We start from the raw sequence: 70222 nt of genomic DNA, 5'->3' as shown, positions 1-70222 counted from the left end.
GCAGTCGATGGAATGGACTGGCTCCTCTGTGCACACAATGCATTGGACTGGTTCCTATGAGCAGTCGATGGAATTGACTGGCTCCTCTGTGAAGTAGAGAGTGACGAACTGGCTCCTCTGGGCAGTCGATTGAATAGACTGGCATCTGTGGGCAGTCGATGGAAGGGACTAGGCTTCTGAATTACAAACAAATCTGTCTTCATTTTTTCTATTTTTTTCCCTACATTTTTAACAATGACAATGCAAAAAATTTAAAAGGAGAATTGAAGATAAAATACACCCATTACTTTTAATTATTATTGCAATATCTAATACAACATTACATCAGTACATGAGTTTAACTGAATGGTAAGGGAAGAATTAGAGTAATTTAAAATCCATTACTTCAACATTCTGTGCTACCTTGTAACATCAACTATGCGCTGCTGCCTCCCCTGGACATGTTGTCTCAATGATATGGGGGTGTTTTGAAAACCTCGGACCTTCCACTCTTCAGATATAGTGTCACTTATATCAAATAAGCGTCATAGAAAATGTGGCTGGGGTTTGCACATGCAGTACATACGCAAATTTCATTCAGAGAAAAAGTGGATTTGCGTGAGTTTGTGTGTGTCAGTGTCCATATTCTGCAAGAACAATTTATTTCCCATGGGGGGCGGGGTGCCAGAGGGAGTGCAAGTCCATACTGCGAGAAAGTAATAGTTCCCGGGGATGAAGGGGACTGTTGGAGTGTGTAGACTCAACTGAATCTTGTTTGCGTCAAATTTGGGAGGAGGCTGACATGCTATACTTTTATGCAAGATTTTCTCTGTAATGTATGCCTTACTTTTCTGAAAATAAAAATATTTATTTATTTTCATGCTTTTTTATTGCTTAGGGGGCTTTCTTGTAATTACACTGTTATTACTACTGTCAGACTAACTACACTGTCTTCCTTTTGCATGCCATTGACCTAATTTCACCTGCATTTGCTGATTTTTTTCTACAATTTAAACATTTTGTTTAGATTCAAACATGTTGGGGGATGGGTAGGGGGAGCTGCTTTCTCACTGTAACAGACACACAGAACAGTATAACTGTCACAACTGTCAGAATCCTTAGAGCTGTCAGGAGCTAAGACATATCAGGACTATTTGAATTGTCAAAACTTTCAAGACCCAGTTGCTAATATTCAGTACTACACATGGATATCTACGGGGAAGGACTCCGCCACCGGCCTTGTTCATGGCCCCTTTCTAGAATCACTGGAGGACAACACAAGCTGGTCCTTCCACACATCGCTCAGGACCAAAAGGTTAGCTGAACTGTGCTGAACTGAAATGTTTTTTTTTCCATTTAAATGTATGCCCTTAGACTCATTTAGTTTCTCTCACTCAGTTTGTTTTAGTAATTGGAGACTCACATTTGCGACGCTTGGTGGATGGGATTGTGACCACACCAAGCGGCTGCCTGTCGTTTGGGTACCTGTGCAACCCCGGAGCATCTGCTTTGGATCTCCAAAGGGAAGTAATGGGGGCAGCAATCCCAGAGGACCCAGATATTGTGTGCCTTCTTGCCCCCAGCAACAACCTAACAACCAGCAGAACCATTGAGGGAGCTGCAAAAGATTTTAAATTGTTGCTTCAGGCTATACTCTACCGCTGGCCAAAGGTACAGTGAATGTAAAAAGTACAATGTAAATCAATATGATAAACTTTCATACTTCTTCATTCAAAAGATTCCTTGTCCATGTCATCCAGAGTGCCAATTGAAATAAGCAGATAATGCAACCAGAGGTGCAGAAATTAAGCATAATTACATTGTGGCTAAACAGCACATCGCATAGACAGATCATTTTGATAATTTTCATACAGGCATTTGTGCTGGACTTTCCACCTCGGTTAACGGTTGACTGGAGCCACCAGGAGATGCTGAGGAATGAATATCACCGCACTGCAGCATGCCTGACTGTGCCCTACAAAGAAATTGTAGGGTACTTTCCCACAAAGGCACTAGATCAGTGGAGCAAGGATGGGGCATGAAAAGTTATTTGCACTCAAAAATAACAAGGAGAAACTACTTTGGAAATAACTAGGTATATATATATATATATATATAAAATGCTAAATGTGACATACTGCAAATTGTTGCATCTGACTTTTCTAAACAGGTCCATCTGAGTGACAATGTTGGCATGCCCACGTTAGCACAAATCATATGCCTACATGCAGCTCTATGTTCCCTCTACCAATGGGCCAACCCTACAAACCCCACCTCCAGCCCCGCCTAATCGCTTCATTCCAACCCTAGTGGTGAAGGGTGAAGTTAAAATTCCTGCAGGAAAAGACCCCATGCAGTGGGCAGAGGTTCATAAGGGCAGAGTCAGAAGGACAGAGGCAGATGTCCAGTTTCAGGAATTTCGCAGGGTAAGTTTTTTGTTTTCTTTTAAAGAGTAACTTTTCTTATTTATCAAGGATTTATATCATGTCCATTAAAAAATATACTGTAGAACTCATTGACTTATACCATCAATACATGTGTATAATTATAGGGTATTGGTGACAGTGTTTGCCATGTACTTGGCACTGCGATCATAATCGATCCCAAGGTGATCAGGGTGCAGCAGAGGTGCAGGGAGACATTAGAGTGAGGAGGACAGGACAAGGAGAGAGCAAGGAGAAAGGCAAGGGTCAAAAACAGAACCCAGGGAAACATGCTGTTAAGGGGTGTGCTAAGGTAGTTCATATAGTCTGCACAAAGAAAAATGAATTGAGACTTAAGAACAGAAGTAACACATTACCAGTCCAAATGACTAGTGATAGGTCCCTTGTACTTTTGCAGGCGTCTATGCAAGTCTTAAACAACGATAATATAGACACATATCTCCAGCGTTGTTGGAGGATCGTAACGGGAAATGCTACACAGAAAGATTTAAGTTTCTGCATAATTCGCTCTTGCAAAAGTCACCTAATGCGACAAGCAAGTGATTTATGTAAGAAACAATACAGTGGAAAAGATGACCGGTATAAAGTTGGAATGTACATATTCAGCCTTCTTGTTAATTCCAACCCTCTTGAGGATATGCGTGCAATAATATATGATGTTTGTGTTATTTTGGGCAACAGAGGCCATTCTTTCATAATATCAGAGAGCATCAGTAAACTTAAAACAAGAGTTATGAAAATAAGCAGCAGTGAGTATAAAGAGTTGAACTCCCCAATTGAACAAAAATTTGATGCATTACCTGATATGACAAAATCACCATTCTCAAAATACTTTGACAGTGTTCAGGCTGAGTCAAGAATAAACACTGAAAATATGGATTTAAATGGGAAAAATCATTACTTTGGACCTATTCTATTGGATAAACTTTTTTAAAATTTCCTCCCAGTAATTGCAATCTGGTCAGACCTGCTTTCAGGAAATTTGTCACGGTTTTCAAGTTCATATGAAGATAAGACACCACATGTTAAGAAAACCACTTCAATTTCAGAGGTCACCTTCAAGAATACAAAAACATTATTCTTAAACAACAAAAAACACAGGCTTGATGAATGCATAGAGAAGCTATACAATTTGTATAGAGCCATAGAATGGGAATTCTGTGAGAAAATAAAAATAAAAACAAGAAAAAGGAGACATTTTTTTAAAGAGCCAGAAGAAGCCTGGGATAAAAAGAAAAAAGTCCCGAAACACCTTCGAAGGTCTTTCCAGAAGCCACCGCAGAAAAATAACAAAATGTTTTACCTCAATACGCGGACCAAAGAATTGGAAACATCTAATGCTTTACTGTCTAAAATATGCAAATTTTCTAATAAGTACTCAAACTGTTGGTTTAACTCCTCAATGCAAAGCTTCCTGAATCTTAAATCAATACAGTTCTGCTTGAATACAATAGGTCCACAATACATGACAAGAATTCCACAGAAATTTTATGAAATGGTACACCATGCTGTCCAAAATGAATAATGCTGGTTATTCATTTTCACCCAATGAAATTCATCTTGTTTTGATAGAGCTAAATTCCTGCATTCAGTCACTGCCATTCAACAACCAAAATGACCCATTAGATTTAATTTATCCATTCATGGAATGGGTACATGAACTGAACATAAATTCAACAGTTGAGGTCATGTATATTGACAAGTGTGAATCATGCCAGACTACTGAAAATATTTTCCAGGATTTACACAGCACTTCTGTTTTTAATATTCCCATACTGACGACACAAAGTTCTTTGAGTGACCTTTTTTTGAAAACACTAAAAACAGAAGCAAACAACAATGCACAGGATGTCAAAAAGAGATGTTCAGAGAAAGTATATGGGTAACTCCTCCTGACATTATGGTGCTTCATGTTTCTCGTGCCTGTGAAGATGGGGTATCACTGCTGCGAACACCCGTTTTTCCATCTGAGGTGATTGACATTCCTGTTGTAGGAGAACGTAAGCAGAAATACAGCCTAAAGTCTATAATATGCCATGCAGGAAGTGTCATGGTTCTGTGTTTTCCCTCTGTCTTTCCTTGTTGGTTGTTTGTTAGTGCGTGCCTCTGATCATGTTCCTGCCCCGTGTGTTCCTGCCCATGTTCTGTTTTCAACGTGCTTTTGGACTTTTGGATTTTCTTGCTTCCTGTGTTTTTTGAAGTTTTTCTTTGTGTTTTGTGAGAGTTGCCCTGCAAGGCCTTTTGTTCGTTTTTGTTCCGGATTTGTTTGTCCTCTTTCTTGTTAAGTAAAGCCTTTGTTTCTTACCTTCTGGAGTTTTGAGTTTTTTCCTTCACTCTGCTTTTGGGTCCTAGCCCCCCACCAGCCCCCTGACAGGAAGATCCTCTTTAATTGGCCATTACTGGTCTGTTCTTATCACAGACAGAGCAAAAATATGTGCCAATTATAAATACATACACTTTGCTAACAGTAATGAGGACACCACTGCAGTCATATCTTTTATGGAAAAAGAAGGAAGTGTAATGGAAAATATAAAGGCAGACATCAAAATATCACCTCGATCGCAAAACGACCTTATCATACATTCCCCTTTGAGTCCTGATATGATTGAGTCCAGCCATATGAAAAATGAAACTATCCATATCCTACAGTTTCTTACAGACACCAGTGCTGTAACAGAATGTCTTGGAAGATTAATTTTGGCTCATCAGCGAACAAATTGCCAACAGTTTAAGCATACCATATCCAAACTGAATAAAATCAATTTGTGTCAGTCTTCATCAAGTGCCTTTGAGAACCCAATGCAATACAGGAATGTACATACCATCATAAATGATTTTGTAAGCCAAAATTTAACATCACCTTTTCTTGCAAATGATTTACTGCATTTACATATCCTGTATTCTTTTGAATGCAGCAAATGTAATAATAGTTTAATGCATAGCCAAAATGAAAAAAATGACTGTACTTACACCAAGTGGAAGTTCTAAAAAAGCTATTGAAAAATCAATACTGTGTCATGATTCAGTTCCTAAAAAACTTGCCTGTACAATTTGTAGACATGAAGGCAACCTTGAATTGAAAAAGGTGCATAAACGCATTTACCAAAAACTATGCTTGTGCTTGCAAAATGGTCTGAAAATGAAATTGATGAACGATTGACCATGTCCTCAATTTATAACCAAAGATTATATGAACTTAGAAATATTATGTATTTTGCAAGCCAAAAACCCTTTGTAACTTGGTGCAAATTGAAAAATGGAAAGTGGTAGGCCTATAATAAAACTATAATAAACAATGATTTAAGTACATTAAAAAAGATAAATTCAGACTTATCCAAATCAGATTTTTTTCTTGCAGCATATGAGGTAGAATCATGTGAAAAGCTATATGATATCAAAATTTCAGGGCAAATGTCAGAATTAATTTCCTTTTAAAATTAATGAATTGCCACAAAATCCAGGTAGGGATATGCCTAATAATATATCACCAGAGGATCTAGATTTAATTAAAAGTGGAAGATGGTTAAGTGACCAAATAATTGATTCATACTTGGACCTCCTGAAAAAAAACTTAAAAGAAAATTATGTATTCATGGTCGCTTCAACCTTTGTCAGCCAGAATTTGAATTGTTTATTTTGGGAAAATATAGAGGTTCTCCCAAACATTTCCAAAAGTCAAAGAAACTGGTGGAGCTTTGAAAACATTATAATTCCTTTAAATATCAAATCAACTCATTGGGCTGTGATAATCATTGAAATGCAAAACATAAAAGACAAAGAAAATAATATTACCCTAAGTGAAAATTCTTGATTCATTAAAAACATATGAAAATGATATAATTACTGTGCTTTTCTCTCTTCAAAAGTATTTGGTTTTAGAATATTTGGCATTATTTGGCACAGTTGTGAAATTATCACTAAATTATTAATTCTCCCACAACTGCCCACATTTTCACAAGCAACTAGATGCAAGTAGCTGTGGATTGTATGTGTGTTTTTTTACAAAAATGTTTTTGTTTGGTAGGAATATTAATACATTTTTCAACACAGATATCATCATCATCATCATCATCATCATCATCATCACAGGCATTTAGCAGACGCTCTTATCCAGAGCGACTTACACAACTTTTTACATAGCATTTTTCACATTGTATCCATTTATACAGCTGGATATATACTGAAGCAATGCAGGTTAAGTACCTTGCTCAAGGGTACAACGGCAGTGCCCTTCCTGGGAATCGAACCTGCGACCTTCCCAGTTCCTTACCCACTGTGCTACACTCCGTGCTACATATGAGGACATATCTGCACTACGAATTAAGTCAACAAGTTTTGCTTTTGTAAGTCACACAAAAAATGTCACCACCACTCTGTTCACTGTTTATAGTTACTGCTTAATGTGAAGGCCAGTTGTACTTCACATCCTGTTACAAGCCCAGGTGTCCAATACTGGCTGTTTCCTGCTATGAAATGTATCATGACCAATGACTATGTGTGTCATATTCTGAGTTCGTAAAGAGATTTTTATGCATTCAAGACTGTTTGACTTGTATGTGCACTTGTTAAAAACTGTATGTATTCAACAGTACTAGCAGGGGATAAGAATACACTATTTGCAGAGAAATTGCATGTGTACACCCTGGCCACATTTTCTATGATGCTTATTTGATATAGGTGACACCATATCTGAAGAGTGGAGGGTCCAAAGTATTCAAAACACCCCCATATCATTGAGACAACATGTCCAGGGGAGGCAGCAGCACAGTATATATGTTATGCTATCAGAAAGCAATTTGGATTTAATTGAATGAAATTTGCCTATGTACTGCTTGTTCAAACCCAGCCACATTTTCTATGACGCTTATTTGATATAAGTGACACCATATCTGAAGAGTGGAGGGTCCAAAGTTTTCAAAACACCCCCATATCATTGAGACAACATGTCCAGGGGAGGCAGCAGCACAGTATATATGTTATGCTATCAGAAAGCAATTTGGATTTAATTGAATGAAATTTGCCTATGTACTGCTTGTTCAAACCCAGCCACATTTTCTATGACGCTTATTTGATATAAGTGACACCATATCTGAAGAGTGGAGGGTCCAAAGTTTTCAAAACACCCCCATATCATTGAGACAACATGTCCAGGGGAGGTAGCAGAGCCTGATGTACACAATCCATTGACCTATACTAGCAGTAAAGAGGAATACACTGTTTAGTTGAACCACAACATTTTCTATCAAATTTTCTATCATGTTTATTTGATATCTTTGTCATCATATCAATTTAGTGAAGGGCTGTATGCAGTAAATGTGCATTGTTAATTCAAGTGTTGACAGATAACTTTTGGTCTGACTCTGGAATGTGGGTCCAAATGGTATCTATTTAGAGTTGAATTAGCACTGGACATTTTATTGTGTACTAACAAACCCATGCCACATAGTTTACCCTATAACAATTAGCCAGGAAGCTATCATCTAGAGTTGTTAGAACACCTCAGTGGTAACATGACCTATTAATTATGACAAATATGCTGGAATCAGTTTTATATTCTCCTAAAAAAAAGCAAGATCATGGTATTTCATATTTAGACCTACTGCACTTCCAAGAATAAACATGGCAGAAATATAAAGAAAGCTTTATTAAAATACACTGCCTTTTTAATTGGCATTATAATTATAACGGAGTATTTTTACATGTCAAAACGTCGCTAGTTTAGAAAATAAACTTTGAGATACGCGTTTCTCGCTTTCGCGCAGGCAGACTTTTATTTTGAACGATTTCTGACGAATCTGCCGTCTTACTGTCGCTCATTTCACGGTACTGTTGGCATCCCTAAATGGAGTAACTAGAACCGTGATTCAAAATTGCCATCTATTGCGAAATTGGACATTGAAAAGGCGAGGGGACGTAACAACAATTCAAAATCGAAAGAATAATGTTGCTGTTTCCAAACATTATGAATGACAAAATGTTGTATTTTAATTTTTTTCGGAAGTGTGGCTAGTCAAAATCAGTGCTGTCAAGTCCGCGACTTTAGGCGCATGCCGTGGTTTTGCTGGGCTGTTTTTTTTTTAATCTTGCCGCTTGTTGGGAAATATAACAAGCGGTCATTCACACCAGTTAGCTGGTTACACCAGCCTCCGGTGCACAGTCTTTCGAACCCCCGCGAACTTGTCTCGTGTTGCTATTTTTTAAACAATATTTTATTATGTATCTAAACATAAATTTCTAATTAATTTATTCAAATTAGTTGCACTCGGCAACACCTGCCCAAAAGGTGGTAGGCCCAGTTAGCTCTTTGTAAAAGGGGTTCAGGACAGGAACTAACTTGATAAGCCTATTGTAAATAAACATGAATAACACGTATATTTAAAAATAATAAATGATACACTTACCGGACAACAGCATAACAACGAATAATTCATTTTCATAATTGATCGCAGTGTCTTGTTCAACAAGTGTTGTGATCAAAATTGAATACATTTCATTATAGTCTATGTGGATATACCATGCAAGTTTGTGATATCGTTGTGACATCACAATACGAAACCTTAAAAGAACATGTTATTTACTATGACATAGGCTATTCCCGCATTTTGCTCCATAGAAACGTTCAATAACAATATCAGTTTATAAAAAGCAGAAATGTCGCCGTTGTCAAAACAAATAAATCGTCTGACAGTTTCACTTATTTAACTTATTTAAATGCTAAGACAGGGGTCTTCAACATTTTTTTAGTCCAGGGATCCTCACTCATGCTCAAAGGAATCCAGGGGACTCCATCATAAGTTTAAATGGATGTATTTATAAAAAGGACTTAAATGTTTAAATATTTTTCACAAATCTAAGTTTATATATGCTCACTGCATTTCAAATCTGGCCTGGGGTCCCCAACAGTATCTTCTAGGACCCTCGGGGGTCCATGGACCCTGTGTTGAAAACCCAGGTGTTAGAAAATTAATCAACATGTTATTATAGTCAATGAGCATAGTGACCAAGTTACTGCTTGTCAGTTCATATTCATAGTAGGCCTAACTGTAATCGTTCCATTCAAACTCGTGAAGTGCATTGTTTTTGCATAAACTAACATTAACTGCAAAAATGGACCCCCCACATGAAATATTTACATAATAAGTGGCTGGAGTACAAAGCACACAATGTTTTGGTCATTCAAAAATTTATAAAAGTATGTTATTTATTAGAAAAGTATGTTGTTTATAAAAGCATGTTTGTTATTTATTTTTAAATGCATTTTTGTATTTAATGTTGCCTACAGCGAACTCAAAAAATGGAAATGGTTTTTAAAAATGTCAGTCTTTGTAGCCTACTATTCTGTGCAGTGACAGTTCAGCCGATAAGATATTATACTTTTACCCCAAAATGACTATTAAAAAAAATAATAAATGTTGTTTTTGAGAGCATTTAATTTAGGTCTGGGCATGTAATTATTTATAACTCACTAAAATGTGGTATTCAAGTGTGCTGTATACGAAATCATGTGGGTTGTTTTGACCGTGTATTGAGGTCTGATAAAGTAAAATATTATGAATGTTCTCTGTCCTCAAAATAAATCAGTAAATATACAGCATTTATTTTAAAATCCTGTGATCGTATTTTAATCCTTCATCCCCGATCACTGTCAATTATTTGACCCATTTGCCATTTAAAACCGAAGGTTACGGGAATACTGCAGTCGAATGTGTACGTCTGGCATGTAGGCTACAGACATACCGTATCACAGGATCTGATTCAACATGTGTATTGCAACCATAACAAAAAATCTTACGTCATAAGACATGTAATGTCGTTGTATATAGTAACTGTGCCAAGAAATTTCGTCAGTCACTTAATTCATTGAATACTAACCGCCGATGTATAGCTAATCGTGTTCGAATCAGCGGCAACCACCGGGTTTTTCCTAGCCAATGAACGCGCTCCATTCAAGATATGGTGGACCAATGGTGTGCCTGCACGACCGGGAAGCGATACTGCACTGTATATTAAAGACCGACACCACATGCCGTTTACCATAATATTGACAGAGCATCAGAGAGAGTTTGAGTGAACGTAAGTGTGAACGAGAAGAGTAAAATCGATCGCATTTGAGGAGCGCACATCAATTTATTTTCATACAGATGGTACGTGGCTAACTTTCTCCACTTGACACATTTCGTGTCGTTTATTTTGTGTCGTTGAGCAACTTATTTTAACTGTCAGGTAAGTATCTTAATTAGATGGCAATAATTTAATATTTAGTATAAATGTTTACATGTTTGCCATTTTGATACCATTCCTGGGTTTGTTCGCAGGTGATTAGATAATAGGCGAATTACTCGTTTTAAATAGAACCTTGAATATCGTAGTAGGCTACTTCATGAGAGCTATAACAAGATGTTCGACAGTCATTGAAAGCACGACTGATATATTTATATTTATCTCTTTTATAATCAATATGCCGTGTATATTTATAACCAATATTTTACGGTCAGTATTCTCGTGTATTGAACACACGAAAGGAAAACATTAGCTGGCTACACACAAATCTGATTTTATTTATTTATTATTTTAGTGTGTGCAACTATAAAGCATATTTCACCGGTGTTAATTTTTACCTGTTGTGACTATCAGATTACTTCAGACACGAGGGAAGAGAACTCTATAATTATGAAACTGCTAGCCGTGCTTATGCTGGTGGCCACCAGCGTGTTAGCTGAGGAGAACGATACGAAGGAGAGCGTGGGGACTGTGGTGGGAATCGACTTAGGAACAACCTACTCATGGTAAGCTTCTTCCTGAATAGAAGATCTCAGTCCTGTATTTGTAAGGAACTGTGATCATCGCTGATCTTAAATTTGATATTTTAATTTGAATTACTTGAGTTCAAGACCTTTTGAGTGCCGTATATTAGATAATATTCCCACAATGCCTTTTTTTCTTACTCAACACAGTGTGGGCGTGTTCAAGAATGGCCGCGTGGAGATCATCCCTAACGACCAGGGCAACCGTATCACTCCTTCTTATGTAGCCTTCACTGCAGAAGGGGAGCGTCTGATTGGTGATGCCGCCAAGAATCAGCTGACCTCCAATCCTGAGAACACAGTGTTTGATGCCAAGCGGCTGATTGGCCGTGCCTGGTCTGACTCCAGCGTTCAGGAGAACATCAAATATCTGCCTTTCAAGGTGAGCCATCACACCTTTCACCTGGGCCAAAACCTGAAGCCTCAAAGATGCATATCTCACACACTTAAAATCAGACCTGATTTCAGCTTAATCTTAGTCTTGCACTTGAATCTTGTTTCTGTCCCTCCAATTCCTCCCATCCAGGTGATGGAGAAGAAGAGCAAGCCTCACATCCAGATGGACATCGGTGGTGGCCAGATTAAGACCTTCACTCCGGAGGAAATTTCCGCTATGGTCCTCACTAAGATGAAGGAGACGGCAGAGGCTTACCTGGGAAAGAAGGTACTTCATTGGTGGCTACTTCATTACTGCCAGAGAGAACACTGTCTTGTATTTTGCCCAGTGCTAAGAGTACTATTATCCTTTCATTCTTAGAGGAATTCAGATGCAATGTAGTGTAGCTGTTTTCAGGTCTGATTTCAGATTTCCAGCTTGTTACCTAATTACTGTCATTTCAACTCTAACTATATGATTTAATTTTAAGCTATATAATTTAGTTTTAGGACAGCATTGTCGCCATACAGCAAGGTCCTGGGTTCAAATCCCAGCCTGGGCCTTTCTGTGTGGAGTATGCATGTTCTCCCTGTGTCCGCGTAGGTTCCTTCCACAGTCCAAAGGCATGCAGGTAGACTAATTGGAGACTCTAAATTGGCCATATGTATGAGTGTGTGAGTGAATGGTGTGTATGGAGATAAACAGGAGGAAAGTAATTATAAACCTATCAACATACTCCCGCCATCTCCAAGGTCACTGAAAAGGTAGTAGCAGAACAATTGATTGCAAACCTTGATTCCAAGGCCCTTTTACACCCTATGCAATTTGGATTCAGAAAAAAAACATTCAACTGAAACGGCATGCTGCTACTTCCTTGAAGTCCTTAAAGCAAACCTAGATAAAGGAGGGGTGGTGGGAGCAGTCTTCCTCGAACTGCGTAAGGCTTTTGACACAGTAAATCAAGACCTCCCTTGGCAAATTATCCTTCACTTTTATGGCCATAAAACAATCAAATAATCTTCCAACAGAACTAATAACATCTACAGATTTTCACACTTTCTTCCATCTGACAGATCATTGGTGCCTTACACAGCAAACTTGTATACATTAGTAAATTAGTATTGTGGGCGGGGGGAGGGGGGGGCTTTGTTTTTGGGTTGGGATGTGGGGATGACTGTGTTTGTATGTTCTTACTATCTTTGTATTTTGTACTTTGTTTTTTAATGTCCTTTCTATTTTACTGTTTAATGTACTTTCTGTTGTACTGTCTTACTTACCTGCCAAGGGACTACGGGTGGAAATTAGCAAATTGCTATATCCCGGTACATTACATCTCTTCTTGTTTTATATAAGGTTAATGTTCTTTGTACACTGTCCCTGTTCAAATAAACTAAATAAATAAATAAATAAAAATAAAAATATGCCCTGCGATAGATTGGCGACCTGTCCAGGGTGTATTTCTGCCTCTTGCCTAATTAATGCTGGAATAGGCTCCAGCACCTCCCGCAACCCTGACCAGAATAAGTGGGTATAGACAATGGATGCTGAATGTGATGTGTAACTAATAAAGGCATCATGCGTTATTAGCTCGTTAAGTCTGTCTGAAGAAGAGCATCTACTAAGTTAAAAGCATAACTATTTGGGATGAACAGAGGCAGTCCCATCTCTGGTGTTGGTCTTCAGTCCTGTGTTCTGTGTTCTGCCTTATTGTAGGTCACTCATGCCGTGGTCACGGTTCCTGCCTACTTTAACGATGCCCAGCGCCAGGCCACCAAGGACGCGGGCGTGATCGCCGGGCTGAACGTGATCAGGATCATCAATGAGCCGTGAGCCTCTTTCCTGGTCCTTCTCACTAGTACAAACTACCGGAACCAAGAGATGCATTCTGCAGTATTACTCTAGACACTCCAGAGAAACAAGCACGAATCAGCAATAGCTGCGACCACACATGCGCATGCATCCATGTGTGCATGCATCCACGTACAAACCCTCACACAAACACATGACCTGTACTTTGGTTCATGACCAACCTTTCCACAAAATCTTGTGCAAATCTGTGAATCCATTCGGGAGATGCGTCTTTTTGTGATAGGCCGCGCCCATCGCCATGCCCCCTTGGTCAATCAGCCTGAAAGTTACTCAGCTGTACCTTCCGGTCAGGTCCATGCCGCATTTCTGCATCCTGGGGCGAAAACTGTGGCTGCTACGGGGTGGGACACTTTTTGTGGACCGACCGATTAACTGACCAACCAACAGACAGAGCTATAGAGCTGCCGGTCGCAGCTAAAAAAACTGCAGCTGTCATTGCATGTACTAGGAGATTGACATTGATTGATTGTAGGCTACCAATCATATGAAGATGTGTCTAAGTGAAAGGTGTTTAGTTGGATGTGCTAAGAATATTGTAAGTCAATCCCCCTCATGTGGTATATTTTATAAATGTTGGAAGCACACTTCCAACAACATATTTTCTCTGGGATTTTTATAGTCCTCGTAAAACCAGCATTTTCTGCCTTTTATGAAATATTCTTTTGAAATGCAGTTTCAACCCACACATTGATAGCAACTGCATATTTAATATAAATAAATAACTGATTCAAGTTGACTGTCTTGCTTTTGGGTACGAAAGAGCCCCCTCATGATGTCATCACCCTCTTACGTCTCAACAGAACTGCTGCTGCTATCGCCTACGGCATGGACAAGCGAGATGACGAGAAGAACATCTTGGTGTTTGACCTGGGTGGTGGCACCTTCGACGTATCCCTGCTGACCATTGACAATGGTGTCTTTGAGGTGGTGGCCACGAATGGGGACACCCATCTGGGTGGCGAGGACTTTGACCAACGTGTCATGGAGCACTTCATCAAGCTCTACAAGAAGAAGACGGGCAAAGACGTACGCAAGGACAACCGCGCCATGCAGAAGCTGCGGCGAGAGGTGGAGAAAGCCAAGCGCACCCTGTCTACACAACATCAGGCTCGCATCGAAATCGAGTCCTTCTTCGAGGGCGAGGATTTCTCGGAAATGCTCACCCGAGCCAAGTTTGAGGAACTCAACATGGCAAGTGCTGTTTGAAACCTGTTTAAAAAGGGTGATTAGGTTAAGCCTGCTCTCTGGATCAGTAGTTCACCTGACATTTGAGATGGAATGTGAGTGTGCAGTTGTAACACAGAATATCTTTTTACGAGTCCCCAAATTTTCTGAGCCATAGCCCAACTTAAAGAGTGAGCCTAGTATGCATGTTGTGAATTTGCAGTGTTTACATTTGTTACTGTGGATGTCTGTGTACTGCTTTTAATAGTTCACCGCAGGTATCTCGAGACAAATCAATTGAACACAAGTCAGTCATTTTCATATGATGCAGATTCAATTTAAGGGCCAAAGGGTAGCCTTTAAACTTCTACGTTCATTAATAACCCTGTATTCCACAGTTTAGGGACCTGTGGCTGTAATGTCTCTGAAAGACAGCTGCTTGTATTCCAGAATTCTCTCCCTCGTTCTTTTGTGCACACATCCTCATTCCATGCCATTTGTGGACACAGGATTTGTTCCGTTCAACCATGAAGCCCGTACAGAAGGTTCTGGAGGACGCTGACCTGAAGAAGTCGGACATCAACGAGATTGTGCTAGTGGGAGGCTCCACCCGCATCCCCAAGATCCAGCAGCTGGTGAAGGAGTTCTTCAACGGGAAGGAGCCGTCCCGCGGCATCAACCCCGACGAGGCTGTGGCCTACGGTGCGGCCGTGCAGGCGGGGGTGCTGTCCGGAGAGGACCCAGGTGGGTGTTCCAAACTGTTACCTCATTTTAGTCCCGACTAGCGTACTCCATATACCATCAAAATCCCCGATAATCCTCAAATTCTGACAAAGTTATTGAACACACCTACTGAACAGAAGCACTTTTTCACAGTGGTTGCATTTTTTGCTGAAATATCTTGATCATCGCTTCATGTCCATGTATTCAGTAATTACTCTCTTATAAACTGATCCTGGAGTAGAATCCATACTCTATTCAAAGTGCCTGAGGCTTAGATTGGAGTCAAAATGCCGATTCAGGCAGAACTTTAATTTCCATCGATGGTTTGTAACTGTCATGATGTAGTCTTCTGTACATTCCCACTGAATTCCTATTTGTCAATCAGGCTTTTCCTCCAGCCGTCAGTGAAACACGCAGTTAAACATAACTCATCACTTTAAAGTTTTCTGATTTGTGGATTTGAACTATGAATGTGAAGCAATTAATTGCTAATCTTTAGAAGGTTGCATGACCAGAAATGAACAGGACTCCTGGAAGAGCCTGCGATTTCATGTTAGAGTCCAAACAGAGTTGCTGGAGTTATGGATTACACGGCTCTATGGTCGGAAGGAGAACTGTGTTGAGGTGGGTGATGTGATCTCTGAACAGGTAGAGTACTCCTGCTGGATGTATGCCCCCTGACCCTGGGCATTGAGACCACCGGGGGTGTCATGACCAAGCTGATTCCCAGGAACAACGTGGTGCCAGCTAAGAAGTCCCAAATCTTCTCGACAGCCTCCGACAACCAGCCCACTGTCACCATCAAAGTCTTTGAAGGTGAGAATCTCTTACTGTTATTAATGTTTCTGGTGCTAAACATCCTAATTGATAGAGGGGATTTAAGAGGGAGGCATCACTGATCAGTGCTTCTGGATGGGCCTGTACAATGTGTCTGTTTAACCACTGAAATGTAATTAGCTTTGTTGCAATTGCTATAAATCATTGACTCATGAACATATTATCTGTACAATCACAGCCTTCCAAGTTAAAGAAACACTTTATTGTTGTCCCAAAAGACCCGACCATTTTTTCTGACTTTAGCAACTATTACGTGATCTTGTGTTGGTGCAGGCTTCTTGCTAGATTTGAGGAATGCCTGCAAGTTGCTGTTTTAAAAACAGGCTTCACTCCTGAAGCAAAATCTTGTCAAATGCACATTTTGACGAGTCTGCATCTCCTTCCTCCCTGTTCATTCCAGGAGAGCGCCCCCTGACCAAAGACAACAACCTGTTGGGCACCTTCGACCTGACGGGGATCCCACCCTCCCCACGTGGGGTCCCCCAGATCGACGTGACCTTCGAGATTGACGTAAACGGGATCTTGCGGGTGACAGCGGAGGACAAGGGCACGGGCAACAAGAATACGATCACCATCACCAACGACCAGAACCGGCTGACCTCTGAGGACATCGAGCGCATGGTGAACGACGCGGAGCGCTTCGCCGATGAGGACAGGAAGCTGAAGGACCGCATCGACGCCCGCAACCAGCTGGAGAGCTACGCCTACTCGCTCAAGAACCAGGCCGGGGACCAGGAGAAGCTGGGCGGAAAGCTGTCCGAAGAGGACAAGGAGACCCTCGAGAAGGTGGTGAACGAGAAGATCGAGTGGCTGGAGTCACACCAGGACGCCGAGCTGGAGGACTTCCAAGCCCAGAAGAAGGAGCTGGAGGAGGTAGTAAATCCGGTCATCGGAAAACTCTATGGTGGAGTGGGCAGACCACCACCAGGGGCAGAGCAGGACGACCATCAGGATGAGAGGGATGAACTGTAGGCCCTTCAAAGGGCTTTACATCTTCCCCTTTTCTCTCGCACGCTCTCTCTCTCCTCTGCTCTTGTCGGACAGTTTTACGTATTTAACTCAATGAACTCTGTTGAGAAGAAAAAAAAAATAATGGGGGTTGGGTGTGGAAACTCACTGTCCCCAAATCTTCTGCCAAGCACTGTAAAGTAAAAATAAGTTAAAAGGAGAGGATGTGCAAATGTCTTCTCTTCACCATGAAGTGGAGGTTTATGTCAGCCTACATTAAGGCTTCCTGCTGCTGATCTTCGAGAACTGGTGTGTGGGTGGGGGTGGGAGGTTTAGGCTTTAGCCAGTGGGTAAAGGGCTGCTCTGGGTTTGTTTGAATATTGCTAAATTATTTAAAGTTTTGTCTTTATGGATAACTAAGAAAAATGTAGTCATACTGTAAAGGCATAAATAAATATTTGATGTATTTAGCCCTCATTTGCATATTTTGTTTTGATATGAGTATATTGTGATCCATCAAAACAGTATATAAATACATTTCTTTAAACTTAAGTTCAGAATCCAGGGTTGACATTGAACTAAACACATGGTTTTGTTTGCTTTCCGAGTTCCTTCAAATCTTGATATTATCTCAACATCAGAACACTATGATGGCTTAAGTTTGTAGGTCACAGATACATCATCCACCAAATTTGGTTCTCAAAGCATCAACCTTCGGTTACTAGCACATGGCCCAAATATGGTTACATTTTTACAGTACTATTATTAATCTTAAAATGTGGATCAGTTGAACGGGCTGCAGTACCAAGAGTGAAAAAGTCAGATGGTTTCAAGACCAGTAAATATTCTATACATTGGTTCTAAATCTCGTTTGTTTGTTCAGTTTGACTCCACAAAGTCTAAAAATTCCTGAATGTAAAAACATTGATTCAGTTAAGCGTATTTACTTACAAACCTAGATTCAGCCCAAAGTTGTTTTCGGGTGCTCATCAGACAAATGGTCCCTACCTCAATAGGTAGTTTACTAATGAGGGTGCAAGGTAAGACGTACAGTCAAAAACTTCTGAAAGAGAGTACTATGGTCGGTTATGGTCCATAATTCTGATGTTGAAAAATGGTGACTCGCAGGAGTAATTTACTGTAGCAAAAAATAAAATAATGAATTAAAAAGCAACAGATCATACAAGTTTATAAGCAGAAATTACGTTCTTTTGAGCTATGCTAGGGAAATGCTTTTTTTGTTTTTTTTTCTCCCCACATGAATCCACATTTCAACCTTTTCTAAGTGTGCACGGAATGATTCATAAATACGGAACCTGGTGTGTAAATGAGCAGCAGGCCGCATCACCCACAGCGTGGAATAGAAGATGCTCAGACAGCCGCCTTCGGTTTTTGGTTTTGGTGACACCAGGCAGGTCCCAGGACAGAGGAGGCTCAGGCTGCAGTTAGAGGAGATCATCTGGCAGAGTGAGAGACGCGACTGTCGAGCGATTTTAACACGAGCGCGTCGGGAAAAGACAGCAACCACACAGAGCTCAAAGTTCTGTTCAGGACGCTCTTTGTCTCAAAGGTGACATCATTTACAGGGGGTTTTATATAAAGTCTGTATACTGACAGTATTTCGATTGGTTACGTGTCAGGTTGCTTGGCAGTTGTGCCTACTCCTTTGTCTACATTTTTATTTTTCAAACATTAAGTGAGAAAACAAATCTTTGTCATCTTCACCAGCCAGCTGCACCTGTTTTCTCTGGTACTTCCTGTTCAAGGTCTGGAGGCGGGGAAGAGAAATAACCTTCAGTGAGCAATGGATAAGGGGGGGTAGAGACAGGAGAAGGAAGGGTGTTTTTTGTGTTTTTGTGTATTTGTGTGTGTGTGTGTGTGTGTGTAGGATGACATCATGATCACTGAACTTGGAACAACTGGGCCTTCTGATTGGGCATAAAAAGTCTGTAAAAGTATGAATTGGAACAACGGCGTCTTCTGATTGGCTGTGAAAGTGGAACAATTTGAAGATCATGCTTTTTAGACGCTGTGCAAGGATGGCACGCAAATTCGTGAAGCGTTCTATGTTTTTGTGCCCTCCGTGAGGTCTGAGTAACGCCTTTCCACTTTTGCAACCAAGTACGAAATACAACATCTGTATATTAATTTGTCCAATTACGTATGGCCTCCGAAATTGGGGGACTACGTATAGAAAATGCTGTAATTTCTACACGGCTCACCTGATATGGATGCAAATACCCTCAAATTAAAACTGACTGTTTTGCACTTTTTCTTCATATTCATTGCTTCATTTCAAATCCAATGTGCTGGAGTACTGAGCCAAAACATCATTAAAAATATAAGCCACGGTCCATACTGTTACAGACTGCACTCTATTTGTCTCCACATAGTTAAATAGCTGACCTAAATTACAACTGAGAGCAAGTTACAGAGGGCAGGTCCAATGTCATCGTTGTCAATCAATTTAAGAACTGTTCCTGTAATGTTAAAATATTTATCTGTTGTACTCTATGGCATGTTTCACAGTTCAGTGGTGTCTTCATCTTGCAACTACATGCCAAGGTAAATTAAAAATCCACACATCGCGTGGCTTTCAAACATACTGCATTTACCACTGGGATGTAGTTAATAACATCCAGGTTAAACAGGTGTAAAGGCACCACAATCCATCTGTGGATTCCCTGCAATGTTTCAGAATAAATCAATAAAATATCACTATATAAATAACTTTGTATATATTATATATTAATTTGTATATATACCTTACTTGCAAGAAAGGAAACCTTTATAGATAAGGAAAGGCCAGTGATTGATAGTAGCCTTATTAAAATAGTAATTGTGGTGTTTATTATGAATAAAAAAATAGTAACCTGAAAAACTGATTCTGAGCATAATTTACACATTAATGAGTACAGCAAGTCCAATGCACTTTTCTTAGAATAAACAGCCTTTAATGAAGGGCTAGTTCACATAGAAACATTTAAAAACTACACCAACGTTTCAGCCTCACACAGCCTTCATCAGGGCGTAACAATGAAAGCAATTCAGGCAAACATTCAAAGGAGTAGCAATTAGTTCAAATGACTAACAGCTGATCAGAGAATCGGTTGGTACATAAAACACTATAGACCTGTCACCACCAGAGGTCAGTGTAATACTAAATCCAGTGGGTGGAAACGGGTGGAAAAACAAACTCGGTCCCTTTTAGTTTTTTGGGGCTTCCTAGTCAATAGAGAATCGCGTTCAAGAGCATTGGCTTTCGATTGCGCTGTTTGTAAAATCTTAGGCGAGTAGTCACATTCCCCAAAGCGACTATATATTTCTCTGCTTTTCTCTTTAAAATCAGCATCACTATCGCAAATTCTGCGCAGCCTTTGAAATCGACCATAAGGGATGTTATTGAGTGCAATCTCTGGCTAATCAGTGACATTACTGGACTATGGACTATCACAGTGGTTCCCAAACTCGATCCTGGCCCCCCCTATGTAGGCTATGCTGGTTTCTTGTTCCAACCACAGTTGTAATCCCAGAATCTTAACGAGCTGTTCATTTTTATTAATTAGTTGCTTTTCATATTTAGAGGGTTTTACCCTTTTAAGCCACATTATGTCAGAAATGTCTACGGGTGGAAATATTATGGATGGAACAAAAATCAGCATACAGGGGGGCTCCAGAACAGAGTTTGGGAGCCTGTGGGTCATCAGGCAGAAGAGAAAACCAGCAGTACTACTGATCTTGATGGTCACATTTCAGATATCCTAACTTCACAAGTTAGCCAAACAAATCAACCCCTTCTGTGCTTTCTTGGTGATATCACTTTTGTATTCCCAAGATTAACATTGACGGTCACCACTTTTTGCAAATTGATCTAGATTAGATAAGTGAATGCAAGGGTGTCAGATAATTTGTTAGTCTGCACAGCAGAAACAGTGGCCATTGTCTTTTGTGTTTCAGTGGACCAAGGAGGTCAGACTGGATGGGGTGGTAATTTGTTCAGGCTGCACCTGACCTGAAGATTTGTCTACGACGACAGTGCTACAGTGCTGCAGGTTCATAGACTTCATGTGATGCGTATAATATAAATGCGTATTAGTACATGGGCACTCAGGGTGGAGATGGTGACTATTAATGTGCCATATGGGAAGGCTGAGGCCTGAAGCTTTCATCAGAGCTGCTGTCCATTTAGTGCTTGTTTTATTTGTAAACTCACAGTGAAAAGCTAGTAGTATGCAACTTAAATTTATTCTGTCAATCAACATTGTTGCTGTTCTTGTAGTTAGCCGGATAAAGCCATATTTTTGTGTGTTATGTATTGAGGATACGTTTGGCAGTAAGCACAGACATTAATTATACAATTCTTGACTAATTAAAAGATGTCTATGAATACAAAGTTTGTATGTTCTGTTATTAATTAATTAATTGTGAAAATGGATCTCTATTGATACATGTATTTTGGTCAACCATTCATTGTTTTGGTACTTTTTTGTTGGAAGTTCCAAGATTACTCACCATGTGAGTGTATACTTTTTTGAATTTGAGATGGTCATAGAGAGTGCCAGTCAGGCTGACCACCATCCAGTTTCACAACCCCACATGAATATCCACACTAGACACATGGGAGGTCCAAGATGCCTTAAAGCTGGAGATGAAGTTTGAGTAACTCAACTGGCCACTCTCTTGGGTCTGCTTCAGATTCTGGGGGTAATTTTAGCCAGCACTAGGACTTCTTTCTCTCCTAATTCCAGTCTCTAGGCAGACAGAGGTGACTGAGGTTGAGGTGACTCAACTTGGAGCCAAATGAAAATATCTGAGCCATGGGAGCCATTTTTATTCAGTTTTCAACAGTTCATACAGTTACTCTCTTTAGTAATGTGGCAGGCTTTTAAAATGGTATGATTTCCCATCGAAGTGTGAGAACTTTGGTGAAACACGTAGTTCCAAGGGTTCCCTTACTGAACGTCAGCTCATTGTGAATGCCATGAATTAAATCACATGACCTTTATTGACATTATCCCCACATATTAATAATGTATAAGCTGAGCAGCTCAAGAAAGTAAAGATTAAATTGGTCATTACCAAAAATCATTGAATTAACACATTCTTGAAAGTCAGGTGTCTTAGTGTACACCAGACCTCACTTGTCAATGGAACAAATAAAGCGAGAATAACCACCTCTTATTACAGTGCTATTAAAGGAAAACACATTAAGTGAATGCAGTACAAAATCAGATCCTCCATTAAATTTAGCTTGTCTGTCTCCAGCCATGTGTGGCAATGTGCAAATCCTTTAAAAGGTTTTGAATATGAGCAGCAGTTGCCAGGCCTCTAGAGGGGCCTGGGCCTCGCCTAATGACTTGCCCATGTATGGAGGGTTTTGCCTGGGCTGGGGGTCCCTGTCGGATCAGGGTGACCCCCCCTGGGATCCCCTCCATGCCAGCCGTGTTTCTGTTACAGACAGCTGTCGTATTTAAGCTGTCTTCCTCCAAGTTCTCCGGGCGCATTCTTGTGGAGGAGCATCAGCACCAGTAAAACATGGTGAGTATCACCGACGTCTCTTTCTGTGTTTGGCAGTATGAGAATTTTAAGACGTGTGGGTATAATCAGTTAAAGAGGATTTTATTATGACCTTGGAAATACAAATAGTTGCTCATGTGTGTAGCTATTCCATCTTCTGAATTAGTACAATTCAGGTAGATATAGAAAGAAAGTTACTTGTTTTAATATGCAGCATCTCTGCATCTGGTGGCATAACAGGCATCTATTTAGGGTCTTGGTCTGAAAAATAACTTTCAATGAAAGGGATTTTTTTTCAAAGTTCCTATTTGAGGGAGGGGAATTAGAAGACCATTTCATTTAAATTATTTTCTGTGACATGGCTTCCTACAAGAGCTATTTGTGACAATTCTCACCATTCTGTACACTCCAATGGCCATCGAGATCAGCCTTGTTATAAAGTAACATACTCTGAAAATCATCAGATTTTCAAGTTCAAAATCAACAGATGATCAGTTCTTCCATCATTACCAGTTTGGAAATTCGGGAACCCTACCTGCATTTCTGTCACCCCTGCTGTTATGGATATGCAGTATTTAAAATATGTATTTACATGCATTTCATATGTAATTTCTTTGCCACCTGCAAAGAACCCTACACCTCCACCATTTTGATTCTATTTCATAGGTAGATTTACTTTGTATTTTGCGTAACAAAATGTGTAAGTGTATATTCGGGCATGATTGGAATGATTTAACCATTGACCTAGAAATCTATCACCATACCAGTGAATTGACTTAAACAAGGTGTAATGAATAATGACCTAAATACTGTTATAAGAAATGTTCAGAAGGAATACTTAGTCTGTGACCACACCCCTGTCCTCAAACCAAACCCGTCCCAGGCCAGCAGAAAGACCAAGAAGAAGGAAGGAGGAGCCAAGAGGGCACAGAGAGCCTCCTCCAATGTCTTCTCCATGTTTGAGCAAACACAGATCCAGGAGTTCAAGGAGGTGAGCGGGCCCAGCTGTGACAAATTACATCACACCTCATGTTTGAGCAATTAACTAATGAGGGAAACACAGCTGTGCTACAGCCATGGGCTCAGTAAGCACCTGGCACAGACACAGACAGTCACAGCTATAAGCCCGACTGTGTGTTCCGTGATCGGTCTGCAGATTCTATTGCTTTAGCTAGCTAGCATTCTCTGTCAGAGGTGACAGATGCAAGTCGAGAAACCAGCAGTGCACTCTGGATTACAAGGGTTGTTTGTCATTAATGAAACTTTCTTGAAAGGTTTGTAATAAAATGCAATAATTCATTCTCGACAGTAATCATGAGTCATTTAGGTTTCTACAGTGAAGTATACAGACTATATGTACAGTAACCAATATGTAATGAGACCTTTTCTGTTTTGCTTTATTTTATTTATTTGAACATAAGTGAATTTAGCATATAAATCCAGCAAAAACAGAATGTGCAGGTGAAGTAAAAGAAACCCTATGGGGATTATAACAAGACCTCACCCCACAAAAGATTCACATAATGCATAATACATTCTCCCTCTCTCTCTCTCTCTCTCTTAGGCCTTCACTCTCATTGATCAGAACAGGGATGGGTTCATTGATAAGGAAGACCTGAAGGACACGTATGCCTCTCTGGGTGTGTATTTTACTCTATTGTCTGTGTATGTGTGTTCAAAACAAGCTACTATTCCAACAGTGCTAACTAATTCCACTCACCAGGTAAACTGAACGTCAAAGACAATGAGCTGGAGGAAATGCTGAAAGAAGCCAGTGGCCCCATAAACTTCACCATGTTCCTTAACCTGTTTGGAGAAAAGCTACATGGTACTGCCCTATTGCCCTTAACCCATTTATGGGATGCCAACCATTCTAAATTAGCTGGGAATATTTAGGCCAAAAAGGTTTTTTTTTTTTTTTAAAGTTCCAGTTACACCCTTTGTCCCTTACGCAGTGTTCTTGTGAAACACCTGTACCATATGGTTATATTACATAGCATTAAAAAAATTACATCGTACATACCCTCTCTTCCTCTCAATCACCAATATTAAAGGTGATCATTTTATAATGCAGCACACTGCACTGTTGCTGGAAAAGTTGTGTTCTCTCAACTATTCCAGCAAAAGTTGACATACGGAAAAAGCACACAATGAATCACTAGTTAAAGATACCTACTCGTGAGCTTGCATGAAGGATTGAAATGACAGTCATTGAGAGCTGTAAACAAGGGTTAGCTATGTAGCACAAGTGATGTAATGGATTTAGACATTCGTACACGGCTTTAAACATCTGTTATGATTGAGAGTACTAAATAAATATGTTCATCTGTGTGTAGGCACGGACCCAGAGGAAACCATTTTAAATGCCTTTAAAATGTTTGATCCTGAAGGCAAGGGACATGTTCACAAAGATGAGTAAGTTCATACAATCGCACAATTAAACCTTAGCACAGATAATAAATCAAACAATTATTAGTACACACACATGCACATATACACATTTTACACATATTAAAATACAAGTGTATGTGTATTTTAAATATATATACATTTACCTTGCATTACTTTTTTAACATTAATTTTCCATGCAGTGTACTACTGCTCTTAAATTTCTGTCTTAAAATTTGTTTTTCTTCATGTAGATTACAACGTATTCTGATGACACAGGCAGACAAGTTCACAGCAGAAGAGGTAGGCACTTAAAAAAAAAATTCCTTATGACTGTAATGAACTGTGTTCCCACCCTTACTGGTTTTTTTGTGGCTAACTGCAGGTAAAGCAGATGTTTCAGTCCTCCACCATTGACCAATCAGGGAACCTGGATTACAAATCCCTTTGTTACATCATCACACATGGGGAGGAGCAGGAAGAGTAACAGAGCCGCCCAGTGCCCAGAGTCACTGCTGTTTGCTCAGTGCTGACTGTAATTCTCCAGGGCTCAAGGTCCAATGCTAAATGCAAACAATTCAATTCTTTTCAAATTGTAAAATACTTAGCTGAAGTAAAACCGTGCCACGAGAACTTGTCTTGTTTTTTTCCTGATTGTGTGGAATGAATCTGACTAAATCTCTTTGGTCACTCATAAGAGGCTATTGGCCATAATAACAGGTTTTTAAGGGGAAGGGGGTCAGTAAAGATTTGTAAAACAAATATATGAATGAGCATGTAAAGTTATTATGACTGTTTTGCTGTTCAGGCCGTTGAATATGGTAAATTAGCAATTTCCTTTAAGATAAGACCATTATGGACCAATGATACAACTAACAATAATAATAAAAGTACAATTGTTTACAACTGCAGTAGCTCATATTAGACCAGATATAAACAAGCGTGGGGGAATAGTGGGGAAGTAGTGAGGTAGTCAAACAGACTAGTGTGGTGTTGGGCTTCACAAATAAACAAACAATAACAGACTATAAAAACTTACGTGAATTTATTTTCCCACAAAAACTACTATGTACATACAACACATTTTAACCTCACCATAAAATCTACTGTAAAAAAATGATAGTGTATAAATAAAAAAAATCATAATTTACAGGTACATTTCTTTTCACAGTGCTTTATAAATGAATATATTTGAATACATTTCCTATCTGTTTCCTTTGTCTTGTGACATTAACATAAAAGGCAATGCTTCCAAAGTATAACACATTGCCAAGATTTTCAAGATCCATTATGAATGAATCATACATTTACAGGGCTTGAATGCAGCCATTTTGTTGCACAATACATTCAGCTGAACTATAAAACTCAAAACAAATATCATATTTACCTATAGTGCAAAGTCTTGTAAGACAAATGTGCATTTTGATGATTTCATCAAGTTAAGGATAAAAAATATCCTGCCCTACAGTCTGATTTAAAGTCAGACCAGTGGAAAGTTTAGGTCAACATGTTCATTTGCAAAGAACTCTTATGCTAACCCCCAAACTCAAGTAGCTCTGATAATTATTCCATAAACAGATTTGATACTAGATATTGTATTTTTCAAATGCAAATTATATAAAACTGAAAACAGATTTTGGTCAAGTATGAATGCAAAAAAAAAAAAAAAAAAAAATTGGTTTGTTCATTTTAGGTGAATATATGCAATATCCCTTTAAATGAATTAAATATTTAGTTACTTGCATTTTCTTGATGTATAACAGTTTTTCACTCAACCTCACCTTAATGAAAGTATGGAAAAGCATTTGAACATTAAACATACTCACTGAACAGAATCAATTTTCCAGAAAGAAAAAAAACAGGCAAACAACAGGCAGTAGTCACTTTGGAAATAAACCGGTTATGGCCCCTCTCTCTCTCTCTCAGTACCTGATATCTTCTGACAAATAATGCGGTCATATTGAACTGGTTTCTCTCGGTAGATGTCGGTTGACTAAACCGGTTCAAACCATCATCTGCATCCCGGCGCGTGGGCGTCCCTCAGGACGTAGAAGGCGAAGGAGAATGCGGGAAGTTTGAGATGGTCCCCTGGGGGCAGGAGCGCCCCCTGGAGGGGGGGCAGGGTTCTGTCATCCACCAGTTTCAGAACCTCTCCGTTTAGTCGGACAGACCTGCGGAAGGCAGAAGAATCTCACATTACCAGTTCTCCCACTGCAGGCAGGCAGGGCTCACTGTGCTGAACAATAGCTAATTTCCTGATTCAGAACAGGAATGGTGTTCACACCACCAGCGGTCTTTTTACAGTCCTACCACAGACAAAATGGTGGCCAGAAAAAATGTTCAGAGAGACACATATTCATATTCAACATGTTATTGGCCACAAAAACAGATATTAATTAGTGGTGGTGTTCTTTTAAACAAATGTATCCTTCTTCCAATGCCAAACCTCACTGCTGGTATGTTACATTACAATACAGGCATTCAGCAGACAGTCTTATCCAGGATGACTCACACAACTTTTACATAGCATTCACATTGCATCCATTTATAAAGCTGGATATACACTGAAGCAAAGCATGTTAAGTACCTTGCTCAAGGATACAATGGCAGTGTCCTACAATCAAACGACCAGTTCCTTACCCATTATACTACACTGCTGCCCATATTCGGCAAAAGGCTACATTTTGGCCTCATCTCATCTGACCATAATAAAATTGAGCTTTTTGCCAGGTACACCTGTGGTGGGTTTGGCACTGGAGGAAGGACGCTTACGTTGAAAAGGACATTATACCTATGGTGAAATACTGCGGAGTATCTATGAAGTTTTGGGGTTGTTTTACATCAGTGGGTTCTGGAACTTTTATTAAAGTAAATGGAATCATGACTAGCAATATTTCTTGACATGACTGCATGAGTAAAGTTGACTGTGGTACCTGGAGTACAACCCATGTTCTCCAGTCTCCCCGGCCTCCAGCACAAAGGCCTCCACCGTGCTGTTTGAAAACTGGGAGGGCAGAGAAATTCTTGCTGGGCCGTGACTCAGATTCAGGGCGAACAAGGTGACAGCGCCTGTCTTGGGGTTTGGGCTGGGGAGAGGACAGAGAGGTGGTTTACAGACCCAGGTTAACAATAATACTAATGATAATGATAATAATAATAATAATAATAATAATAATAATAATAATAACCTCACTTGGTGCACTGGTTCACAGTGCTTTTCTTTACAAAAGTATAGATAAAATAAAGAAATTAAACTGAATGAAGAGACTTGGTTGAGAAATCACAGGTCAACACAGGCAACACAGTACACAGTATCAGGCTAGAGTAATTCTGGATTCAGAAAAAAGTGTTGCACTGTGAGTCTATGAGTAGGGCTGTCTTACGCTCTCTTGTTAGTGCAGTGCAGGTACATGCGCAGTCTTCGTTTCCTTGCCCCATTGATAGTGAACGCAACATCCAGCACCTCCGGTCCAACCAGCCTCTTGTACAGAACTGACAGCCAATAATCCTGTCAGAGGGACAACCAATCAGAGAGATGAATCACAGCTACTGTACATTCACTTAGATTCACCGGTCCATGATCTCCACATTTAAATACTGACTATTTTTGATGAAGGTGAGAAACCTTGACTCAGGCAAGTAAAGAGTAAACTAATTCTAGCATTATTCTACATTCAAGCTAATGTCCAATCTTTGGACATTCATATGATTATTTTTTAATGAGTTTTACATAAAAATAGAGGATACTAAACAAATTTAATTTTAGAATGATACTGTCAAGGCCATGATTTCCAATTTGAGTCAGTACTCACAGGAAGTGGGTCAAGGTTAGCATCCACCAGATGGTACGTTCCAGAACCAACCAGGACCTGCCTGATGACGACATCCAGGCCCAGTTTAGCAGCAAGGCCAAGTTTGTCCAGCCACCTGCAGCAATTTGAATGTTTCTGTAATTCCAGGTAGGCTACAGGTGTAATTATAAGACCTAACCACTAAATATATCTACTTTTCTTTATGTTACTTATTTGACCATAGGTCAACTGAATTCTTATTTCTAGTGACCACCTGGGAAATCAAAATGGGTATAGAATGCAAGGGATTGGGTAGCCAACACAACAGTGAACAGCCAATCAGTCTTTAGTAAGGTTGACATGATCAGGATATCAGGAGCATCTGGACTCACACACACCATTTATAAGGTTGGTTGAGGACCAAATAAAAATGATTAAATGCTAGTTAACACAGACAGAGAAGCAGATTTTATGAACAGTACTAGGCTTCAGGTAGAATCATTCAGTGAAACTACAGCAGAACTACAGCTGGATTACTCACATGAATCCAGCAACAAATGTGTCGGAGAGCCCCAGAGCACCACCCCCGTATGCGGAACTGGTCTCTCCAAGCCACACCTTCTTCCCAGGAGACACCAGGTCAATGGTCTGTTATCAAGAGAGAGAAGCAAGCCTGTTTGTGCTATCTGGCAGAATGAATTCAACAACCCAGACTCTTAGGTTTTCTGGTTAAGTGGAGGCTAAAGATTCTTTATGATTTCAACATGCGACCTTCAGTGAAATGGTGTTATATCTACGTAATTTTTATAAATAATCATTCTCCATGTAATATCTCCAAATATGTGTGTATTTGTAGTGCACCTTGAGATCTGTACAAATAGCTTAGATCATCACTGCATGACACAGGTCGCATCATTTATTAAATATAAACAGTAAAATATAGTAGTCATGCATCATATTTGACGTTATAGATTAGTAGATCTTCCCCAATTTGAATTCTTATTATATCCATAAAATAAAGGGATTTAGGTTCTACTTTTTTATTCACCTGAAGGACTTCATTGGTTTTTGTAGCAAAGGTATCCAGTACTTCAGGGTCGAGGAAATCTTCCAATGAAGTGTCCCTTCCATTGACATAGTAGCTATGAACAGGACAAAACAGATGCCTGACCTGAAATGTCAGTGCTCACAAAGGCCAATATGTTCACATGGGAGCAACGACTGGAAAACAGCTGTCTGTTGTTGTCTGTGGCTGAGCCCTCAGACGTCACATAACATCATGTGTGTTTTTAAGGAACTGGCGTGTGGTCTAAGTGTGCCGCAGAAATGAACACATGACACGGGTGGTCTGAGTGCTGCTCCCAGCTGTACTGCGCTGTCCTGCCTAAAAACCTGAAACCTGATTTTTTTTTTTTTTTTTGTTATTTTGGCAAAAAATCGATGGAAATCTATGGATTTCAGTTAGTCATATCAAACATTTTAAGCCTATTCAAGCTCAACAAGCTTTGACAGAAATATCTATTTAGAACAGGCAAAAAAAATTACACTAAGGCTATATCAGCAAACCTCCAACTTATTTAGCTATGTCCTTTCACTAGTGGTGATACTTCCTGAAGAAAGTGGGCAGTTGCTGACTTGAAACTGAATGCCTCAAAAGCTTTGGTGCATCTGGAGATGGCTTTGATCCTTTTAACAGACCAAACTGACAGCTAATGTGAAGGTCTGATGTGTGTGTGCATGTGGGTGACCCCAGCAGCAACACGTAACACACAGAGAGGGGGCAAACACAGGATGAACTTCCATGTGACCTAAATAAGGAGCCACTGAGATCACCAGGCCAGGTCAAAATCCAATAACGGCTGCAGCTAGAGAAAGGAACACTGCTCTATAGAATAAGAACAGTGCTGTGTTTGTATTTTAAGTATGCAAGGCATCTCATCATTCCTTCTTGTGTGTCTGCCAAGGACATTTCAGGGTAACTGAGTTTTTCTTAGGTTTGAGTACTACACTTCAGCAAATGTTATGCTTTTTTCAACCATTCCTAACACGCCATCCACATCAGTGTATATTCCCATGGTTACAGTCAGCTTCTTCTATAGTCATGGCCTGCATGACCTATATGGCCTTAAATACCAGCACCCTGGCCAGGGATGGGCAAAATGTCCTCCCAAAAAAATGCACCAATAAACTGCAATGGTGAGTAAAAGTGTAGGTTTCTTTGCAGGTGACACCATTAAAAAAATATATGAGCAACCCATATTACATATTAAGTGCATGCAACTCCATTTGTATACATGTATTTGAAATACTGCCCATCCACATCCTACAATCCTAGCCCTACAGTCACTGCAATAATGGGAAAACATCGTAAGCTTGGGGAAGCTTTGGTTTGAGAGCCAACTTCATTCAGTAATTCCAACAAATACACAGCCACTTTAACAAAACAAAGCAACAGCCAAAACTGGAAACACTACTCCTGAGAGTTAAATGCACTCTGATCAGACCAAAAGGAGGTTAAACCAAATACTGCCAAAACTGACCACATCTGTTACTGACAGTTAATAAAGGATCTCGAAAAAGGGAAGTTCCTTTTTCGCAAACGTCACAAGCACATATGAAACTTTCCCAAGAAAACGCGCATAAAGACCCACACTCATTTCCACTTCATTTTAACACATCGATTTAACGAAAGCTTAACGGGATTTTGTGCCTGGAGAATCACCTCAGAGAAAATAACATCTTGTGAAGACATTTACAGTATCTACAGTGTGACTACTCAGGGCACATTTGATTCATATCATATTCAGGTAAACACTAGAAAGGAACACACAACTGTGGCCATTCTAACCAAGGAGCCCCTTAATAGAGGAATATATCAATACTAATTATTATCCAAATGAGGCATAACTAGATTCATCCAAACTTGTACTCAGAAGAGGCATGACTATGCTTGAATACCAGTTGCATATGTCATGTCAGGTGCAACAGTTCTGTCTCCGTCAACTGGTCGCATAATTCTGTAGATAATAAAAATGTATGGTTTACCAACATCACAGCAGTAGGGGCTGATCATTTCAAATCTGAATCAAAACTGTCACCAGAATATTCTGCTCTCAGTTCAGTAGACCAAGCAGTGTATTTTCTGTGAGGGAAAAACACTCCTCCAATACCTGCCCCTCAGAGTAAATCCTCCCCTGATTTTGAGAAATACGGACAATTAACTTACTGGTGCCAAGTACATGCATCTATGGCCTTTGCACCACTCTCCAAAAACCTGGAAAAGACACAAAAACAGAATGTAACTGCAAAGGTATTGAGCACATTTCCACAAGGAAAGGAAAAGCAGCACCAGAGCTCTACGACACCCATGTTTACAGTGGTAAGTTGTTCCAATTCTATTTGACTTGTGCTGCATTATTGCATCTTATCTGCAATACTTATCTTGATGAAAGATGCACTTTCATTTTTTGGGGACATTTCTTTCATAAGTGCCCTACATCCTATAAATACTACTAGTCGATCAAGGTAGAAATTATACTCCAGGTATTTATTAAATATCTGCCCTTTTAATTTGGTAAAAACAAGTCCTTTATGATAAATTTCTCCAGAAGTTAGTTAGACTATGCCACACAAACTAGTGTGCTTATTACTAGTATACCTGCATAAATATTCCTTCAATATCTATATATTTAATGATGTTAATTAATATTTTTATCCACAACATAGTGGTATTTGAGTTATTCATTTTCAATGATGTGCTTATAATGATAGTAAACCACTGTGAATTCAATATCCTGGTGCATGTGACTATTTTATCCTATAAATAGGGTACCGAAAGCTTTTCCCTAGTTGTCTGAGGTTTTAAAACTTAATTTCATGCACAATTAGTGTTGCTCTGTTGGAGATATAGAAGCTCTTAAGGCATCTGACCTCATTCTGCAACTCAAATAACTCATTATTAAAGAACGCACTGAGAGAGTGGACCAGTTACTCAATTGGACACACCGCGAAAGTCAAGCCAGCACTTGGACAATACAAATTTACATTACTAGTTCAACGAAACTCTTTTAAATTCTTGAGCAGACGCTTGTGCAGCTAGTTTTGAGGCTCTCACTGGTTTAAGGACACACTTGTGGTATGGTTAGGCATATTTATTCTGTCACACCTTTGTTTCTTAGCTGCCAATATGCTGCAACTACTACTACTGTTGCTACTACTACTACTAATAATAATGGTCTTTATTTCTACAGAAATAGTATGCCTGGCAACAGTCAACACCATACTAAAGCAGCATTATCTACAGTGAGCCTTTATACCTTCAGAGAGAGAGAATGTGCAACCGTATGCATGTCAGTACCAAGGATGACCACCTCATTAAGTAGAAAGTAAAGGTTCTACATGCTCCTTTTTGCTTTTTGCTCAATGCCTGTAAGAGCTTCTGGCCTGTAATATATTGGTGTCTGACTCACACAGCTATTCACCAATCCCTTATCATACATAGGATAACAAGCAATGTTGAACAGGACAGAATACATCATCTTATATAACCAGTAAAATAAAATACAGTAATATAGATAAAAATGTTCCTTCAAGTCAAAACCAAAAGCAGTGCATCTTTAAATCATCTTATCTCTTAACACTGTTGTTGTTGTTTTGGAGTGGCTAGAGATACCACTGCCTATATTGTGTGTGCTTTGTATTTTTGGATAAGTTCACACAGTTCATACATCATGAGCTGGAGTATGATGTGGCAAAGATATGAAAGGAGTGAATGTGTGTGCGAATATAAGGGCCGGGCTGTAGCTTTCCGAACCAAACTCTTAGATCATGATGTGGCAAAGATAAGGAAGAGCTTCAGTTAATGTTAAAGTGTGAGACGGGAGAGTAGCTTTCTTAACTTTTCTTAGCTTTCTTACCCTTCCAGCAGGTCTCTCCGGTGGTCTCTGGGCTGGCCGATGTCAGGACCGTAGAGCTTGGCCATTTGGTAAAATTTGGACTCCCGGAGGATCTTACGCAGGTGGACAAAGTCCTGGCCCAGCTGGTGCCCGTCCACCCGGATCCCTGCCTTCTTCTCATAACTGTTGGGTTCTAACAGAAACATCAAAGTATTTCAGTGACTCTGGATTGGATTTATATGCATCAGGCTGTCTCTAAATAGCTTATACCCAAGTGATTGGTTTAGAGTTGTTTGCATGTCTCTTTTGTTATGTTTTCAGGTAACAGGATTAAATGGATGATCCTGCTGTCTATGTTGTGAGGTCTGGACATTTCCTCACAGAAAAGCCATTAATGACTCTGACGAACAGAGCCAGCAGTTAGTAATATTGGAAGGTGTGTGTGACAAACACGCCTGCCACAGGCCACCGAAGTGGCTTTCCTTGGGGCCCTCCAGCACAGAGACACAGGGAGATGATGTTCAAGCAGTCCAGATTTATTCACGAGGGTTTGGCAAGATGGTACAGCCAAATGAGCAGATGTAAAACCCTGTCATGACAGAGAGCTCTCCCTTGTGTGGGTGGGGATGGCAGATTTAACCTGTGCGCAGTGATTACCTCACTACGCGCAGGTGCAGCCACTCCTGTTCCTGGGTCCAATTATCCTGGCCAATTATCTAATTCTTAACCAATTATCCAATTGGCCAGGTCTAATTATCTTGACCCAGGGCAGGTGTGGCTGCTTAAACCAGCCATCCCCACACCACAGTGTGATTCTAAAATAGCATCGTGGTACATGAGTTTAGGACCGGCACTTACGTATTTTTCTGATTAACCACCCAGGATCGAGACAGATGTAAAAAGGACAGACAAAAAAAGTTTGCCCATACATTGCATTGCAAACTAATAAGTGTCATTTCCAATCATGCTGATTTCCAAAATAACTCACCAAACTGTGTTCTTGAAGAACATAACAAAAAGTAATTGCATATATTTGTAAATTAAGGACAGCTGCTGATTATATCCACATCTGCCGGGAGAGAGCCTTTTCTGGGCTGTGTTGACACATTACCATTCCCCAGTTCCCAGGACATGTTGTACTGTTTGGATTCACAGTAGCTCAGGAGTAACTCAGCATTCCTGCTGTCCCAGGAATTTCCCTGCGTTCTGAGGAGTGCGTTCAACCCAAAGATGAGGTCAAACCCAGAGCAATTTGCAAACGTGTAGAGCAGGTCCACTGCATACTCTGGAAGGATGGGGAAGATAGGAGTGTACATCTGATTAACACAAAGTTTCATTTCTTCTCAAAGTTTTGATTCTGTTGCACAATAATAAGGGAAGTCCAATGGGGTTTTTTTTTTTGCATCGTGATTAGTCATTCTGACATTTGAGGTCATTTGGGCACCTTGGTATCAGCAAATATTTTCAATGTGCTAAGAAACACATTTTTTTTCCTGAATTAATATCACTGCTAAAAAATTTAAGGTGTGAATGCAATAGTCACAAGGTTCAATGGCTTGCAACATGGAAACCAAAACATTGGTAACAAAACACTGTCCTCATCTATGCCAAGTCCTATGAATTAGTTCTATAAACCGAACAACAAGATTACCTGAGAACTTGACTCTCTTATAGATGCCCTCCATTTCCTCTTTCTGAAGGAGGAGTTCCTGTTCGGCCCATTCCTTCTTCAGCCTGTCCTCCAGAAGTGGGGGTAACTCCAGTCTCTGACATATGTCCTCTAATACACCAGATTAGTTAATGGAATTGCCGGCAATTGATAATGTGTGCAAATGTTGTCAGTACTCTGGAAATGACAGGCCACTTTAACTCACGTGGTCTATTTACGTATTTGCACCTGTGACACTGTCGGTCTGGGTCAAATATACCCAGGACATTATTGGAATTTTAAATAATTTATAGCATTGATGTTTATTGTTTTGAAGTGACAGTCTCATTTTGTCCCCCACATTTTTCTTGTTATATTCAAAGAAACCATTAGGCAAAAATACATAACGCAAACATGATGAACAACAAATAGAAACTCCAAACAAGAACCAAATTTACACTTAGTCACTGGTTATGAAATATAACAGTGTCCTGCAGAATCATTGGCACTCAATTCATTTGAACAAAACCTGTTGGATAATATTCACGTTATCGATTTAAAATGGTCTAACTTGTCTATGCTCAGCAGAATCACATTACATAATCTTACTGTGATACCAGAGAGAAAAAGCACACATACACAAGATAATATTTTTCCCGAAAAATATTAACATTTTCGGAAATTTAGCTTACTGTTATAGCCTGACTTCCAAGCGTAAAAATTTGTCTCATTTTAATCTTGGATGTTGCCCATGTTCATGTATACGGAAGCTTGGCATTGAAAGCCTCTCATAGCATAAATGAATATGGACGAAGTGTAGCACAGTGGGTAAGGAACTGGGCTTGTAACCGAAAGGTGATAGGTTAGATTCCCGGGTAAGGACACTGCCGTTGTACCCTTGAGGTACTTAACCTGCACTGCTTCAGTATATGTCCAGCTGTATAAACGGATAGAATGTAAAATTCTATGTAAAAGTTGTGTAAGTCGCTCTGGATAAGAGCGTCTGCTAAATGCCTGTAATGTAATGTAATTAATAAAAATACTTGCAGTGGTGGCCGAAATTAACTTTTCAACATGCTCGTTTTAAAGGGGCAATTCAAGGAGATGCTTACTAGGCCTATGTGTGGGTAAACTGGGATCTAGAAGTAAACAAAAAATAGGTGCGCACGTTAAGACAGTCGGCAACATGAGGATGGGTTACCTTGATGAAATTCCGAAGTCTTCGTAAAGTCCCTTGATTTTAATAAATAATTTTCAGGAGAGAATATCATGAAGTCTTGTTTCGTTCCACCAAATCGCAGAAACGCAGGGGTCAGTTCTTTTGCTAGAGTTTTTAGTTTCGGAGAGCTGGGGAAGATTGAGAAGAAACTGCTCTAGTACAAACCTGCTTATTAAAAATACTAACGTGGAACTTTACTCATTCAGTTTTCGGTGAAATTCTTTTGAACTTTTTAAAATTATTATTATTCTCAGAGCCCCTAAAACAGAGAAACGAACTGAACCAAAGTACGCACGCTGTTGGCTTCTGTTGCCATGTTCGCGACAAAATTAATAGGAATTGTCAGTAGCCTAGGCTACATGGGAATACAATGTTGAAAATGCAATGATTTCAAATCAATTGATAAACTGCATCGACTTACAGAAAGACACAACGAGTTTCGGATAGAATTAATACATATGCAGCTTATTTCCGCTCTAGGCAGGACAATACGAAAGCAGTCTGAATCATCAAGGAATTTACTAAACTTGTGTTTCATACAAAGCTTATAAGCGATTGATACATAGAGCCATCCGTTCTAACAATGCTAGCAAGTCGGTGAATTACGCTAAACTATCCTATTTTCCCAAGAAATTTCCGTACGTTTATACAATCTTCACTCTAAGCGAAACAGTGTTAAATATAAACAAACCAGACAGCCAGCCACAATCATTCAAAAGTGAAAGGCTGAACATATTTTACTCACCCCAAAAGGTACATGTACTTCTCTTCGGCGACTAAACTGGCATCTATCGCTACCGACAGAAAGTGGTCGTTCACTCTTCTGTATACTCTATCCACATGCATAGATACAAATACAGAATCGTAATCCTTAACATCAGTATATGCACCAAGGTTTAGTCCCTGAAACAGGGCAAAAATTAAATATCCCAACATGATGGCATCAGCTTTTGTTACATTAGGACAACAGAAAGCGTTACAGAAACGAAACAAACATTCTACTGCCTCTGGCATGATATACGTACTAAATTTACATACTATGATCACTATAATAACGTTAATTTAAACTCTTTGAAAACAGAGTCTGCCAGGCAAGCATTGAGGAAATGAAGTTCATCCTTTCGTGCTCTTGTTGACGCTCATCATATAGAACTAGAACGGGCGGATTGCTAACAAACAACCATGTGGGGGAGGAGCATGGCAAAAAATTAACATTCTAACTAGTGTAAGAGTTGACTACTCGCGTCTCATTCGTGGAGGACAGGGGTTGCGATTATTTCCTTGTGAGAACCTTGCTGACCCGGTTGTAACTGATACACGATTTCAACTGCCTTCTGTGTAAACTACAAGTAACTTGGCGGGATGTTTGGTAAAACGTTTCTCACGTTTGGATTGGATTCAGAAAATGTGCCGGAAAACTTTAAAGATATTTAATATGCTATTAAAATAATCAATTTAAATATCTTTCCATTTAAGTGAAAACAGAAAACAGTTCTCACTTGTAAACCCTTAAATACTTAAAGAGAAAATAACTTAATTCCATTCCCTTCTGCTTAAAAAGATAATGTCCAATAATTCATCCACCAAATGCAAACAGAATTGCTGTCCAATAATTCATCCAAAAAACAAAAAAATGCAAACAGGCTCTTAAGGAAGGACATTTAATGAACAACAGAAAGGGTGCATCCATTGCCAAACAATGATCCAGATGGTTAATCTTATTTGTTACTTAATTATTGCTTGTATTATTTGCATAGACTGCTTTGTTGCTGCTATTGTTTGTGTTAATCAGACTAACCTACAGGGTCCAAGTTAAACTACGCGGGCGTTCCCTGAACTTGGTACTGTACTTCCCTCTCGGGTTTTGTTCCAGGTTATGATTATACACTCTGTTGTACGTTGCTCTGGATAAGAGCGTCTGTCAAATGCCTGTAATGCTGTCCATCATATTGGGTTTCCTCAGGATAGCACTTAAAAGGAAATGAACACCCATTGCATTAGTAGGTGTCCAAATATTTTATTTGTTTTACAGTGCTTCTCCTCCTAGAGAGCCATTTCATATACATAAAAACCAAAAAGCCTGAAATATAAAATTTCTAATAAATATACTGCACAGCAGTCATTATAATGAAGGGAGATCTGAAGGAAGAGTCAGCAATTCATTCGCCTCTTCCTGTAGAGCTTCAGCCTTTTCAGTCAGCAGCATCTGAAACATACAAACTGGAATTCAGAACCCAGTCACAAGGTACAAAACACTCAGACTTGTTTTCAATCAACATTGTCCTTAACCTTGACTTACAAGTAAATGGTAGCTGGTTTTCGTAAATGTGGTACTGCTGGTTTTCGGTCTTCCCCTCTAATCAGGGACCTACTTACCTGACCTATCTGGGACACCAGGTCAGTGGGATTTCTAAGTAGCATTATTTAAACAAATAATTATCAGCTAAGAAAGAAAACCAGCAGAACTACTAGACCAGAGCACCAGTCCTATAGTCCACATGCCTAACATGTACACTTGTCAGGGGTGTCAATTTTGCCCAAATGAAAATCAGTCGCAGTTTTACAGATGGAAGCTCTACCAACAGGTACAGGAGACCTGCCCAAGACTTACTCACTTTTGCAGACGCCACAATCTGATTGGCCTGTCTTGTGGAGAGGTTCTGCATATTCCGGACAAGCACGTGGGGGTCAGCATTGGCCAAATGGGCCAGAGTTTTGAAACCAGAGTTGTACAGTTGCTTGGCTCTACTCTGTGAAAGAGACGAGATGGCACCCATGAGATTCCAGGGGAACTCTGCCCAAAAACCGTATCACATCACAGTACGTTCTGCACTGCCCTCAGAATAATTTTGGTGGCCTGTGTCTGAACCATCCCCATCTGCAAAGACTGTTTGTAGCGATTGTTCTGTTCGTTGTCACTGTGAGCTGAAGCACAGCTGTGCTGATTGGAAGACTGCATACCTCCAGGACTCCAGCGACCTCCATCAGGGGAATGAGCTCCGGCTGCACGCAGTAGGTGAGACGACGGGTCAACTCCGTTAGGAGCGCCTTGTAAGCCCAGAACTCCTCCAGCTCCTGATTGGAAGAGAGAGAGATGCAGTGACATCACCAATGACACTTATGGATTTTTGACTTTTAAAGGAAGGTGTTTTAGACGTTTTGGAAATTTAAAACCAAAAAAGACAAGTGCATCACCAATGACACGTGAGCATAGCCTACTTCCTGGTTCTGGACAAAGGTAATAAAAAAAAATAGGAATAAGATTGTTGTGGTGTCACCTTATTAGTAGAAAACAGAGAGGAGAGGGCTCAAAACAGACAGAACAAACAGAACAGCAAGGTGATTGGTGGACCCCTTCCCGCTTTAGGGGGTAGGGGATAGAAGGGCACACCTCTGTAAAGTGCAGGACGCAGGAGCTGAATGCAGAGGCAGAGCTAAGAAGGTTCTGAATGAAGCCCCTGGGTAGCTGGAATCTGTCAGCCACACTCCACAGGTCTGTCTCCTTCAGCAGGGAGAACAGAACCATGGCCAGGTAAAGCCTGTTCACTGCCACTGTGTCCACTGCCTGAGAGAGAGAGAGAGAGAGAGAGAGATCAGCTTTGAATATGAGTAAAAGATTCTTAAGACTCTTCTTCCTTGACGTGAAGTACTGATGAAAAAACGTGTTCTTTTTTTCTTTTAAATTTTTTCCTGTTTTCTTTTGCACACATTTGTGCCGGCATTATGTGAGCTGGAATAAATCAGTGTCTTTATGGGTCAGACGGATGCATTTTTTTGCACTGTGCAGTTAGTACAGTCTTCTTTTCTGCTCATCACCATACCGTGATAACAGACATCTGTCAATGCAAAGGGTGGCGTTACAGGCTTTGAAAACATGCAGGCGTTTGTTCTTGCCCGTTCGTTAACTGCGCTCCAAATCTCCTCGTACTTCAGGTTTGATTGTTAGGTTGAGGTTACCCAGTGAGTCTCCATATTGCCTTTATTATTTACCCATTGAAAGCCATGTCAGTAAATTAAGTAGGAACATCAGTGAATAATTTCATGTTGTCAAGAGTCTGAAGCACTGCATTTAGCTGAAACACAGACACCTGCTTCAAATCTACCACAGTAATCCTCAGATGGATAATATTTTTTCTCCTGAGTGAAAACACGATTGTAAAGCAAAGTACTGTGAGTGTTAATACTCTCATAAGCTGAAGTACTTTGTCCTGGGGTGCATTCATTTATGAGAATAACAGCTGTGTAAAGATCGGCGTCGTGTCCACACCTTTTTCACACTTTGACCAGCTGCCTTGCGAGCCACGAAGCTCTCGGGCACGCCTACAGCGGCAGACATCTTCTGCTCTGCGGCAGACAGTACGGAGAACTGGAACAGAAACACGATCATTACATATAATCTTTCTCTTTACCTCACAGACAGGGTGGGGCACAAGTCGTTTGCAGTACAATGAAGTAGGGTGTGGGGAACCACTGCCTCAGAGAAAAACAATGACAACCATGTAAGTCTACTGAAGCGTATGTTTTAAGTGAAAAATGATTCTTCCAGTTATGACTTAAAAGTATGAAGCCATTTGATTCTTGTACTTTATTTTTACAGTGGCATACTTTGAAAGCCTTGGAGTTGGTTGGAAAAGAGAGGTTGTTCTAGGAGTGCTGCTGGCTCACCTGCCTGAAGTAAATCATCCAGTCAGGTTTGCACTGAGAGACCATGTCATACGGTGTTACCAGGTAGACTAGGTGAAGAAAACTGTCCAGCATCAGACACTCCAGGCCTTTTGATAAGTCTTTGTACAACAGGTCACTGTAGGTCAAATCAATCGAGCCTGCAGGTATATAAAACATGCAAATCTGAAATAGCAAGCAACCCAGACAAAAACTCTCTACATTCTTGTACCGAGCTATGTGAACAAAGTAAGCGTTTACTTACTCAGCCTTGCACCAAAACATTGCTAGTCATTAAGTTTGAGTGCATTACACCCTCAAAATAAAAAAAATGAAAAAAAGGTTCTGCACAGTGAGGCCATACAGTGAACCATGAAACACAGAAATGCATGCATCTGCAGAACCCGTTCACTGCTGCAGGACCCACTTCCCATCAGTGAATCACTTCACTGACCACAGGAGATAAAGGAGTAGCCCTCTGTCCAGGTAGGCATGTCACCTTTGTAAGTGGCTCTTCCCAGCTTGGTGATGCTTAGAGCAGTGCCCTTTCCTGGATCAGGAGACGACGCGGAAACCAACCCCTTCTCAATGAGGAAGCGCAGAGAATCCTGGGTAATGTCCGAGAGACTCTTCTCCAGGACGACGTGGGCCTGCTGCACCCCGAGCAGAGTGGCGGACATGAACTGCTCTACTTCGTCCGCCGTCTTCGTTATCTGGAGAGAAGAGGCCAAAAAGCAGACGGACAAAATCAGTCTCCCTAAACCTTAAAAATGAAACCATTTAAAAACAAATTAATCTGTATGGTTCATGTGAGGATTTACATGTGGGTTTATTAAGAATTTAAGAATTGTGAATTGTGAAGTTGGCAGGGCATTGAGGGGTCTGTGATGTAAAGTAAGAAAATACACTTCAGGTAACACCACAACAGCAATAGTCAAGCAATTTTGACAGGCCTGATATATATTCACACAACACTGTGAAACGTGGCCTGCAGTTTGTCTTCAGCCTGTGTGTGCTGCGGGTCTCCTGGCTGTGGACTCACGCTCAGGCCGATGAGTGACAGGATCAGGCTCTGAATGCCTTTGCCGTCGTTGTGCATGAGGTTGCTGTAACATTTCTCCATTGGTGCGGACACCAGCTTTTGTGCCTGAAAACACAGATGATTACGACAGCGCTGCTGAACAGCCATTCCGACCTGTCTCTTTGTGCCATATCCACATATATTATATACATATTATAATCCACATTTCCACAGTTGGGTCCAACCAGGTCGAGTTGAATGCTCAGGTGAGTGCGCACCTAAAGCCTCAGGCTAAAGGTCACTCCAGGCACTGCTGGCCAGGCTGCTTAATGAGCGCCAGGCCTCCGAGGTGCCAGTATCACTGTAAATCCCTCCCACACAATGCCTCCCACTGTTAACATCATGCTACTACTGAAAGGTAGCCACTAACTTCTCCTTTACTGCATCAGACTACCAGTGATGACCTTGGCCTAAACTGGCTGTGGAAATGTGGATATGGGTACATGTATGACAAATATAACAGAATACCACAAATGCAATAAAAATATAATGAATGAAATCTCATGAAAATGGATTGTTTACATTTTGGATTGTTTACATTTTGCAGACACTCTTATCCAGACTAACTTATAAAAGGGCAGGTATATAAAGGTCTAGGTAAAGAGCAGACAGTGGTGTTTTGCACAAGCCACATGGGAGAGATGCAGTGCTTAAACTGGCAAATGGATTAGAAGACGTGGTGTTATCATAGCATCGGCAGGGCCAGCGAGCCCTTCACACACAGAGACCTCATGCTGGTTCTTTACCATGAGCTTGTCCTTCTCCTGTAGAATCAGGATGCTCTCCCCTGATGTGTCGATGCCCGCTCGCCCCGCCCGACCCACCATCTGCTTATACTGGCTCCTCTTCAGGAAGTCTGTGGCCACGTAGGGAGACCGCAGGATCACCCTGACGATGCCACACAGACAGCACTTAGAGCAAAGCCAATCAACCAAGCAAATCAACCCATAAAGAGCCTTTGCACTTTGGCAGCTGCTGGCAGGAGCAAATGTTCAGCAAATAATGAAAAGCCAACTATATTCCTCGGTTAAGATTATTCTGGGGATCCACAAATATCCTGAGATTCTTTATGTGATGAGCCCCAATTAGTCTTTAATAATAAGAATTTTTATTTGTATTTGCATGTAAAAAAAATTTTTGTATGTAAATAATTTATATGTAAATTTGCTTTTTTTTTTTAAATTTTCTTTCTTCAGCAGCAATAGCCTGGAGCAGCAATAGCCAAAATTCTTGGCAATTAATATTAACAAAAATCGTGGATAAAACAGGGACCGGGCTGGGTGGGGAGTGGGTGGGTAGTAGGGGGGGCTGGGGCCCAGGGACCCACCGGCGGGCGGGCAGGTTGATCCCGGCCGCCAGTGTGGAGGTGCAGGTGAGGAGGCAGAGCGTGCCCGCCATGTAGGCCTCCTCCACCAGCCGCCGCTCGTCCCCCGTCAGGCCGCTGTGGTGGTAGGCCAGGCCGTACGGGACGGTCTTCTGTAGGACGGGGCACAGGGACCCGTTCCCACTGGCCCTCAGCTCCCCCAGCAGAGCCGCCTTCTCCCCCTCTCTGTGCTGCACGTACTCCCTGAGCGGGGAGAACAGGAAGAGGAGTCTAAGAGCCTATTTTGTAAGCAAAGTCATAAGCTGGTTATAAAATCACTGTTTGTACAGTACACACGGTTATGCACTCCCTCTACCTTTCCATTGCTCAGTGCAGGTGTTCAACTTGGGGGAAACTGTAAAATGTTCTGTATGTGACTTCAGAAATATACTGAAAAAAACTGATTTGTCACCATTAAATAATATTCAACAATTCCAAACACCCCTGTTTGCTTAATTGATAAGAAGGGGAAGAGCTATATCCCAAAAGACCATATTCATGCCATACGGGTCACACCATTTGTTCTGTGGGGAACATGGAACATACCAAACTCATATTTTGGGTGGAGTTTCTTTTTCAGTTAACGGGAGGAGTTTAAAGCAGAGGGGAAATGTGTATGTCACAACCGTTTAAAGCAATGGGAAGTGTGTGTGGTGAAAGAGCTTCAAGCAGTGGGGAAATCGTGCGGTAAAATTGTAAAAACCATTGGAGAATGTGTGCTAAAAGATGTGAAAGCAGTGGAGAGTGTGTATTGTAAAATGGTTCAAAGCAGTGGGGAGTGTGTAAAGTCAGTAAAGCATCTTTGTGACAGTTCTCTGTAAAAAGTGCTACAGAAATACATAAATTAAAATTAAATTGAAATTGTGGTAAAGCGGTAAGCAGTGGTAAAAAGCAGTCGGGAATGCACACATACTTTTTCAGGTACTTGCAGATCATCAGTGCCACGTTCTCACAGTTCTTCTTGGTGGGACAGAAGACCAAACAGGAGTGTGCCGGGATCACCTCTGTCACCAGGGCGATGATGTGATCCGGGTCCATCTTCTGCATGGTGCTGGAGTACTGCAGGAACACAGCATCACACGAGGAGCATGAGGAGGGTCCAAACTCACAATCACATCTCCTGGACCCACCGGCAGGGCATGGGAGGGGTTCAGGTGGGTCACAGGATACACACGACAAAATAACTTGTATATAAGTTATACATATATGTATATATACACATATATGTATAATCAACATTCACACCTTTCAAAATAAATGTGTGGCTGTAGTTGGCACTAGCATGGTGCAGTCTGGTTATCTAACCATGCAGCCCACCCACACACAGGAACAGTGCATTATCAAGATGAGCCAAGCAGCTGTTTTTGCATAGGGTAAAATGTTTCTGTTCCATATTTGGCATCAGGCAACATTTTAATAAGGGGAGGGTCACTCACCCATTCATCTATTTATTTCTGCATCTGGAACTTGAAATGGGTTCATGAAATAGATTCCCATTACCACTGCAAGCGATAAACGTGGATAGTCTCTAAATGCCTGTTCACCTTGAAGTTTAAAGGTCGCAATAGTCTGAAGCACTGTTCTTCCTTCGGGTCAATCTCATAGATGGAATCCCTCAACTTCACATACTCTTTCAGTTGGACCTGGACATAAGAAAGAAACGATTAAAGCGACAGTGTTAGACCTACCCAACCTACCCAAAAACAAAAGGTTATCAGACATGTGTCTCAGGCCCTCATAAGCACTGGGGAAATCCAGTACCTGCTTAAATTTCTGGCGTCACCAGATTCAGTGCAATAACCCAAGGAGCATCAACTGAATATGAAATTTTAAGTGTGTACCCAAAAAGGTTGCCATCTTACACTGAAAATGGCCTATGGATATGTGCTTTGTGATTAATATTACCAAAACAATTCAAAAAGCAAACCACTTTTATTTTCAGTTCAAGTGAAGTTCAGGATCACAAATGAATCGCCACATTCTCTGTTTTTCTTCTGCTTAATTAACATGTTATTTGCATGTAGACAGTCAGTGAAATTTGTTTAAAATTGTGAAACCTTGGTTGTAGAAAGTAGGAATTCTGAAAACTAAAGGTTTCTGATCTCAAGTGAGAAGAGCCTGTGTGGATGTAGGGCTCCTGTTCAACCCCAGTACACCAAAACTTCATTTAACCAATTCAGCAAACAAATTAATCATTTTCCTCAATCAAACCCATGCGTTTGGAGTGGAGTTACGCGTTTTAATGCAAAAAAAAATTCCATACGGGTCTGAACTCATTGGTGTAATCGTCTGCTTTCAGGAATTCCTTCAGGTCCTCGACATTGCTGAGAGTGGCACTCATTCCAATAATCTGTGTGTCTTCTGTCAAAACAATAATAATAATCAAAAATTTGAATTAAAATTTAACTCATGAATTCCACAAAACACAAAAAAAAAGATCTTAAATGACACAGAAACCACAGAACTCAAGATGAACTGAAATTGTATGAGCCATTCTAAACAGCAACAGAAAACACTGCACAGTGCCGCAGTTGAATGACTTGCAACATCATTTTAACTCCCATGGAGTGAAACTTACTGCTTACGTATAGAACTTTTGCCAGAGCCATTTCCAGGACTGCCCCTCTGCTCCCCTCACCCAGCATATGCAGCTGAAAAAACAGCAATGTCCAACAATCCCTTAAATAAGACCACTGTCCTGTATGCATTTCCTAAGTCTCAGCAAATCTCCAAATAGATAACATCTTAAGCAGTAAGTCAAGCTTTGGCCTGTCATAAAACTGTACAAAATTCACCAGCATGACCACTGACCAGGAAAAATCTGACATCACATATCACTCCAATTTTAACATCTCGACATTGGTTGCCAGCACAGTTTAGAATTGATTTTAAAGTTTACCTGCAAAGCATCACCTGGGCTGGGAACGAAGTATTAGTGTAATGCCTTATGTCTCAGCTCCTAGACTCTGGAACAGCTTTCCTCTAAACACTAGAACTGCAGGGTCAGTGTCATAACCTAAATCTATTGAGGTTCAATTACATAATTTTGTCATCATTGAACCTCATTTTTCTAAGCTTGCTTTCTATTCAAGGTTTAAACGGTTCACTTTTCCTGTTTTTGGTTTTATCGTTTTTGTTTTCAGTGTTAAAGTTGCCCAATTCTGTGTCTTGTAAATTTTTATTTGTTCACCTTCCATCTGATATTGTAGTAGTAGTAGTATCTTAAATACAAGGTCATTATACAAAGGCATCCTCGTAGTTTACTGCTTTTGTTAGTTTTTTCTTGAGTGCAAAGAAAAAGGGGAGGAAACTATGACTTGATTGACCAGGTTCACCCAGAGCCTGTGATTCAGACCCACTGTACAACTGCCAGGCAGGCACAAGACACTGAATACTCAACAGGTCTTATCCAGGAGTGCAAAACAAATATCCTCGTACCCACTGCAACTACACAGATATGGTACCAGAAACCCAGTCTTAGGCAAGCCTGTTCTGCTTCGGCGTTTTTACTGTAATCATGGGTGCGATTTTTTCAGAATCAATCCGGAAATACTGGTTTTCAGGACCTAAATGTCAACCAGAGGCAGAGGACTTGGGTATGCCAAGAGCTCTGACACTCTGATAGCAGGAGAGAATGTTCAGCAGAATGTTCTGGAATACATTTTGTCCTCTGGACTTTTTTTATTTTTTAATTTTTTTTTTACCTCGTCCACCACCAGCAGGCCGATGCTGTCCAGCCGTCCAGTTTCCACCAGGGAGTTGACCAGGCTGTGGCCCTTTTCGATTGTGGCGATGTACAAGGACTTTTTACTCATCCTCTTGACGGGGGGAAACCTGCCCTTGCTGCCGGCGTATTCTTCCACCAGGAAGCCCAGTTCCAGGCCAAAGGCAGCCAGGCCTCGCACCTGCAGAAGGATACGCTTTAATCAGGGCCTTATACCAATGGAAGAATATGCTTTAACCAGGGTTATACCTATGGAAGAATATGCCTTAACCAGGGTTATACCTATGGAAGAATATGCTTTAACCAGGGCCTTATACCTATGAAAGGCTGTCTGTTAACCAGGGCCTCATACTGGGAGAACGATCCACATGAACCAGAGCCTTTTTACAGCACTTTGTTATCCTGCCTTCTCCTGTACCAGGGAGATAAGCTTCTGTTTAAAGTGATAGTTCACTCAAATATTACATTCAGGTATGTGTCCACTTACCCAGAGTGCTATATCGATCCGTATAGTTTTGCTGATATTTGACAAGTTTTCTAGATATCCGCTGCAGCTCAACCTGATACAATGGACCTTAATAGGCCTGTAGCTATTGTAGCCTCAAAGCACCAAAAATTAACATCTGAAAAACTCAACAATGTCGCTTTCCAAATATTACCTCATGGTTACTCACAAACATCCACAGAGCTTAAGTTATGCACGGTTTCATTGAGAACTACTTTCCACAAACTATACCGACTGTTAATCTCCACGCGAAGTCTCAACCAAAGCACTGCAGTTTTCTGGGGCGCAGCGTCAACGCTGTTAAAACTGCAGCAGATATGTAGAAAACTATCTGGATGGACAGCACTCTGGGTAAGCGGAAACACACCTTAATCTCATTTTTGTGTGAACTGCCCCTTTAACTGCACTGTGTTATCCTACCTTCTCCTGCACCAGGGAGATGTATGGAAGGATCAGGAGCGCGTTTTTATGCCTGCACAGCAGCTCTCTGAGAATCAGGATTTCCGCCACCAGGGTCTTCCCCCCACTTGTGGGCAGGGAGTAGATCAGGTTCCTCCTCTGCTGCACCGAGTCCAGCGTCAGGCACGTCTTCTGCCACTCTGGAAGAAAGGGCGTAAGCTAGCCTCACATGCCAGGCCTACAAGGCCTCTGCTGCACACCTGGTGAAAGCACTGCAGTAAGCAAGTGAAGCAATAATATAAACTTTCCAATTAGTGTAAGACACTACATACATATTGCAACATTTGAGCACAGTGAAAGTTCACAGATTGGTAAATGAGATCCTGGACAGAGTAGAATTCATACCATTCACATATTTAAATTTCAGACTTTTACTTTGCTAACACTTTTACACTTTGATTTAAAAAAGCCCACACCAAAATAGATAATTTTGTTCCAGTTTTCCTAAGATGTGCAATTAAAGTACCAGATGGTGCTGTAATTAATGATATTGTACCAGTGTAACATAATTAAAGATATTGTACAGGGTGTGGTACACTTAAAGATACTGTACCAAGGTGTTGTGTAAAGATATAGTACCAGACTGTGGTGTAATTCAAGACAATGTGCCACAGTGTGGTGGACAACTGTTTACCATACAGGTCCTGGATTCCTCGCAGCCTTGAAATGAGGTCCTTTACTTTGGTAGGGAGGCCAAAGAAGGGACCAAGATCAGTCTCACTGGATATGAACTCCATGGCATGTGTGGCAACACTGATCTCCTTGGTAACCACAGCCTCTTTCTGAACCGTGGTCCTGGACACGAGGGCTGAGGATGTGGTTGCATTCCCAGCCATGGCTCTCTTCAGCTGCTCCGTCATGCTCCTCCTTGGCTTCTTCCTCTCCGGGGTGACGCATCTCTCTCTGATTTTCACTTCAGGTGTGGAGGCAGCACACCTCTGGTCCAGTCCAGCTTTTTTCACAACCTCCTGCTGAAATGCAAGCTGGGAGCTTGGAAGTTCTGCAAATGACTGGTCCCTTAAACTCGAGACAAAGGTAGAATCTCTTAGATCTTCATTACATTGCTCTTTTGCTGTCTTTAGTGCAGTGAAGTCTGCCTCAGGGTGCTCAAGTTGCTGTTTGACATCTGTGTGCTCTTCAAAAGAAGGGTCTCTCTCACTCCTACAGTCTGAGCAGGGCCCCTCCAGGTTCAGCTCCATGTCATCCATCTTAGCCAGGAAGGAGGTATCACCAGCAATGCTGTCATAGTCGCCGAATAAATCTTCATTGTCACTACAGTACTGAAGGGGGCGACAAAGAGCATGAAACATCAGCAAGTCATCGTGTCATCATGCTGTAAGTATGTTTTATGTCAAATACAAAATATGTCAGGGATTGAATTGATGACTGGCAAGAGATTCAATTCACCTGGCATCCCAGGTCTAAATCAATCCCTGACTGGGGGGAAAGAATTACCCATGGTTCTCCTGCCCTTGAGGGTCAGATTTGAATATCCAAGGCCAACATAATGTCAATTGATATGTCAAAGAACTGCCTCACAAGCCCAGTCATTTTTGTTCCAGCCATTTTTGTTCACAGCCAAACTCTTGATCAGTTAAGTTTGTTGAAATTGTAAATGTGCATTAAAGTTCTAGAGTCTTCCCTTAAACTTATCAAAATAATGCAGGTTGGCTTGTCTCCATTTGTCCCATAACATTTCGCCGAAACGCTTTAGTGTCAGTGAGCAAGTGTCCACACTTCCTTTAATTAGCCTAGAACTTTGCTAATTTCACCTTTTACTTAATTTATTAAAAAAGCATTTACCATGCAGTAACAGAGAACAGAATTAGAGAAGCATTAGTTTATCTGACGTAAGCTAAAGGTCCTGGGATGTATAAATATGGGATATTTATTCTTCACGTCATGTAATACCGCATTCGTCCATAACGTGGCTTAAAAATGAAATCGTTCCTCAACAGATACTATGTGTTTAGTCAAGAACAGTTAACTATTCAATATCTTTAATTGTGGTTTGACCACCAATATGCACATGGTGCCCACGGCCGAGTTTGAGAGCCGTTTTAGACTGATGGGATATTGTGAATTGGATTTGAAAACAGCTTACCTCAGTGAACTTAAGTCCAGTTGTAGCTATAGGTCTGTCTTTCGCCTCTGTACCATCCTGGCGATGCAGACCAGCGCATTGCTCCTCATTTGAGGTTGCCCTCTTCATAGCTGGAGTGAGAGGATTTCTCGGGGAATCCCTTGATCTTTTACGTGAAGAAACGCGTTTTATTTTGATTTCGCGATGCACAGCAATGTCATTCATTCTTCTATCCAAGATGTGTTTATGATATTATAACGTTATGATATCACCATCTTCCTGGTTTTTTAACTATATCGTGCACAATTAAAAATGTATCATATATCCACACACAGTTCCATTACGTGCTTCGACTGTTGACTTTGGTAGCTGAATAATAAAAAACATTACGCTAACTATTGTACAGCATTTTCCACATTACAAAATCTACTGGATGGTCCATTAGACTGAAAGTCAATTTCGTTTTTAAATTTCCCCTGCAACCAAGCCATAAAGCGACCATAGCATCACATTCACGCTCATACTAACGTTAGCCCCCTTGCTAGAAAGCTAAATTAAAACGCTATTCGTGCGCGTTTTAATACAAAATTCCATTTGTAAACAAAACAATAACTTCCACGTTTATCCCGGAAAAAACTACTCATCTAATACTGTTAGCGGTTGGTGTGCAGCAAAGTTATTTAAACCTAAGGATCCAATCAGGAACGAGGTCATACTGTCACTTTAAATGCCGTACGGGCGGAAAAAGTATGTTAACAAGCATTCATGCCTTCAGACTAATTTTAGTTGACATAAATTAATAGTAAAATACAACAATATAGTGCTACTATTAATTTAATAACAGTAATCTTTAATCGGTCCTAACTTTACGTTTGTTTGTACATCTAGGAACGTTATTTTATAACTTCAGTTCCACAACGGGACAATAATCGGGGACGTACGCAATGACAGAGGCGGCCAGTTCTCTTATAGCTACATGGGAATTACGTGAAATTAGTAAGGTGTATCTGGAACAATAACGCGGTTATAAGATGTTCGTTGTTAGAGGTTGTCGGTTTGCTCACCATGTTCTTTCGCAGCATACGGCAAAACATTCAACTACCGTAACAGGTACCCCTCAATGTTTTAATTAATGCAGAGGTTGCACGCTAGCTGACTCGTCGTTTGTTTCTCGACCGCAACCTAGTGTTAGCTAACTACCACAGTCTCAGTCAGATGCAACTTCTCTGCTAATTTTGAAGTTGTATTTCGGGTTGTATCTCATTTTTTTTTCTCTCATTTAGGGCATTTTGTCCGAAGCCTTTCCAGTACTGCGCCTGAGATCCGGAAAAGTGAAGCAGATATGGTAAGATATTCAAAGGCAACCTACATCATGGCTGGGAGGTGGTGTCCATGGTGATTTAATTACTTTCACAGGATCATGCAGTATGGTTTTAATGATTTCGTGAACAGAACATATAAAATGGTGCCAACGTAATTCATGTCGTGAGATCTCAGCGTATTCATCAGGATGTTAACAGTGCTGAGCACTGAAACCAGGGAAATCCTTCACGTTCAAAGTGAGGTCATGTATTGCTGTCACTGTCCTTGGTTAGAGGTTAGGCTGCAAGATTTCCTGAAAGTGCGCAACTTTTCTACTTCCCTACACAGCCCATTAAGATGGAAAATCCTTTCAAGGAACCAGAGAAGGGTTGCATCCTCTGCAATATCACGGTGGATTACAAAAATGTGCAGGTCGGCTTCAATTTAATTACAGATGTTTTGCCTTTTAATACAGACTTGTACGTTTTAATGCTCAGTTTTGTGTTACCATTTTAATATGATCTTTTATTCACATGCCCTTTCCGTTTCAAATCCTTTCTGAAAGCTGATCACCTTTTTTCTACAGCTTCTGTCTCAGTTCGTATCACCACACACAGGTCGCATTTATGGCCGCCACATAACCGGTAGGACTTTTTTGTGTTGTGTATTTTATTTTACTGTGAGATGAGATTGTTTTAATGAACAGAGGACATGGCTTTTCCCCATTCAGGGCTATGTGGTCGGAAACAGAAAGAAATTTCAAAGGCCATAAAGAAAGCTCAGCACATGGGTAAGTTGGTTTTGGTTGTCCTGTAGAAGTGGACACTGTCTTCTTCCTCTTACTAAAGGACAAGCCATAAAAGATGCTTAGGCATTGTACTGTTATTTTTCATATATTCATTTTACAATACTTTGGCTAAATGCCTGCAAAATATGTATGGGTTGTTAAAACCCTCACAAAACAATTTTCCAAAACCAAACTGCCACTGTTTGTAGATGGTTGTAATTAATTTAAGCCATATCAATATGGTGCCAGTTAGTCATATGATATGTGCAATTTAAAATGAGTCTGTGCAAGCTAGACTGGAGCAACCCTGTTCAGACAAGCACCTTATGATTTTGCACCTCTACCTTTCACTGAAATTATGTGATTCATTTGGAGAATATAGTTTATAGCCAATATAGTTAATAGCCTTGCACATCAATGTATGCACATCATTTTTTATTAATTAACTTTATTAAGGTTTATAGCAGAGAGGCACACGATTATTATACAATACTAATATTTATCTCTTGGGAACCAAAGACCTAGAACCATTGTCCAACAACCACATCAAATGGCACCTTACTTTTTACCAGTTTTATTTTGTCCATAGTGCTTTCACCTGTACATGCTCTATAGATAAAGGTTGGATGGACAACATCTTTGTTTTCATATACAGCCTTAGTTCCAAGGTTTCTTTCCTCTCATCTCAAGGACCCAATGCCTGCAATATTGAATTTGCTGCCATTAAGCAAAACTTAGCATGTTGCTGTAATGCTTGCTATAAATAATCAATTAACTTAACATCAGACACAACAGGTGACACAACATGGCTACCACAAGCCAGTCATTATACAGCATTTGAATGTAATGTGCAGAGAAGAAAATGTGGCCACTCCAAACAAGTGAATGAGCCAATTTGGGAAGTTATTTCAGACTTTTTTCTCGCAAACTACTGCAATGATGTGCCTCTACCATGTATGGATCACTGGACAGCTTTAAGTTTGATAGTTTTTTTATTTTTTTCAAAAATTTATTGAAGATAATTTCTGAACAAAAGAGAAAAGCATTCAAAAATATCTGCAACTGAAACAGCCAGTAAAAAGAACACAAACAGTAACACAAGGTGCGTTGTGGGATAATCATTCATGAATGAATACCTGAACATTTTTTCTTGGCAGGTTTTATGTCGGTGACATTGAAAGACCCCACCTTCCTGCGAGACCCCAACATCTGCAATATCAAACATCCGGAGTAGCCTCCTCAGCTAGTCAAATGCCATCTGTGATACTGCAATAACTGCATTCAATTGTACAAAATGTTTTATGAAAGGATTTGCTTACTGTATGACTCCAGTCATTTAAAATAATTTAATTGGCTTTGTTAAAGTTAATAAACATTTATCATGCATTATGGTGTCTGAGAACACATTATGGAAGGTCAGATGTTTGAAAGACTAATTTAATTTATATAATCATGTCATCTTATATCTTATACAGTACAGCTTTTTTCTTTAACTGAAAGGGAAAGCCTAATTTAAACAATTTTTTTTTCTGAAATGCAATTTTCCCCATTTCTTACAATTTGAAATGCCCAATCATATTCCTCTGCACCCATTTCTAGAATTTCCACAGTCGGTTCAGGAGAGTGCAGACAGCCATAAATGTCCGCAAACCAGCTAAGCAAAGACCTTTGATTATATGAAATTAAAGCGATGTAAACCTTACTGATGCTGAGAATAAACAAGGCCAAACTTAAGTGTCAAAATATACAACTCAAAGGTGCTGCTCTGTTTTAGGGTGTTATGTCAACTTCTCTTAAATATTTGTTAGTTCATGAGCTACAGCTGCAGGCTTCACATGTATCCTTGATGGGTACAGTTCTAGTGTGACTGAAATCTTTTCATTTGAAGCTGACTGGACTAATGCAGACCCGTTTTCCTGGCTGTCTGCTCCAGTTTAGAGTACTGTAACCAATGAGGACATTGCTTCTGCTGCCTTTTTTAAAGGCTGCTTTCATTTAAAACCATCCTTGATTATCATGCACACAACTTGAAATTAAAAAGGTAGTCTAGTCAGCATCTTGTTTTAGAACGTTAATTGCATGTCTGTAAATCTGTTTAAGCTTTTGCCGAAAAGGTGAGGAAACCTGAAGGCATAATGGCATTGGGTGTCATCAGAACACTGGGGAGTTGGACACTTGGCGGTTCTCGTGCTGAGAGGCCAGCAGCTCATCCTCGGTCTCTGACCCGCTGACTGTCAGTGGCCCTTCGCTGTCCGTATCGGCCACGCCCCTCCTCTTCCTCTTTGTTGGCTGGGACGTGTCTGTGAGGCGGCGTTTGCCCCAGGTCCGCGCCTTCCTGCCTGTCCACTTCCTAGCGTGGGCGTCCCAGTGGGTCAGGATCAGGGGCAGAGACGCGGAGATGTCGAACCCGTGATCGGCGCCGCAGCAGAACTCCGCCGCCGGGGCACCCCTGAAGGTGAGCGCCTGGGTCCGCATCAGAGGGGATTCTGGGAAAAGAGTCCTCATGGCCTCGCACAGCATCACATTCTCCTGCAGCGGGTTTGAGGCTGGATGCTGATCTTCTGGAAAGATACACAATGTCTGGTGGGTTATACTTCAACAGTTCATTACCAGCCAGGTGTCCAGCACTGTACTTTAGTACCGACAGACCTGCAGCTACAGTCACTCTCTCGTGCAACTGCAAGAACAAGGCTTCTTGAAACAACAACAAAAAAAAAATGGTGGGACTGATTTTTACCAATTTGAATAAATAATTGCATTTTACCATGTTAAAAACTTTTGACTGGTTCAAAAGTCAATGAAATGAGAGCTCAGTGTAGCACCATCCCATCTCTTCTGTGTGCACCAAGTGAAAGGAGAAACGGCAACTTTTGACAACTGCCAAAACTGCTTAGTAACCCTCCTCAAACCTTTTTTTAAAATGCAATATGAGGTGGCTACAATTCCCCCGTGTCTTACTTTCAGAAGCGTGCTTCCACTTCTTCTCAGTGACCGCTTTCCTGAGAGCAGAGATATCTGCCAGCAGCTTCTCGACGGAGCGCTCACTCTTCTCCACCTCCGCACAGGCGGCCTGTTATGAAAGCAAACACAGGGATGAAATCCCTCCCGATTTCACACTCCCACCTGATTCCTGACTCCTGCTCACCTGAAGCTCAGCCTGCAGGGTGTCGTTCATGTTGTTCACCTCGTTGACCTCGCTCAGGGACCCATCTAAGCAGAAGAACTTGGACCTGCACAGGCCGAGAGGGAGACCCACAGAGTACTTAAGGATTACCAGGGATGTGATTTTTCCTTGTTAATGATGAAACGCCTCTTTTTCAGACCTTGAATGTCTCAACAAGAGGCACTTTCGAGAAAATGTTCAGCCATAAGGTGCATAAGGACCATAATTTTCAGCCATAAGGACTTGTGGCCCTAGAGACATAAACGTAATACATGCTTATTATTAAATTAAATTAAATGACACCCCAAGAACAGGTCAGAGAACAGCACCTGTGTTTCTTCACTGCCTGGCTGTAGCTCAAGGAGGAACAGGGTACAGACGAGTGCCAGTAGTCCTGCTGCTCCAGCATCCCCAGGTTACTGACCAGGACAGGGAGATTATGATACTGGCTGTGAAGAAGAAAATAACACTGGGGCGACATAGCTCAGGAGGTAAGACCGATTGTCTGGCAGTCGGAGGGTTGCCGGTTCAAACCCCACCCTGGGCATGTCGAAGTGTCCTTGAGCAAGACACCTAACCCCTAACTGCTCTGGCGAATGAGAGGCATCAATTGTAAAGCGCTTTGGATAAAAGCGCTATATAAATGCAGTCCATTTACCATGAAATGGTAAGAAACTGAAACATTCACTTTTTTCAGGGTTGAAAGTGGAGGGGTTGTGTGGTTCTGTGTTTCAGCGCTCACTGGCACCAAATATGAGATTATTGATAAGTGACTGTAAAAGACTTGATGAACTTTATATGTTTACTTTTCAAGCAGCCGTGTGTGGTTGCAGATCACCTTTACTATGGCTGAGAGGGTGACTGTATATGGTGCGGCACAATCTCTTAAATGCATCATTTGCTGCTTCTGGTGACGCCAAACTGGAACCAACATATCTCAAAGATTGTTTACCATTTAGAATGAATGGAACATTGACGAAAAATGATTTGCCTCGAGCACAGTCCTAGTTTAGTGCTGACCTTCCATGTGACCTGTACACAGAGTACTCCAGGCGGTGTGTGGAGCCAGAAGGTGTGGCCTCAGTTGGCGTCAGAAGCAGGAAGACCAGCTCGTGATTGGACAGCGCTCTCTTCAAGTTCTGATGGACCAACTGCTCCCTAAAGGTCATTCGCTGTTCTGTATTCCTCCGCTGTCTGTACCAACCAATCACTCTCTCCTAGGGAATAAACAATTTAAAATTTGCTGAACAACACATTCCAACTCTTCTTAAACAAAGTATCCTACACTCACCCCTTCAGATGTGCACGTCTGCATAAGCAAAACTGCCATTCATTATGCAAAAGTAATAAAATACACTGGGGGAAAAAAATGAAACAAAGTTTTGGTCCCATGTTTCATAAAAGATCCCATGTGCACAATACCGTTATTGGTCTTGAATTTTGTGCACAAATTTGTTTACATCCCTGTTAATAAGCATTTCGCCTTTGCCAGCATAATCTTCTCACCAGGCAGAAGTGGCATACGCAGATGCTGATTAAAAGGGCGTGGCCGTTATTGTGGTGGAGGCAATAAAAGGAGGGCCACTCTAGAAATCTGCGGCTTTGTCACACGCTGCGACGCAACAGATGTCCCAAATCTTGAGGGAGTGTGCAGTTGGCACATTGGTTGTCCACCAAGGCTGTTGCCAGAGAAGTGAATGTTTGTTTCTCTACTGTAATCTGCCTCCAATGTCCTTTTAGGGAATTTGCACTGCTGGACACATGTAACCCTGTCAGCCCAGGATTGCCACATCCTGCTCCTCCACCTTCGGGGTCATCTGAGAACAGCAACCCTTGAGTGAGTGAACAGTTACCAGATGTCCGTTAATAAGGTAGGGGTCACGCACAAGCTCTTACCTCCTTACAAGAGGACAAAATACGCTGAATGTCATCCTGGTTCACCTCTCCAGTGTTATTATAAAAACTAATGAGGGAAAAGGCAAAACGGAAAAGAAAAAAAACAGGTCAGCACCAGAAATTAGACAGTTTGTGGGTCCTGCTTTGAGTCCCATCTCTACATCTTTCTGCCAATAATGCATTGCATGATGCTGACAGAAATTACAGTGGCAACCGCTCTACTGACCTCCTGAGTCTGTGACAGGAAATGTGTTTTTCGATGTCTGGAACGGGAGGGAGAACAACATTGTTACATATTACGCATACAGATCATTCAGGCCAGTTCTAACACATCGCACAAGTTGATAGTGTCCACTGGTAATACACAAGATGCTGGTAATACTCACTTATTAAGTGTTCAAATTGAATATTATCTATCTGGGAGTCTGTGATATTGCTCCGTTCTTCAGCTTTGCACTCCCCAAGAATGAACCCTTCCTGTAACCAGAAGCATACAACTGAGTCCAACTGAAAATAAATTCTGATAAATCCTTAATAAAATATATTTTTAACAGAGTAGCTACTGACAAAAGGCTGATAGCTGCATGTATGGCATAGGGGGTACTCTGACGATTTACCCCAAATTTCTTGCTGAAATGAAATCTTATCAGTTGTAGACTGTAAAATGGGGCTGCACCTCGACAGTATATAGTTCTAATAAATTTCAATTAAAAAAGTAATTTTAATAAATTTGAGTGATATCAGCAATTTCTCAACAAACGTGTATAACTTCAAACAATCGTCAATACATTTAAGTAATTCAACTAAACTCAAATTCGTGTGAATCACAAAACATGTCAGTAGTTAAGCGATTGTAAACACTGATATCACTAGCCAGTTTTTTTTATTTTTTATGTCGTTTCATTTTGGAAGTATAACGTTAATTGGCTGATGTGTTTATTACCTGGGTGCCCAACTAATTAAGCGTCTCTTCGCTATTTCTTCCTCTGGCCTGGACTAGGCTGTCATTTCTCTAGCTTGCTTAGCTACATTGCACTGCGTAGGCTATTGCTCCAAAATAGTTCCCCTAACTAGCTATCGATAACTAGCTAACGAACGCTATACCTTGTAAAGCGTTCTAGACAGAATTCCTTGTCCAGTACATCAGTTAGCAAAGTTAGCATGCTATGTTTTTAGCTAATGCTACATAGTTTTCGCTGCTATCACAGTTCACCAGGCAATGTCATAAACGACAATGAGACGATTAGCCATTGAGCCAGCTAGGCAGTTTTAATTCCAGATAGCCAGCAAATAATGTAAGCATCAAACAAGCGGCGTCCACTGATCACAGCATCACACTTAGCCATTGTAGCTCATCTTCGTAATACTTACTACATCAGAGTCATTGTTGAAGTGCTGAAACATCAATGACCCGAGAACAAATCCTGAGATACAAACACTCGTATTGAGCTCCGCCATGCTGCCTCATAGGTATTGAAATCTAACCGCGAAAGACCGTTGATTGGTCTATCGTACTTTGTGACTTGCGAGGCGGAACCGGGCGGGACCGATTACTGCAATCTTTCGTTGAGCGAAACAAGTTGGTTGCTAAATTAAACGATTTAGGAATGATAAGATAAATGAGTTCCGGGAACACTGGTGCCGAGTAAATATCATCCATGAAAGAAGACCGTATTTGGTATTTTGATAATGCAAACATTATTATTTGAGGTATGATGGTTCATTAAATGCCTTTTTATCGCTGATATTTGATTACACATTTGTCATTCTTTGCATTCAGTCTGGACATTGCAGAGAGTGTTAACTTAAGTAGCTACAAACAAGGTAAAGATTTTTCTTTCCAAGCGTCAGAAAGGTTAGCATGTCCATGTTGTCGTTGTGAAGGTGTACGCCAGGGGGCGCGAAGTACATCATTAGAAGATGCTCAGGGACCCTGGACCTGACAGCAAACTCCTGAAAAGAATGGAAATTCATTATGAAAACCGACAGCCACATGTAGCCAAAAAGTTAAATAATTGTTATTTATTACACACATGACTACAGGTAATATTCACCCAGTAAATCAACAAATGAAATAACCATGACTGTTCGCCAGCTTGCACTGTGACAATATACAGAAAATTCCTGTGTAACATGATTCCCACTCTCTCAGAATGTGGATTTAAGGAAGATTTTTAATTGCACTACTACTGAGTGTTTGACATGGAAGTTTGTAGTATACTGTTAAATAAACCAACAGAAAACATTCTTTCCCATCACAATCTAAAGTACTTTGTCATTATGAGAAATCCCAAAGAAGGAACCTGTAAGAAGAAAATCAAAGTTCACAAGTCTCACAGAAACAGTGCAAGTAGATTTAGATTAAAATAACATAAATTTGATGCACTGCTCTGAAAGACAAATGGCAATTATTCAATTTATGTATCCAATATAGGACATCCATTGTCTTGTTGGGTGTTTCCTACAACAATTGGCAGTAACATGTCCACTAGCTTTTATGAATATTGGTCCAGGGAGGTTTTAAAAAAAGTGCTGTCTTTGTATATTAAAGCTAAAAGAAGTACAGAATCAGCAAATATCTGTGACAGAGACATTAAAGGGAGTTCACTTTAATTGAACTCTTTCAGTGGTCACGAGGAAGGTAAGAAGTGCTGGGCGTCCTTGATTTCTGTTCACTTAAATGGTCAAAGAAAGGGGTTGCTGGGTGGTTCATTTGGTTAAGGCACCACACTGTGGTGCAAGGATGAGCCCCATAGGCCAATCAGGTGTCTGTTAACAGAATGACAAAGCTGCATATGAAAGATCTTCCTCCAACACAATTCTCTGTGATCTTGGCTGTGGGCTGCGGTGTGAGAAGAAGCACGCTGGGTGAGGATTGGATATGTTCAGCCCCAGGTTGGGCACCACAATTAAAAAAAAAAAAAAAAAAAAGTCTAGGAACTATTTACATATTTTATCCATAATAATGTTCACAATGTTAAAAGTAGGGACCTTTTTACACTGGATGAACCATCATATAGTCTGAGTGTCTTGCAGCATTAGGCAACTAAAAGAAGGACTGTATGTTTCATTGCATCCAGTTTCTGTCTCCAGGTGTTGTTGCTTAGTGATGAAAAAGAAAGAAAAGTACTGAAAAACTAGTCTTGATTTAAACTACCACAAAAGTGCATTCTCATGCAATCGCCATGGCAGCCATTGTGTAGCCATTGAGTTGGCTGGTGATCAGAACCTCGTTAAGCCGGGCCACTGCCCATTGGCAGGTAATTGTGGTGGCTTATTATACACTGTTTTCTCAGGGATACGTTTGGAATTGTGGCAACTCTCAGCCTGTAAGGAGCTCTCAGTCAGCTGTGCTTTCTGAGAGTGTACTTTGAGTCTCAAGTTCCTGATAAAACTGTCTCCCATAAATCAAAAGCTGTTTGTCTTTGGCTGTTTCAGCTTGTAAAATAAATGAACCCTTTCAATACTTATGAAATAATATTCAATTTTTGAAATGTTTTCAGAACAAACACACCTCGGTTCATTTTGCTCTGTGGTGGACTATGCAATGGTGGTGTTACTGCAAAATTATTACAGGCTGGTATAATGGTGGAGTGACTGAGATAATTATGGACCTGTATAATGGCAGTGTGTCTGAGAAATCGGTAGTGATGTGTGTAATGTCAGTGATTTGACACCCCTGCTCTAGAGAGGGAACCTGTGGCAGACAACATGCAAATGATGAAGGCTGGGGCTGTTTCTCAGATCCACAATTTCTGGGTTAAGTATGTCTAGCACAAGGTCAGCTACAAATATTCTGCAATTAAAAATATGTACTGCATGTATCAGCAGTATATATAAGTGGAAAGGTGTCACAAATTAGACAAAAATAGTATGCATATCATAAGGACACCCGTGCTTATGTAAACTTGAATATAAACAGAGCAAGCAAAACCCCAAGCAGACTTCTGATTGTTCAGCCCCATTGTGTTTGTCTTTTCAGAGAGATGAAAATCACTCTTGAAGCGCACAGTGGTATAAGGTAGTGTTGAATTATTTTTCACCGGGCAGATCGCGCTCTTTAATAACTTATAAGTCATTGCTATGTGTTTAAATGGCCCTGTTGGATGTTAGGCTACTCTACTTTCAGCTGTTTGACTTGATCCAAATCATATTTAAACTTTTTAGAATTACACTCATTCTTTGATTTATCAGACACTTTTTGAAACGAGGACAAGGTTTCTTTTAAAACAATATTTACTATAAATACTGTGAAATTGATATATGGTTTGATTCATGTCTTTTCCCGTTTTGCCCTCATTGTCATAATAAAAGCGTAACACTAGGGGGCAGTCTTGGCCAAAGAAACGTTGCCAAGAAAACGAAAGAAAAAGTACATTCACCTAAATGCATCGAAGTGCCTTCACATTAATTTATACTCTAAAAATGCAAATACATGAAATAAACGGATATGTTACAGTTTAGTCTAGAGATTAAAAAGCGAGTTCAACATGACCAAAATAGTGAAAGAAAATGCTGGTAGTGATGGTTTTTTCCTAGTGTCACAGCAAGAGACAAATCAGAAAAAAGAGTAATTGGCACGATTGAGAAATGTTCATAACTAATGAGTTTCAAAAATCTGAAACATTTATCACATATAAAAGATCACCAGACAACACAACTTAAATGCATTCATAAATTAAATTTCATGTAAATAACAGTTTCAAAAAATATAAAATGTTCATCAAAATATTTTTTAAAAGGACATCAGATTAAAAAATGTAATAAATTATAAAAGCATAATGCGTTCATAATTTCACAGTGTATTATGTAGACTGTTCATTAAGTCAAACATAAAAAACAAAAACAAACAAAAAAAAATCTTCCAAATGACTAGACCTCTTTTATTAAATGTTGTGTAAAATCAGTGTCAGACATTCCAAAGAAGTTGCAAAAGTGTTTTTGTATAAATACTCTGGCTGTATGAGCCGTCACGACCTTCATGCACCACGTAGCCTGCTTTTTGCTTTCAAGCAAATGTGCTCTTTAAAATCTTAAAACATTTAAAGATTACATCAGATTATTATAATCAAATCAAAACCACAACTCTGTCTTGTTTGGCTTTAGTCTCCTATCCCTGTTGAAAAAAAAATTCTGGTTCCCTAATGTTTGGGAGGAGCTAAAAGGATCATTGACTGCTTGATTGGAATATGACTAGCTCATCATGCTAATAGCTTGATTGCAAAACTGGAGATCATTTCCTCATCAGGGCAAACCTTGAAACTCCTAGATGGGAGAAAAAGTCATCCTGCCAGCACCGAGATGGAGTGGGTTCCGTGATCCTAAATAAAAAAAGCTCGAAAAGATGAGAGCGGGTAATGTGTGTTTACTGTGACGGTAGTTTAATAAAGAAAGCAGCGAGTGTGAAATAGCGCTGAGTTATTCTCCGGCACAGAGAGCTAGAGCCAGCTTACATTTCACAGCCTCTCTGCCTCTCGGATCGAGACCATCTCCCGGTCCGTATAAGCACCCGGGTTTAATAACAATTCCGCAACTTAAATTGCTTGAACAGAAATGTTTGTTCTCCCCTAACAGGATTGTGAATTATTAATCGGATCTGAAGCCGATTTTATAACCCGATTGTTGAGGTGGGATTCTCCACGAGCAACGCTCCAGCACTCCATTTACTGTGATGTATGTGTCTGCACATCTTTATATCCAATTTAATGTGATTCGGATAGATTTCAAAGACACATCATGAAAAGCTAGGCAGTGACCTCGCTGCATTTCAGAAGGCAGTCTTCAAGCGACTGTCCGCCACGTCCCAGCATTTCTGATTAGATTTTCTCGGTTTCTGTTTTTATCCCCGATGTGATCTATACAAATGAAATGCAGGTATACTCAGTAAATATGAATAAACGGCCAAATTCGATTATTTTGCTGGAGAATGTAGTTCAAGTACGACATCATTTTAAATCACTGTTTTCCTGGAACTATAGAGCGCTCGCCTAACCACAAGGGCATAAATGACCCGTCATTTGTTAGAGCGCAATGTTTTGGAAAAGGTCGTTTTCCAGACCCTGCCCTGATTTAAATGGAACACTTATTCTAATATAAGGGCACTTCTGGCAAAATACCATTCACAAAAAATCAGTAAATAAAAATGTGAAGTATCTGAGAAGAGTGGGCTACACCGGATAGGAACACATGCTTGTCTCTCATGCCCAAATGTGAATTATAACTAACATATTTATGATAGTCTGTAGTAGCTTAGTCTTAAATTAGGCCTCATCTAAAGAATATTACGTGTCCCCACGTAGCCTATGGCACAAATACAATCAGTTAGTCGTCTGTTAAATCCTACTGCTGACACCACTGTCTTATGTTGGGTCAGCTGTCAGAAATGACTTTGCTCCTGACTAATCTTTCAAGTTGGGCAATAAGTGTCCCATCACATTAATATTTATTCATAAAAAAAACTTTTACCCATATTTTTCATTCTTCTTTTGAAATTTAATTGTGAGTCATTTAGTAGCATATGATTTTATAAGATGGTAAGTGTTTTCACACAATTATTAACACGCGGTAACCTTTAATCCTCAAGGCTAACACACAACGGAGTACTGAGGTGTCACTGTGGTGCTGCCTGGATCGTGTGCCTTGGTGTTCACCGTGCACTTCCGGTATGTCACTGTAGCCTGACGTCTGAAGGATATGCTGCCATTCAGAGAAGGAGCCCACTGGAAGAGCGGAGAATGCTGTCTGTCTCTGCTCTGCATAATCTGCGCTTTCTTTCGCTTCTAATTCTCTCACTCCCTGGTTTTCAGAGCGAGGAGGCAAATCCTCGGTTAAGTGTCAATAGAGTCTTTTGAAAAGTGTAGGAAAGATAAGATCCAGGGCGGGGAAAAAAAATGAATGTAGCAACTCAATCGAATCTTGAGTCCAAATCGCCCGGGTGTCTCAAGGATTTACATGTTGCATATCTAATCCATAGGTTTATGGCTTCGACAAGAAGTGCAAAAGTAGCAAAGAGGAAGCTGGTAGGGTTTTCTTGAGGATCAAATTCAATTAAACCGATAAATTGCACAAAGCTGGTTTCATCTGTATTAAAGGTACCCATCAACAATTCACATTGACTGAGTTAAACACAAAATGAGAACAAAAAATGATCAGCGTTCTGTGTGTAGTATACAGACTTGCTCATGAACACGCACACCTCAATGGCCTGGATTTCATCAGCATTTATCCTTAACTTTGACTTACAAATTGCTGCGTTTAAGTGTTTATTTTTTCTTCATGAAGCACAGTTTGGCAAGTTCAGAGATCACGCGTTGTGGTGCTGTGTTCGTGAAAGAACAAACACGTGCATTTATTTGTAAGCCAAAGTCAAGGACAAACGTTGAATCGAATCCAGGCGTTTGTTTACGGCAGTCAAAAGGTTGAAACCTTCAGGGATCAGGCCCTGAACGACGCACGGGCGACTCGTGATCAGCGCCAGAAAAGATCCAGCTTCGTCAACGGATCAGAAGGATGAAAATGGATGAGATGTGAGGGTGTCTGCCAGGGGGATACTCAACAGCGTTTAACAGGCATAGCGCCCCTCAGATGTGAGAAGAATGTGGTCCACATGACGCTGAGATTGTGTGCGTCTCGTGAAAGGAGCGTAACCGGAATGAAAGGGGGGAGGGGCGGGGGCGGGGGGGGCAAGGTGCTCCAGCGTGCCAAAAGGCCTGGGCCAGGCTGACGCGGTTCGACACGGGTCAGAGTACGTCCACCACACACGGGGAGGCCTGGCGCCCCAGTTGGGTCCACAGCGAAAGGAATTGCAGACGATTGGAAACGGAACAGCGAGGACAAGCGCAAATATAGCAATTTTACATCCTTTGGGTTTTTGTAATCACGGTCGACATCTTACCGCATAGCAAACCAGACGCTGTTCATTTAGAGGACATTACTTTGACGTATGCCAATGTTAAAACCATCAAAAATGAGCTTTTTGCTCAACATCTGCTATGGCGCATGCTTGTGCTTAATTTATTTTAGCCCACGTTGACTTTGTCCTTGAAACTGTTTCAGAAAAACACCGTATGTTCCACCTTATTGTCAATGAGCACATACAAGTGAATTATCTTAAATTCCCATTCGAAGAAGATAATCACCTTCAGTGAAAAATTACCTGAAAAAATATGTGCTTTCATTTTTGAATAGTTTTTTGTTTTGTAATGCAGTGACAACCCAGAGAATCAAAGTGGGTGGTGGGGAATGCAGGGGCTTGTGTGCCCAATCAGGTGTAGGGGATTATTAGGTGACCAGATACATAAAATCAGCTTTTGTATAAACTTGACCAACACCCCTACACAGTAGAATGTCCAGTGTTAATTCAACTCTAACAGATTGAATTAACGCTGGAAATTTTACTGTGTACTCTTCCAAAAGTGCCATGGATTCTTTAATGACCACATTTATGGCACAGAGCATGCTGATGATTAATATAAATTTTAAGCGTTCAAGATAGGATTTAAATATTAGTTTCCATTGAAACCAAAGCGTAACTGGGTTTTATGCACAGGTTTTTTTCATTATGGTCAAGTGGTGTTATTAATACAAAACAATTCATTTTATTTAAAGTATAAGTGTAATTTTAATGTCATGAAACAATTTGTTCGAACTGCCGAATCCCAGAACTGCTGTACACAGAACCCAATAAATCTCCCACTGAAGAGTAGAATAGTTTCTTCATTCTAGCTGCGGTGTAATGGAAATTGGACATACTTCCTGTCCCTGACTCCAGGACAGCTAGAAATGGGGGTGTAGTTGTACATTACATTGAAATCTACTCACTTCATTACTATAGATGGTATTTTGATTTATATAACTTTCTTTGTTTTGATATGTCGAAATCTAGATTTGGTACCCTTTAAAACCCATATAACTGCATGTGTACATCCACAAGTCCATACTCAGTGTTTTTCATTTCTTTTTATGTGTTACAACAACATACGGTCAATGCAAAAGATACTAAAGTTTAGAATTATTACTTCATGGAGGTTGGGGGTTGAAATATTTCTTGGGACATTAGTGCTACTCTGAAAAATAAATTTCTCACTAGGGTGGCAAGGGTGTAAAATGTTCTGTCAAAGAAAAAACACTTTGTGATATTGAAAGCTTTTTCAATCTAATCAAATATTAGCCGTTAACGCTTTGCCCCAATTCAAATGACAAATGAATTATGAATGTGGAAAACAAGCTAAATTTAAATAAATCTTGGTTTTACATCTTGCAATCAAACCCGGTTTGTGTGGTCAAAGGTTTATTACTTGATGTGTGACCACACTGAGCACTTCAATGGAATAACATATGTGTCACAACTATTATTTGAAACAAATATTTTAAAAATGTTATCAAACAATAGAGAAGTAGAATCTCATTCAAGCAGGGACTTCTCATTCAACCTCAAATATATCAATAAATATTCAATATATAAATGTCAAATACAGTACATGAAACAATAAACTTTACATTATACAATATTATATGCAGCAATTCTGCTATAATGCCAAAAGTGACCAGTAAAGCCAGATTAGGCCTGTCTATGGAGAGTTTTATGTTCAGAACGATGCAAGCAAATTATGAAAGTATTCAAAAAATCTACATCAAATTAAAAGTAAGCAATAACATTCACTGTTGAATGCAACAGGTTACACCACAGCCTTGATTTTGCACCATAAGAGTTCTGTCAGTTCTACCCCATAATGGCTGATAGTGGATCCACGAGTACTTTGATTTTTATTGTGAAAATGTTGCTTTTTGTAATCTCAACGAGCAAATATTTTATCAAAAACCTAATCTCATTACATCTCTTCATGCTGCAAACGTGTTTGCTTCAAGACATTCAGATTGCCTTAAGTGTTTACATTTATCTAGATTTAACTGGTAAAACAGACTTTTTAAATGCAGTAAATGGATATTTTTTTATTCCTTTGCTTTTGGAGTGGTATTGTAGGCATCTTCCAAGGACAAAAGGCAATCAGAAATGTTAGCTGCCATTTCAAGCTTGCCTTTGTGCATGGGGCTACTGGGTAGCTCATCCTGTTAAGGTGTATGGATGGGCTCTAGCATTGCCCAGGGTTGGGAGGGTTCTAGTTGGCTGGGATAATTGTGTCTTGTTGCACACCAGTGACCCCCCCCATTGGTTGATTGGGGACCTGCAAGTCTGCCTGTTGAGCGTCATGTACTGTGTCTGTGCGAACTTGACTTGTGAACTATGGTGTGATAAAGAAGTGTCAGCTGACATCATCTGTTTTGGAGGAGAACATTCAAAAGAATGCCATTTCATTTCACAAACGGAAAGTTTACATTGATAAAGCTGAATCCATAGTTGTAGGAGTGTGTGAGTGAATGGTTTGTATGCCCCGCGATGGACTGGTGAACTGTCCTGCCTCTCACATAATACATGCTGAGGCTTCAGCACCTCCCGTGACCCTGACCAGGATACACAGGTATAGATAATAGATGGATGGATGGAATCCATATTTGATGAACACAGCCAGTGGAGGAGTGTCCTCAGAGCAGAGATGAGTACAGGGGCTACCCTGCTTGTTGGATGCACAGTCGTCTTCTCTTGCATCCAGTAAAAAAAGATATAAAAATGTAGAATTTTTTTCCATTGTTGCAACTGGGTATTTATGGGGGCACTCAAGGATAAGTATAGTGCTCCAGGCCATGGCAGCATCAGACAGCCCTGGGACTGCAACCCGCAGTTCTCTGGATGTGAGTCAGGTTCCTCCTATCTGCAATGCCAGTGATGCTAGCGCCCCATTGATGACACGTGTAAGACACAAAGCACAGGTTAAAATCTCAACATAGTTAACACATACGCTAGAGGAGATGTACTAGGAAGGGCGTATGATAAAGGGACGGAGAGACAATCAGGCGATACCAGAAGCACTTGTGCAGGGATGTGATTTTTCCTGATTAATCAGTGAATGCTGATTTTCAGACACTACATTTCTCAACCAGAGGCATAAGATCTAGGTATGCCATAAGCACAATCACACACACATGCAAACACACACACACACACACACACACACACAAACACACACTGCTTTTGCACTCTTTGACGGCTGATCACAGGAGAGAATTCCAGAGGCCTCCAGAGACATTTGGGGTTATATATCATTATTTCCTTATTAATCAGAAACAAATCACATCCCTGTTTGAGGGAACATGGCTCCATTACTTTTCGTGTGTTGAATCCTCACGTGCAGAGAGTCCTGTTTTAATACCCTCAGTTACAACTAGAGGCCAGTAAGCATGCGCCTGTGTGGTCTTACAGGGCGAGCCGATGGGAGGCCGGAGGAGCCGACAGAAAAGAGAAACTCATTTACAAGCCTCTCTCATTTGCATACTCTAATGAAACAGGCTATAATTGGTCCACATTGATTTTTTTTGATTGAGCTACAATAGAGTCCGAACTTCTCAGAGAAGAGATCTGATTGATTTGTGGTGAGATTCAAGACCATTCAGTTTGAGAAATAATTATGTTCTTATTTAGTTATCATCAGATGCCTAAGTGAATTGCGTTGACCCATTTGCATAATCATCGAGCAGGAACTTTTCCTTTTTAATCTCTTTCCCATATTGCCAATGGAGGGGTCGGAGATGTGAGGCAGGCGGGTTTCGCAGAATCACAGAATTGTCCTACACAGACAAATTTCTGTATATGTAAGTTCATCTGTACTACACTTTAGTTTTTCTCATTGATTAATACCATTTTATTGGTAGAGAAATAGACAATCGGGTTATAATGAACCTTTGTTAGATATAGGCATGTGGTTATTGCATTTACTTGCTTGATGTGGAAAGGCTGACAGTTGGTAGGTACCATTTCTCCTGCAGAGTATTGTGTACGTGGTGGAAGGTGCTTGGCATCAGAGACAGGAGTCTTGTGTAAAAAGGCTCGTTCTCTGCTGCCCCAAATAAAATACAAGCCCCTAATAAACAGAAGCTTTTCACCTCTCAATCTTGGATTATAGAATCCATTTTTTTCTTCCAGGATGCTTTCACATAAATTGCTTGGCGTCTCACGAAACAGGCTTCCAGCACAATTGCATCATGTTCCTAATATGGACTGTGAGGACTGAAGAGGAAGTCATAGTTAGAGGGACGAAGGGAAGCCAAATTTAGAAGATGACCATCTCTGTTTTTCAGGTTGCTTCGGGTGAGGTGCTGTGATCAGGAAGAACACGTGATAAGAACAAGAGCCATAGAAGATTATTGAATTTGTCATTCAGATTTAACAAGCTTGTTGTTGGATGGGAGAAGGGCTTCTCATACTACTGAGACTTCCTCTTTGTTCTTATCTTTGCTCTATTCCTCTCGTTGTAGCCAACCTGGCAACCTGCTGCCACAAAAGTGTAAACAAACATCATATATGCAATATATTAGTCACTTACTGCAAAAGTGAATTCATACATGACCAATGCTATTTTTTACATCATAGTTGTTTTTACATCTTATTGCACTTGCATGTGGCCTCTTTGCAATGCCTTTACAATTTTTGCCTGTGTTGCAAATTTTTTTTTAAAAGCCTACATTTTCTCAGCTGTCTTAA

General features: G+C 40.5%; 6 protein-coding genes across 10 annotated transcripts; 3 read left to right on the top strand and 3 right to left on the bottom strand.

Annotated features, from left to right (window-relative positions):
- The first annotated feature begins 10403 nt into the window (after positions 1-10403).
- LOC135239498 (endoplasmic reticulum chaperone BiP-like) lies at positions 10404-17362 on the top strand. 2 transcript variants are annotated; one of them, XM_064308181.1, is made up of 9 exons: positions 10404-10567; positions 11068-11209; positions 11378-11609; positions 11754-11891; positions 13317-13429; positions 14273-14663; positions 15146-15380; positions 16008-16175; positions 16597-17362. In XM_064308181.1, exons 2-9 carry the CDS (start codon positions 11094-11096, stop codon positions 17166-17168), a joined length of 1965 nt encoding a protein of 654 aa, XP_064164251.1. In that variant the 5' UTR covers positions 10404-10567; positions 11068-11093; the 3' UTR covers positions 17169-17362. The 2 variants fall into 2 exon arrangements, with proteins under 2 accessions (XP_064164251.1, XP_064164250.1); XM_064308180.1 differs by having other exon boundaries at positions 11058-11209.
- A 5199-nt stretch (positions 17363-22561) lies between these two features.
- LOC135239843 (myosin light chain 5-like) lies at positions 22562-25682 on the top strand. The gene is made up of 7 exons (XM_064308831.1): positions 22562-22682; positions 23545-23652; positions 24226-24301; positions 24385-24489; positions 24998-25076; positions 25304-25352; positions 25435-25682. Exons 1-7 carry the CDS (start codon positions 22680-22682, stop codon positions 25534-25536), a joined length of 522 nt encoding a protein of 173 aa, XP_064164901.1. The 5' UTR covers positions 22562-22679; the 3' UTR covers positions 25537-25682.
- A 397-nt stretch (positions 25683-26079) lies between these two features.
- On the bottom strand, positions 26080-37821 carry hpse (heparanase). The gene is made up of 12 exons (XM_064308827.1): positions 37348-37821; positions 36585-36730; positions 35387-35515; positions 34847-35020; positions 33757-33928; positions 32067-32114; positions 29889-29982; positions 29382-29488; positions 28862-28976; positions 28433-28557; positions 27983-28135; positions 26080-27220 (listed from the first exon to the last, which is right to left on the bottom strand). The coding sequence occupies exons 1-12, from the start codon at positions 37614-37616 to the stop codon at positions 27061-27063; spliced, it is 1692 nt and encodes a 563-aa protein (XP_064164897.1). The 5' UTR covers positions 37617-37821; the 3' UTR covers positions 26080-27060.
- A 782-nt stretch (positions 37822-38603) lies between these two features.
- helq (helicase, POLQ like) lies at positions 38604-51156 on the bottom strand. Of its 3 annotated transcripts, none has more exons than XM_064308825.1 (18): positions 50501-51156; positions 49031-49676; positions 48358-48536; positions 47413-47613; positions 46287-46359; positions 45972-46069; positions 45253-45351; positions 44622-44767; positions 43673-43912; positions 43092-43233; positions 42307-42411; positions 41764-41977; positions 41268-41425; positions 40870-40968; positions 39994-40167; positions 39564-39677; positions 39214-39352; positions 38604-38808 (listed from the first exon to the last, which is right to left on the bottom strand). In XM_064308825.1, the coding sequence occupies exons 1-18, from the start codon at positions 50702-50704 to the stop codon at positions 38795-38797; spliced, it is 3045 nt and encodes a 1014-aa protein (XP_064164895.1). In that variant the 5' UTR covers positions 50705-51156; the 3' UTR covers positions 38604-38794. The 3 variants fall into 3 exon arrangements, with proteins under 3 accessions (XP_064164895.1, XP_064164894.1, XP_064164896.1); XM_064308824.1 differs by having other exon boundaries at positions 39218-39352; XM_064308826.1 differs by lacking the exons at positions 47413-47613; positions 48358-48536; positions 49031-49676; positions 50501-51156 and having other exon boundaries at positions 39218-39352; positions 46294-46356.
- Positions 51157-51306: 150 nt separating this feature from the next.
- Positions 51307-53954, top strand: mrps18c (mitochondrial ribosomal protein S18C). The gene is made up of 6 exons (XM_064308832.1): positions 51307-51589; positions 51763-51824; positions 52130-52213; positions 52368-52425; positions 52512-52571; positions 53726-53954. Exons 1-6 carry the CDS (start codon positions 51511-51513, stop codon positions 53800-53802), a joined length of 420 nt encoding a protein of 139 aa, XP_064164902.1. The 5' UTR covers positions 51307-51510; the 3' UTR covers positions 53803-53954.
- Positions 53542-59314, bottom strand: abraxas1 (abraxas 1, BRCA1 A complex subunit). Of its 2 annotated transcripts, XM_064308828.1 has the most exons (9): positions 58999-59314; positions 58014-58104; positions 57854-57890; positions 57628-57694; positions 56752-56948; positions 56061-56180; positions 55714-55798; positions 55527-55638; positions 53542-55129 (listed from the first exon to the last, which is right to left on the bottom strand). In XM_064308828.1, the coding sequence occupies exons 1-9, from the start codon at positions 59083-59085 to the stop codon at positions 54720-54722; spliced, it is 1206 nt and encodes a 401-aa protein (XP_064164898.1). In that variant the 5' UTR covers positions 59086-59314; the 3' UTR covers positions 53542-54719. The 2 variants fall into 2 exon arrangements, with proteins under 2 accessions (XP_064164898.1, XP_064164899.1); XM_064308829.1 differs by lacking the exons at positions 57628-57694; positions 57854-57890; positions 58014-58104; positions 58999-59314 and adding an exon at positions 57023-57068.
- Positions 59315-70222: the final 10908 nt, after the last annotated feature.

Source organism: Anguilla rostrata, chromosome 14, assembly GCF_018555375.3.
Source record: "Anguilla rostrata isolate EN2019 chromosome 14, ASM1855537v3, whole genome shotgun sequence".
Lineage (NCBI taxonomy): Eukaryota > Metazoa > Chordata > Actinopteri > Anguilliformes > Anguillidae > Anguilla > Anguilla rostrata.
This window is presented reverse-complemented; position numbering and strand designations above follow the sequence as displayed.

What these genes read in the sequence shown, in the direction of transcription:
- LOC135239498 (XM_064308180.1), top strand. An exon ending in AGGCTTACCTGGGAAAGAAG is followed by an intron (nt 11,892 to 13,316) that starts GTACTTCATTGG and finishes GCCTTATTGTAG; the next exon opens with GTCACTCATGCCGTGGTCAC. An exon ending in ATCAGGATCATCAATGAGCC is followed by an intron (nt 13,430 to 14,272) that starts GTGAGCCTCTTT and finishes ACGTCTCAACAG; the next exon opens with AACTGCTGCTGCTATCGCCT.
- LOC135239843 (XM_064308831.1), top strand. An exon ending in GGACATGTTCACAAAGATGA is followed by an intron (nt 25,077 to 25,303) that starts GTAAGTTCATAC and finishes TTCTTCATGTAG; the next exon opens with ATTACAACGTATTCTGATGA. An exon ending in ACAAGTTCACAGCAGAAGAG is followed by an intron (nt 25,353 to 25,434) that starts GTAGGCACTTAA and finishes GGCTAACTGCAG; the next exon opens with GTAAAGCAGATGTTTCAGTC.
- hpse (XM_064308827.1), bottom strand. Translation starts at nt 37,616, where the DNA reads ATGCCAGAGGCAGTAGAATGTTTGTTTCGTTTCTGTAACGCTTTCTGT. An exon ending in GACTTCGGAATTTCATCAAG is followed by an intron (nt 35,516 to 36,584) that starts GTAACCCATCCT and finishes CTGGTGTATTAG; the next exon opens with AGGACATATGTCAGAGACTG. An exon ending in GAACATGGGTTGTACTCCAG is followed by an intron (nt 27,221 to 27,982) that starts GTACCACAGTCA and finishes TGCCTTCCGCAG; the next exon opens with GTCTGTCCGACTAAACGGAG.
- helq (XM_064308824.1), bottom strand. Translation starts at nt 50,704, where the DNA reads ATGAATGACATTGCTGTGCATCGCGAAATCAAAATAAAACGCGTTTCT. An exon ending in GGATGATTTACTTCAGGCAG is followed by an intron (nt 40,969 to 41,267) that starts GTGAGCCAGCAG and finishes TTTCTGTTCCAG; the next exon opens with TTCTCCGTACTGTCTGCCGC. An exon ending in GCGTCCTGCACTTTACAGAG is followed by an intron (nt 39,678 to 39,993) that starts GTGTGCCCTTCT and finishes TCTTCCAATCAG; the next exon opens with GAGCTGGAGGAGTTCTGGGC.
- mrps18c (XM_064308832.1), top strand. Translation starts at nt 51,511, where the DNA reads ATGTTCGTTGTTAGAGGTTGTCGGTTTGCTCACCATGTTCTTTCGCAG. An exon ending in ACATTCAACTACCGTAACAG is followed by an intron (nt 51,590 to 51,762) that starts GTACCCCTCAAT and finishes TCTCTCATTTAG; the next exon opens with GGCATTTTGTCCGAAGCCTT. An exon ending in AAAGAAAGCTCAGCACATGG is followed by an intron (nt 52,572 to 53,725) that starts GTAAGTTGGTTT and finishes TTTTCTTGGCAG; the next exon opens with GTTTTATGTCGGTGACATTG.
- abraxas1 (XM_064308828.1), bottom strand. Translation starts at nt 59,085, where the DNA reads ATGGCGGAGCTCAATACGAGTGTTTGTATCTCAGGATTTGTTCTCGGG. An exon ending in TTTTGTCCTCTTGTAAGGAG is followed by an intron (nt 56,949 to 57,627) that starts GTAAGAGCTTGT and finishes TTTATTCCCTAG; the next exon opens with GAGAGAGTGATTGGTTGGTA. An exon ending in GTGTACAGGTCACATGGAAG is followed by an intron (nt 56,181 to 56,751) that starts GTCAGCACTAAA and finishes TCTTCTTCACAG; the next exon opens with CCAGTATCATAATCTCCCTG.